We start from the raw sequence: 71,604 nt of genomic DNA, 5'->3' as shown, positions 1-71,604 counted from the left end.
CTATGATAGGCCGAGTATCAATGTTGCAGTTATATCGCAAAGCATCTCACCGCAAAAGAGACCAAGCCAGGCATTCGCACCAAACGTCAAGAAACGGCGCTTCACGAGCGCATAGCTGCGTCGTTTAGAAGCGTTAAATCAGTCGGCGTTGTCCAACATTCCGCACCGCCATTCTTGCTTCATGGGCGCCCCGCTGGTGCAGTTGTAAGCCTCGGCGAAGGCGAGCGAGTGGCTGAGTGGCCCGTTGCAGGCGTCCTTGCCGAACGTGTCACCGCACTTCAGGTAACACCAGGCAAAGAAGAAGAGCCTGTCGCCGCGAATGTCCGGCAAGTTCTCTATGTACTCGAGGTCGCCGTCAGCCTGCGCCACGCGGTACGCCCGCCAGGTCGCCTGAACAGAGGTTAACCTGAACATCAGCTCCCACTCCAGCAAGCTCAGGGAGCTTGCGTTCGTTTTGTAGCTTAAGAAGCACGTGACCTCTCGCTGCAGCCTCTCCTCGGCAGCCCCGGTCCACGAGCCGTTAGCGAAGAACAACTCGGCGAGACTGGTGCCGACGACGGAGCCGAGAGCGCCGTACTTGACGCTTAGGGGAGCGCCTGGCTCATAGACGGGAAACGCGAGCGCGTACGGCATGAGCGCGAAGTCCAGCTCCTCCCTGTAGACGCGGGCAAGGAGAGGTGTCACCTTTTTGGCCTCTGCAGTCATCTTGACAGCGTACGGCCACGGGCTGACGTCCTCCGGCATCACCTAGGCGCGCCAAGGCGAATACATTTTGTGATCGTTTACACTATACGCGTGGCGTACTCCTGTATCACTTGTAGGAGTTCCTAAGATACTTGCAGCCGCAAATTTGGCAACGTACCGGTGGTTACAGGGCCCTCTTCGGTAAACGTACCACGCAGATTACTTTTTTAGGAATAAAAGGTTATAAAGGCGTTGCGGGTGCTTGAGATGACTGAGCGCCGCAGTACATCCGCCAACATGCCACTCTGAGCTGTTATCAGATGTTATTAGGCCAATTTGTGTGCCACACATTCACGAATAAATTCAATGATAATCTCGCGGCTCACTGGCCAGTATTTTTGTATGAATGTGTAATGGTCTTTCATGTTTCGCTATTGAGCTGTCGCTGCTCGGAGATTCGAGGCTTTCTGCTCTCTAACAGGTGTTGACATGCATGCCAGTAAACACCTCCGGAAAGTCCTCTGCCCGAATTAGTGCATATTTAATTGCGCCGCGTCCCTTCCTTGTGATCGTGTTTTTCGACAAGTGTCGAACTCTCTTTCCACTTCTTAACGCGATCCCTTTCGGCTATCGGAGTCATACGGTACCCTTGTATGCCGTTACCGAGAAAAATAGCTTTTCCCACGCGCCGAATCCCATCGACGTGTGAGCTGGCGCGTCAGACCATTCACCGGATATGGAAATTGCAATGTTGCATGCTCAGCGATATAGTTTATACTGGGCATTTTTCGTCCAGCAAACGCGATGTTCACATGCAACCACATCAGAACAGCACAAAATTTTGCCACATGTGGCGGTCTAAGAGAGCAGACGGCGGCCGAGACAATTAGCGCGCTCGTTAAAGCCACTGTGAACCGCACAAGCGCTGTGAGCCGCACGTGTCAACTCGATCGGAACAGAAAACAGTTATCAGCGTCAATGAGAGTACGTAATATATGGCACTTTGTGCTTCCCAATACTCGCTAAGAAGCGCCTGTCGAAGCTGGCTTCTCCGCAATAAGATTATCTAGGGGGAGAAGCCACCTTCAGACATTCTCGACATTCCTTAGAACATGGTCTCTATATTGGAAGTGCTTATTTTTGCGCGCGTGTAAAGAAGCACGTTACCATAGAAAGTGTGCGCGTCATCATAAGCGATATGTAGCAAAAACGATCAGGCACTCAAGAATCTGAGAAGCAATCAGTCCTAAACAAGGGAACACGGATGATGGCATCGCAGGAGAGAAAGTTCTACCTTACCTGCAGCTGCGCTCTTTTATAGTCGACCACATAGCGCGCCAAGTGACCCAATCGGATCTTGCAAAGATGTTGGGTATCGATTCCAGTACCTTTCGAATCTAATGTCTCCCGATACAGAGTATGGTACGCACGCCGCATGCTGAACGCTGATGACGATGTAGAGGCGCAGTGATGTCGTAAAGCAGGCGATACGACCTCTAGTGGCGAAAAAGAGGACGCGCGAGCACACGCAAAGATGCAGCTTCTAAAACTTCATTTGTAGGTTACGGCGATAAGTCCCGCAAACCTTCTTTTTTTTTAATTAGTGAGCTCTCCAACGTGTTCGGCAGCAATATAGGGCAAATATTTAAAGGCAAGTGCTCTACGAGTTGCGATTATCATTCTAATAAGCTCAAATTTGCAAAAGCCAACGCTTTGCACATAAACTTCCTTTTCAGACACGGAAAGGCAAGTAATCTAAAGCTTAATGTAATTTAATTTAAGGCCTAGCATAGATTTTACGCGTTTTGACCGTTGTTTCTTACCAGCAGTAAAACAAATGCCATCCAATAAAATAGCAAGCAGTATTTGTACGTCCGCAGCCGAAAATTGTGTTTGGTAAGTCATTCTAAACGTTTATTGTTATCATTGTTAGCATCATTAACATCCCAACAATTTTCTCTTGCTTTACGCCGCAGCGCCGCGGCTCTGATGTCCAACTGGTACGTCACAAGTTTCATTCCCGCAACGGCGTCAGCATCGTAAGAAAGTCGAAATAACAAAATTTTTAAAGAAGTCTTCTAAGTTGCATGATTTCTGTATGCTGTAAGGAACCCCCAGGTATAGTTAGCTCCAGAGCCCTCCACTGCAGTATCCCTCACAACCCACACGCAGCCGAAGGCTCCTTAAACGCCGTGAATAAATTAATCAACTCTCAGTACCTGAGTGAAGCCTCGGCTCAGAGTGTGCAGCGACTTGAGCAGGACCGGCGACATGTCCGTGAAGGCACTGAACTCGCTGCCCAGATGGGTGTCGGTCGATTTTTCCAAGTAGCGAAACACAGCGCCCGTTTGGTTGTCGTACGATGGCACCTTGACGTCCCCAAAGTCCGGCGACAGGCGTATCTTTTCACGAATATTCTGGCTCACTCGGCGCACGATAATGGCCACGTCGTCGAGCGTCGCTCGCGTCGCCGCTTGCTTGACGTATTCCGCGTTGAGGGCGAAACCCATGGTCATCTGGACGAGATCGAAGCAGGCCGCCAGCTGCGCGGCTTTGGCGTCCTGGCGATAACCGCCGCTGAGGACCCGCACCACGACCTCTTGGTTGGCAACGAAGGAGAGGATCTGCACCATCATCCATCCCACCGACAGCGCGAACCCCTCGTCGCCCAGCAGGGAGGGCAGGTGAAAAACCTGCCTGACAAAGTCCGGCCTCCTGATCACCATCTGCACGTCGGAGTCGGGGCCGATCGCGAACAGCTCGGCCAAGGCGGCCCTCCACGCGTCGCGGCTCACGTTCGCGGCGTTCTGCTCGACGAGCGAATGCCACACGGTGCTGCCGTCCAGCTCCAGGTCCGGCGCGTCCGCGTCCCAGAATGGCTCCTGCAGCGCGAGCAAGGTCTTGTTCTCGAGAGACGCCTGCATGCCGTAGGGCACGACCGCTGCTCCGGGTCTGTTGTAGCGGGCTCGCAGCTCGTTGAACAGGCTCTCGTGAAGCGCTTGCTCGTAGGCCTTCTGCCAGATTTGCACAAGATCGCGGTACCGGTCAGTCGGCTGTATCACGTAGCGTCGCTTTCTCTCCTTGTGCAAGCGAATGAGGAAAGCCAGGCCCCAGTTTCGGGTCAGGGAGAGTAGCGTGAAAAGAGGGTTCGCGGTTGCGCCGCGGCGGGGCCAGAACAGCCCAGCAAGCTGCAGGGCACTTTTCACATCATCGTCCTCCTGCGTGTTTCATGGTTTCGTGTGATTAGACATTCCATTTATTTATTTATTTATTTATTTATTTATTTATTTATTTATTTATTTATTTATTTATCTACAACGACAACCAAAATGGCGCGACGTCCGGCATGTCAGTGTAACTTATTTAGGAATACATCGAAACTAAAGTGACTTAGCGAGGCGAACGCGAGGCCCAATGTGCGACAAATGGCCTATCGCTTTTTCCGTGGGCCACAAGTTTTTCATGAGCTCACGGTCTTTTACATAAGAGCTGTCTTCAGTTAACTGTGAGCAGCACAAATTTAGTCTACTACGTGAATTCCACTGATATCCAATGGTGATGGCTAACAATCACCCGCATGATAGAACGTTCCTCCACTCAACACTCCACCTCGACTCAATGATGATGATGATGATGATGTGACCATACCCGGCAGTGAGTGAGTGAGTGAGTGAGTGAGTGAGTGAGTGAGTGAGTGAGTGAGTGAGTGAGTGAGTGAGTGAGTGAGTGAGTGAGTGAGTGAGTGAGTGAGTGAGTGAGTGAGTGAGTGAGTGCTTATACCGCACCTCCTTGAACTTGGACTGAACGTCGACACAGGCCATGTACGCCCTAGCGGCGCGTTCCTGGGGGGTCTGGAAGTGAGCCGGCATGCTGAGACGTCGCACCAGCTGCGTGGCACGTTCTGCGAACGTGCGCAACACGTCCTCGAGTACGGTGTCGCGACGCCGGCGCAGCCAGCCGCCGCACACGTGGTGGTAGTAGTCGTGGCACGGTTCCACCGCTGGCTCCAGGCTGAATTTCACCAGGTCGGCATACAGGTTGCATGTGGCTGTCATAGGGGGCAGAATGGCAGCTTCGCGGTCAGTCTACTACGCATGTTCGTCTTTCATATGTGGTGCCTGCGCTCTAAAGAAGGCGTATAACTGACCGTACACTCACAAAAGAGTCCTTACTCTAAAGCTGTTCACCAGAGCAGATGTCAGGAAATCGCGATGTCACACATATCATTAGCGAAGGCGGCCGGCGAATGGTAAACAGCACTTACAAACAAAAAGCTCGGTTATTCCTACCCGAAAGGCGCGAGCGCACGCACGCGATTTTCGACCGACAGCCGTCGCGAAGGGTGATCCGTTCTAGACCGCGTTTTCAGCGCCTCGTGAAAAGCAATTGACTTAGTCCAAGTCGGCCGCTTCATCAGCTATAGCGATGTGCGCGCCACAGGTGACCGCTTGTGCGACGCAACGGCGGCGCTGCCATCTCTAGTTACTTACGCTGCTTACTCGCACCGCGTGAGGAAACTTCAAGGCACTGCTTGGCGTACATATTTTTTTTTATAAATTAAAAAGCCGCCGTTGTCATAACCTCTGATGGTGTGAAAAATTACTAACCTTGATTACAATAGGAAAGCAACAGTGAAAAGTGCAAACGGTCGCAGAAGGTTTGCAACGTTCAACCAATATTATTTCAAACAAACGCGTTTTTTATAATGAATGATGGTCCAAAATACAAATACCAGAACCCCCCGAGAGTGATGCAAATTCTATGAATAAACCATTTTCGTGGCCCTAAACGACGGGGAAAATGCAGCGATACACATGCCTCTCGGCCGCTCATTAGCATAATTCGCGCGGCTCGTCGCACCACAAGTTATTGCGGAAAATCTGCGCAATGTCGGTCCAGAGTGACGTTTACGAACCGGCCCTTCCTGTGAAGCTGCACCAGTGATATCGCTTCAGCCCATCAAGAAGCTGACATGGCCGCCATCTTGGATCGCCACCGCATGTTCGCGAAATTGCAGATGCACTGCACGGGCTTCTGCGCGCTACCGTTCATTTTCTTTTTAAAGCGCTAACGTCGCAATATAGCTGCCAAGCACCAGAAAAAAGTATTATTCGATAGAATTTGTAGCTTCTCGTCACATTTCGTCATTTTGATGAAAAAGCGAAATTTCATTTTGTATAACTTCCGCTTCCTGCCACAAATTTCAAAACACATGAGCTTTCGGCAGCCAATCATAGAGTCAATATGGCGGATAACGGCTGCCGTTGCCGCGGTGTTTAAACGTTGGTGCAGCCGCCATGCGTGTCTAAAATGGAGCCATCGATCTGAATTTGCTCTTGCAGCGTGCGCTCTCTGCCGCGACAGCGAAAAAATATATAGTAAGATCTGCCATCGCTTCGTCTCATCTCACGCCGAGAGTAAAGTATTCGCGCTGTCTTGTCGTTATTGGACCAATAGCTCTACTACTCCAGGTACAAACCCAGAAAAAGCCTGGTTCTGTAAATGCGACTTTCAAGCTCAGGCACGGTCAGATTGGAACGCACAGAGCGCCGACGGCGCCAAGCAGCGTCTCTGCGTTTCTTGTTGGTCCCATCTCGTGCGCCATCACGGCGCGACGCCTGCAACGCTACTGGCGCGCTCATCACGTCAGCCTTCTGACACGACAGCAGCAGCGAAAGCGGTGGCAGACCGAGCGCGAGTCGACCATGCCCGAAGTCGTCGGCGTGCCCAGGAGACTCGCGAAGAACGTGCCTGGTGGCTTGCGACAATGCGTGTGTCAGGCAAGACGGCATAGCTTAGAAACTCCGAAACATCACTCGTACTTTAGCGTAACTCGCTTTCACGAAGTGAAACGTCACCATAACTTTTTGCGCGTCACCTCTTCTTTCAGGTAAGAAAATTAATTAGAAAGAAATAGAAAGAATCGCGAAACCAAGTTACACTCCCGTAATTTCATTGTGTGCAGAAAGTATAGCAGCGCATTGGTGAAAGCAGGATAATAAAGTGTTTACGGCCAGGGCTGGGCAAATATACTTTGCGATTGTATCACGATACGATACAAGATACTCGTTCAACTTGTATTTCAGATCCAGATACAAGATACTACCGCAATTATTGTATCCCATACGATACTTTTCTATACATTTGTATCTTAAGATACTTCGATTCATTCACAAATTTCTTTTTATCGATCTATGTAATGTAGCAGCAAACGCGTACGCACACAGCTGTTTCTTAGAAATTTCTCAATTCCGACCAACCTCGTTCCGTTTGAATGAAATGTCTCTTAGTATCTCAAATTTTTTGTCTTTCTTGCTCAAAGTATAATATTTTCCTTCCGACCTAATTTATTGGGGTTGCTTTATGCTTAACATGAAAGCTCTTTATACCCTGCGCTGTCAGCCGATTTTGCTTGTCGCTTTTATAATTGATGGGAGTCGCTGCTCTGCTTGCCGACCAGCTAGCGCGCGGCCATCTAACTACAGGACCGTCAATACGAAGCCTTTGCACAATGGCGCAAATACCGTTGTGGTGTTTTACCTTGTCCGCAAACGTATTACCGTTTGCGCAATAGCGGGTCACCGGGCAGGTGTACAGCACCAACAACGCTGGTAATGACATTTTGTGACGAATCGTGTATACACAGAGCACATAAAGTGGCAATGACCTTTCATATACTAATTATCTCATCCTGGCCTCATCGACTAGCCTCGCTGGAGGGTTGTGGTGGAAACATAAAAGAATGTCGCTGCCTTTAGCTTTATTCAGGTGGCTTAGTGGCAGCAGTGCCAGCTTGAGAAGCGGAGTTCAGCCACCGTTTGTAGTTTCGAACGGTGATGCTGTGACAGCAGTATCTTGTATCTTAATATGCACGACACATTTTTTTCGTGTATCGCAAATGCGGATACTGATACACGTCTTGCCAGACGTATCATGATACAGTTACAAGATACCCAAAGAATATCTAAGATAGTATCGAAGATACATCTTAGATACATGCAATAGCAGGTCCAGAAATACCTGCCATCTTTATCAAGAAGCGCCGTTCCTCCACGGAGATTACTCGCTCCGAATCTGCGTTTGGAACGCTAACGCTTGAGCCAAAGCAAGCGGTAGGCTATTGCTACAACACCACACGAAGAGGCTATCTTCACGCCACACCTGGGCTTATCGCCCGCATTTTGAACCAACATTTCTTTCAGACACGCAGCAAGCGTGCATGGTGGCCAAATGGTCCTCAGCGCCAGAGCCTGACACTGTCGTAGCATGCTACATGGATTGCGGAACTCTGGTCATTTTGGGAAATAATTATTCTGCACATTCCAAGCACTTCAGGAATCGCTTTAAGCAGCGCTTTCTGTCTTGTTCCGAAGTACGCTGTTCTTGTTTAGCAAGAATTTTAAAGTGGATAGGACGCACGACGAAGTTTGACAAGTTTTTAATGGGAAACGCCTCGCTCAACGTAAACTAGTGGCACTTCAACACTGCAGACACGTCCGACAGAAACCAGAGTTTCTAGATCGCACACCACACACCGAACCGAACACGCACTACATGGAGTGCTTCTCAAAGTGCTTGCTTGCATCAGTAAATGACACGGTCGCTACTTCTATCGATGTGCAACTTATTTTTTGCTTGTTTTCGCTGGCGGGAGTGAAATACCTCAGCGATGACCACAAGTTCCCGCCTCGTGAGTTGGCTAGCAAAGAGATCCTCAAACGCGCTCTTGTGAACGTTAGGTGCTATGTCGTCATCTCAGCAAGAGTCCTCACTGCTTGACCCCCAGATGCTGCTTTTTTAATTCTCCCTTTCTCAAGAAGAAAAATTAGCGCAATAGGGCACACCAGAAGTGCTCACAATCTGTCATTGGAATTCAGATTTGTGAAGGCTTACAAAACGAACAGGCCGTCAGCCAGCACAGCCAGACTGCTCTCACCTGTGTCGCAGCCCTTCAAACGCACGGGCTTTGCCCTGGTGACCGCTAGCATGGCCACAACGAGAAGCATGCAGCCAACTATGGTGACGGCGCAAGCGACGGATCCAGCCGCGGTGTAGCCCTCTCGGCGCCATTTGCGACGCAGCTCCAAGATGTGTGACGTAGCCCTGGCGCTGACCGCGCCCACCGCGTTCGTCGCCTGGAAATGCTGCGCGCGCCGACAGCTACGTTGCTCTTTGCTTCCTAAACCTAACGCAATTGTTAGGGTTGTAAGCAAGGCGTCTGATACAAATGTTGTAGTCAGAACTTGAGCTTGTTCGTTGATAATCTTGATTATGAACATGGTGACACAGCACAAAGGCACACAAGGGCACCGTGTGCGTTTTTTTTTTTTTTCTGACGTAATTGTGCTGTGCTGTGCTCTTCAATATTAACAATGTTACTGAGAGAAATACTGAACTGTTCGCGCCTTCGGACGCCGGTATTACGGGCGATGAACTCCTGCGATAATGCTGGGGAGCAAATGTTCGCTGGATGTGTCGAAGCACTGAAAGTTTGGATGTTGCGAAGGCAGTGGGCGGCGGCGCAACCACAACTTTTGAAGAGCCGCCTTCTATGATATGCATTGCTTCCGGTGCTCCAACGCTCTATAGAGATTGCGGGCAAACACGGTCCTTTCTTCTAGCCTCCAAAAATAATTTAAAATCCCTCACAGTATAATTTGAAAGTACCTGGCAATGACCAAAGACGTCCGCGTACGTGCGTATGCGCGTGTGTGCATGCGTGTGTGCGCGCGAGTAGCTTGCTTTGTTGCTGTACATGATATCTAGCCAACAGAAATAGCTTCTGGAAGAATTGATTATTAATGCGTTAGCGCTCTTAGGGTACTACACGCAATATCAAGGGGATATGTACCTATCTATCGATCTATCTATTTATCTTTGTATCTATGCATGTGTGTATTTTTGTATCTCATCGCTTCTCCGCCAACCTGGGTCACTGCGTAGTCCGTGGTGGAATGGTTAGCGCATCGCGCTGCTGTGCTGACGTAACAAGGTTGGAGACCAACCATCAGACCAACTTGGGTCACTAAGTGCGTGCCGGTGTACACATAAGTGCTGCTCTTCAAGAAACATATTTAACTGCCGAGATATGTCACTGTAGATGCTGTTCGATGAACTCTGACACCGACTTAAAGCACTCTGTGCCACTCGTCGGTGTTTGCTGGTTTTCAATGAACCTCTTGGACGCCCACTTGAGTAACTAGGTATGCACCACTGCATGGAAATGTGCAGCTCCACAATGACGAAAAAATATCCCTTAAATTTCTCCCATGCTGAGCGGAATCGAGCCCACGTCACAAGGATTCCTCGAGGACAGCAACCCGACGCCTTAGCAGGCTGCGCCACAACTTCACCGGCTATGTGCCGCTTTCAATCAAGGCATTTCACACCAAATCTTTAGGGATGAATGCAGTGGGTGTGTGCCGCTCTTCAATGAGCCTCTCGCCAGCTTGGGTCACTGAGTATGTGCCACTGAGTGTGCGGCAAGCGAGGGAACAGTTCTCAGCCATCGCAGGCCCCGGTGCGCCGCCCTACTCGTATCGGAGGTCACGCGCAGATTTTTTGGCAATGCCCCTAAATGGCACAGCGCGCCCTGAAAGAAGCGCGAGCGACGAACCCGGTTGCAGCACGACGCGTTTCTCAGGGTTCGCACGCAACGGCGCGCCATACATTTCGCAGGCCCCGCGCAGGCTTCGCAGCGGCGGTGTGTCGCCGAGTGTTCTTAGGGAATCGAGAAAGTGGAATCCCCTGCAGAACACGCCTCATACAAATCTAGTTTCTATGCTGGCTATGTTTAGTCAATGATAAAAGCATTACCGTGGACAGTCGTGTTCAGGCGGTTTCCACCGCTCTTTTCCGCAACAAAATGTCACTCTCCGGTCTGAAAGAAGCGATTGCCGCGGAGCACCGTTTACACATCGATGAAGCTCACATTAACTCAAGTAGAACGTAAATTTCAGGCATTCCATCACATCTCTTTGTGTAATGAGGAGTTATATAAGGAGAAACTGGTTGAATAGGACTTCATTGTCTATTTACCTGCACAACGTTTTCGCATTCGTGCCTAACTCATTAGTAGGAATAAAGTTGACAACAAATTTGCTGTATGCCTAAACTTACGATCCGAGGTGGCATCGAGTTGACTGATTCCGAATCGATGAACAGAACCGATGACACCTGAGAAAACCGGCGCTGTCGGAATGCTGGCGTTGGTGTTGTTGTTCCTCTGCAAAAGTGGCACATACCCACCCTGGGAGACCGGAATGCACAATAGTTTTTTTTTTTTCTTCATCGTCTTTTCTTTCCCCATTTTATATGCGACATAATGCCAGCGTTCGATTGCCCTAAGGTAAGCATATTTAACACTGTTTTATCACTTTTAGTGTCATTTGTGAATAAGGCTAACCCTATCAAATCTTTTGTTGCCGGAGTCTCGTTTTCCTTTCCCCAGTTCAATTCCGACCCGATGGGATTCCGTCACACACTCATATTCAAACATTAAGGTTTTCTTCTTGGGATTATAGTTTTACAGAGAGATACGTGTTAGCGAATTGATCTGTATATGTTTATGCAAATCGCATGCGATTTTACGAAATCTACGCGTAAGCATAGATTCACTGAATCGATGTGTACAAATGTACAGCCTGTCGCAAAAGTGTAAAGGAGCACGTCGGAACGATCGTTAAATTTAATGTTGGTGGTAGGTGGATTCCGGCCTAGCAATTTCCTAGGCCGGAAAGCGCTCCGCGCAAGTGAAACACAAACGCCAGTCACCAGGCGTTCACGACACCGCGACGAGTAAGCGCGATACATCCTTCCTAGCCTCAGGAGCTCTTTCCGGAAACACTGTAGTTGTGGTGCACATGTACGTGGAAGTGCCGCTTTCTGCTACAACTTCTCTCTCTCACTCTCTCTCCGCCTTTCGGAGACGTATCTCGGGGTCCGACCGTGGAATTATTCAACGCCTCCTATACCTTGCCGCACGAAGAGCTGGACGGCAACGTCCTGTAGCCCTGCCGCTGTGTAAGCAGATGTCCGTGTGCTCAACAAGTGTTCCAATATTCTATAAAACATCGCTGTGCAGTTTAGTGGCGCGAAAGCGTCAAATGGCTCGCTGAGCGAAAAATCCGGCGTCTGTAGCAGCGAAATGGCACCTAAATTACCATTGGCTGCCAGGCCACGGCACGAGCGCGCCTCGGCGGAGCAGAGCCAGTGACAAGGAACACCTCCTGGATTGCTGGCGCGCCAGTAGTTGCGTGAGGGGAAAGGACATCGCCGGGCAACGCTACATCACGACTGCTCCCGCTCTCGGAAGCCTGCCTTATCTGCGCGTTCTTTGTTCACGCAAGCTCTGGCTTGTTTCCAAACTACGCCTCGGCAAGGTCAAAGCAAATTGCGCCAAGCCTCTCCATCCGCTCGCTTGCCCGCGATGAGTCCATAACTCAAAGGACCGCGCAGCGGTGTTCGATTGGACAAACATGCTTTCGGAATCACAACTCCTAAGAAGTGCTTAGGTGTCCTCGGATTTTTTTATTTACTGCGAGTTCGGTGAGAATACAGCCTATTTCTAAATGAAATAACTAATTCGCATATGCTAGCTTCCTAGAATGGCACTGCGGTCTCCATTTTGGAGGGCTTGACTTCTGTCGTTGCTTCTATGTTTGGGGATGTTGCAGTACCTCATAACCGAGAAAGAGTGTCACTAGCATCTTTCACTGACCTTAGGCATGTTCTTTTGCTGACGTTAGGCCGTTAATGGAACTTTTCATCGCCTTAACGGCGTTATCAGCGTTGTGTGAAACTAAAAACCCTGTTGCACAGCCTCCATAGACGCTCGCGCATTCTGTGTGCATTTATGGCGAAGGAATACTACAAAAAGAAGAGGGAAACTGCGATAAGTACATTGAGTACGCGAAAAAAGATGGAATGACTAAAATGCAACAAGGTGCGGATACGAAGCGTTCCAGGCCAGCAGCGGAGAAACTGATAAACCGTCTACAAATGTGCATAGCAAATTAGGAATTTTCCCATCGTTTTCTCACTAACTATGAATATGGTGTGTCTAATAGGTTTTGTGTTGTTTCAATGCCCAGTAGTTGTCGTCACATACCACAAAATTAACACATGCTCTTACCCTCCTCTTATGTAATAGCCACTAGGCCCATAAAGAACAATAAATTAAATTGCACCAATTTTTTGCAAATACTGCAACACTTTGTACGTGTTTGGCACGTCAAATTTGCTTCGTTATTGCGACGCCACGGCATGCAAGACTAGAACAACGTTCTTGTTAGAGCTCAAGATGGTGGAGCAGTTAAATCAAAACTAATATCCTCCGCACTCACGCAGAGAACCTTATCTTATCTGGGCAGATGCATAAGTGCTCGTGCAATTTACCACCATCTACCACCCTACCATCTGCTAGCCGCCTGGTTAGCTCAGATGGTAGAGCGGCTGCCCCGGAAAGGCTGTGGTCCCGGGCTCGAGTCCCGGACCAGGACGAATTTTTCTTCAACTGTGAGGCTTTTCTTTCGAGGAATCCGTATGGGTTTCCTTTGTAGCAATTGCAACGAAAGGGTGGATGTCTGATTTTTCTTTAATTACTTCTCTCCACTTTGCGGGTTTCCGTAGAACTATTACATCAATGTACAGAGCATTGTGTAACAAAATAAAATAATAGAAGCGTCCCTGGTATCTATAGCAGACGCAAACACATATAACTTTTCTTAAGATTCACTTTTTCTAAAATATATGGTGATGCAGTGATTGGGTTCAGCCTTCATCCACTTCGGATTTTTAAAGCACTATGCTTGATGCATATGAAACGTGACCTCCCCCTCCTACAATTAAATGGCGCTCATCCTTTCAATCTGCTGGCTTTTAGGTAACGCTGCTACAGTAAACTGTGATCGTAAATGACTCAGAAGGCTGCAGAGCTGTACATAGAGAGTCTAATAACATCAAGGAGCATCTTTTGGCTTCGAGTGAGTTCTGTAGCTAAAAATGAAGGCTTTCCGACAAACTATACGCGTATACAGGGGGCTCGAAGTTATAAGCTTCCCATATTCTTGTTGAAAGAAAACAGTAGCACCGTATATACAAACCAATGTATAGCGCATCTACGAGAGGATGCAGTTTGCCGGTGCGATATTCACAAAGACAAGATCAACAGAATTCGTTAAGTAACATTTAATTATGCACATCAGTCATTATAGTTATACAACAAACTTGAAAGCAATAAAAAGACACAAAGATCACATTGCACCGGTAGCAAGCTGGTCGTCCTCCCTCGCAACACAAGGCGATGACCAAAACACACGATGTAGTCACCGACGCGAACCGGCACCATCTGATTGATGTCAACATTGCAACCGATGCAAGTCACCCATCAACAAGCTCGAATTAAGAATGGCTCTCAACAGCAGCTACCGCTCCTGCAGAGGGACTTGCTCCTGTCAGCTGAAACGCTGGTGTCACAATCCTGCCGATGCTTGATGGCGGAAGCAATAACGTCATTTACGACGGGTGTCATTGGGCTGGATCGTGGCCGTGGTGCAAAGAGGGCGGGTTCGACAACCTCCGAGCGCAGGGCGGCCTGGTGCACCGCGCTGTGGTGACAGTGTGGACATCCCCAGCCCGACGCTTACCGACGTCTTTGGTTGAGTTACAGTTGGCTGCTCGGATGTTGTGGCAACAGAGTCGGGCTGGAGAAGGGCCAGCCATGCTATGCATTCTGGCTGGGACAACGAAGACTTGAGAGAGGGCAACGATGGAGTCCGGATCACGGCTGTGCACGAACCACGCCAGCTTTGTGAAGTCCGAGAGCGGTTGGAAAGGCGAGCGTGCCGATGCAGCTGCAGAGGCTCCAGCAGCTACACAAGGTTCGAAGACAGCTCGACCGGGTGCTGGCGATGGACCTCGATGAAAACTCAACCAGGAATTGCACACGACAGGCATAGCTTTCTCCGAGGGCGAAACACGCTTCATTAGGTCCTGTGGAGAAAGGGACGAAACCCGGCATTGGTTCGGCTTGGCTTCTTCTTCCTTCATCATATATGGAACCTGCTCACGAGGGGGAGATTGGCGAGTGTTCGCAATGCAAACACATGAAGTTATTGCTTCGTCTTAACTAATTGATCAGTACTACGTATATTAAATAATACAGATTATAACATTTTCTTTTCTTTTCTAGAAAAGTGGTAATACCAATTTCAATGAAGATACTGGATTATGAAAATAATGCAACCTAGTAATAATAATGAGGTTTGACGTGGCATACGTCTTCTTTCTCTGCCGCGTGAACGCACGTCACCTTTGTCATTCACTTTCCTCTATCGTAGTATACTGAATTTTTTTATACACGTTTTATATTTAAAAAAACAATGAGCGCAGCGAACGTGGCATTTTGCAGACGAGTTCCTAGGCGAGGTAAAAACACTTTGAAACTCATAACGGGAGCTTAAAATGACAAATTAACAAAAATGAATCGCTTAACTTTTTTGTTAGTGCATTGGGGCCCGTTGTCTAAATGACAAATTTGGAGTAAATCACATTTTAATGCACACTTTTTTTTTTCAGAACCTTGAAAGTCGAACCTGATTCGGGATATTCATCGTCGAATTCCAAAGCTAAATCGACGAAATACCGAGACCGAGCGTGTCCCGCTTAGCGTGAGACGACAGCGCCCCGTAAGGAAGTGTGGGGCGATGTTTGAATGACACCATCCCGCGACAAATCCTGACCCTACACACAGCCGCATATGCTTGCCAGTCAAAGCGCGCCGTATCAGTAGCTGCCGCGACTGACCGAGACGATCGCTTTAAAAACTTCCTCGTGCTTGTCGTCACGGGGCGTTTTTGTCTAATGTGATGGCGGGCCCACCTTTCCTGCGCTACGGTGCACGAGATTTGGATATTATTTGGATTTGCCGTCGAAATCTAACGATAAATGTACGGAATTAGGTGGGACTTTCAAGATTTAAAAAAAGATGAGGGTGCTTAATACTGTGATTGCCTTCAAATTCGCTATTTAATCAACGGCCCCCAAGGCTATAATATAAAGTTAAAAAATGCATTTTTACTAATTCTTCTTTTGAAGCTGAAGCGGCAAAGTGTCTACACCTCGCCCTTGAACTCCTCTGCAAAAATGCCGCCTTCGCTGAGCTTATATCCGCTTTATAAAAAAGTATGTGTACGTGTCTAAAAAAACGTCCTGTATGTGGCGCATTTAGTTGTACGATCCATTTATATTTTGTGTTCCTTAATACTCATTTATTCGAAATATTTTATTATTTAAATATTATTTATAGCGAATTCTCACACATCTTAATTATTTTGTATATCATCTTAAGGGATAAATGTTGGGGGCACACTTCCTTTTCTTGTTTCTTTTTTTCACTTCGGAAGCATGCAGTCATCTTCGCCGTTGTCGGAGTCGTCATCGTCATCCCATCGTCGTCATGAGATCGCTGTCGTCATGACGATGTCATGGTTATAACGCTTTACTGTCGTCTTCATTGTCGTCGTGTCATCTTCATCGATGTGTCATCGTCGTCGTGATGTCGTCATAGTCGTCCTGCCGCCATCGCAGTTGTCGTCGTCATGTGTAAGTTGTCATTTTCGTGCCATCTTAGCTTTAGGCAAATTACCATCATGTCTGGCATCAGCCGTAATCTTAACGGATTGCCTATCTGTCTGTTCTTCACTAACCACATCCATATTGTCAGATTCATTAGAAACTTTCTATTCTCTTCTCCCAAGACACTCATGTCTCGTTCGCTTAGTGTGGGTGCTGTTGCGACTGGGGGTCCGAAGACGTGCGATCCTCTTTCCTCGTGGAGGGGTAAGTGAACGTGAGGCTGGGTCCGATATTAAGGTCGTTTTACAAACACGTTTATATTTACATATGCACAAGAAAATGCAAAGTAATACAGAAAAGTTGATGATGAAGTTGTAGTCGCCGATCACCCCCGCCGTCCGTTGCTCCTTTTATGTCTTGCGTGATCATTGTACAGTGACTTCCCCCAATCCGGAGTCAGGAGACCAATGACATCAGGTCCCACCAATCCGTAGGTCCATTGCCCTTTCCCACGAAAAGAGAACTTGGTCGGAAACGCACGCACATCACTGGGCACAAACAGGGAGAGGAGGGGAACGTACGCTGGCTCCGATCGTATTCTGACAGGTGATGGCCGTATCATCGCACTGACCGCGTCTCCGGCTTGGACATGCCAATTTGTGCGGCTGACAGGTGATGGCTGTATCACGCTAATTACCTAAACCTCTCCTGAACGAGGTACTCCCGCGCTGGTCATAAATCATCCGTGTCGAGAACCATTTTGACGAGGCCGTCGGCCCGTTCCCCATAATCGTGCGAGCTGTGACTGAAGTGTGTCGCGGGGCGAACGGCTGATCACAACAGCCCGTCCACCGCCATGAAGAGGGCTCGAAAGGGGGCAGCTCATCGGTGTCCCTTGAAGAGGCCTTGGCCGCTCAGCAGGCTCAGCTCCTGCTCGAAGTCCCGGGCTCGCCGGGAGGATCACGTCCAATGGCCATCTTGGAGGGAGGGTTGGCTGCAGGTCGTAGGCTCGGAACTGGCATTTTAGCAATCAAATCCGCACAGCGCCCGAGCAACGACAAGACAAGCGCCCAAACCCCCTCCGAGATGTGCCAGGTAATCATACTCTCTCGCTTAATTAATCCCGAGGTCAGAACCAACGAGCACCAGAAAGGCAGCCATAGAGGAGCACCACGCAAACGAACCTACACAAATTAATTAGTAAATTAAATTTCAGGCCCTAAACAAAGTTCAAATGGTAGTGTGACTAACGTTTTGGTCAATTTCGTTTCTATTGTGTCTAAAAAAAGGCGCAACTCACGCAGCTCTGAGGCAAACGATAAACAAATGGAAATCGTTTAGAACACAACAACATACAAAAAAAAACTCTTTATCTTCCATATCGACGCATAAACACCTAACAAGCGCCATAGATCATGAGCCGGCTACGATCAGTCACCTTTGTTCCTCCCCATCGAAACGGCCCCAAGACCGCTGTAAGTTTGGTCACGGTACGGCGAGGTTTAAATTTGAAGAACTGGGATCCTCCCTCGACAACGTGTCCTGTGTCCACAACTCTGCGCCTCCGAACAGAAATTTCCACGTAGCGCTTGATTTACAAGTCGCCAAAGCGAAAGAAAAGGGCGACCTTTTGAACCACGGGATTCGTCACAGAGATTTGAAATGGTCAAAGGGAAGTGCCGCATGCCGAGTTACTCGTTCGGTCAGTGCCACGTGCCAGTACCAGCGCCTCTAAAGAGAAACGTACTGGGCTCTGCTGACCGCGTTACTGTAAACTAAGTTAATTCGTAAAGTGGCAAGTAAGATCTAAAAAATAAAAACCTACACTCTATATACGCACAAAAACCTTTGAAAAAGAAAAGATCGCTTTACTAACGCGAAACTATTAAAATGAAAAGTAAGACGTTCCTAATAGCTAATCAAAAATTGCATCGCCGTACTGATTACAAAAAGAAACAACAACAAAAACTTATGGATGCGCCTAATTCGTCCATTACTCGATCTCCATGCGCGCTCGATTAGGTCGCCGACTGACAGCCTTTGGGCCACGCATTGCACACGGGGTGCAAGACCTAGATTGCCCTCTGCAGTCAATTGCCACTCCGTGTGCTCGCGGCTTGCTGTCTTTAACTCTAGCGGCACATTCCACCTCAGTGACCGTTCTGCGGACCCGGTTCCGACGCTCATGTCTCAGTCCCGTTGAACTTTTCCGCCGCACCCTTGCTCGCGGAGACGCGCTCTCTGCTGTCGTTATCAACCTTTCGCGACGCCTCCGTTTCCTGAACCGCCACAACGAACCCTTTTCGGATCTGCGCGATAGCCTGTCCCTTTGTCTCGCGCGTGGTGATGTGGCGTCTTTCGCGAGTTTTCGATGCGCCGAATACTTCGTTCTTTTGATCCTCCGCCGCCTGAACCAATTTTTCGCAGCCATGTGATCACCGAATGTGTCACTACAACCCTCGAGCGTCGGGTTCCTTTCCTGCCTGGCCGCCATGGCATTCACTCCATTTGGCGACTCCGGAAATTCGCTCAAATGCGGTGGTACGATGAAGGTATTTAGCGCCTCCTTTACACTGTTAGGGCTATAGTGAAACAAGCCTCGTCCCCACAAGGAACGCCTTTCCGGATCACCGCTGCCTGTACTTCGCTCTCTATTTTCGGCGATGCCAGAGAGTCACTCAAGTGCTGAGGAACGAGGAACGTATCCAGCCCTACACTGACCCTCATAGGGTTGCTGGAACAAGCCTCGTCCCCGCAAGGAGGGCTCTCCGGGATGGCCGTAGTATATTCGGTGTACGACTGCATTGCGCAGTCACCGATGCTGGAGCCCTGAGCTCTTCTCCGCTCCGTTCTGCCGCGTCGGGTCTTTTCTCGGCTCGGCCGCCACCGTATCTGGGTCCATTCTAGACGATTCCGGAAGTCGTCCTAGTGCTTGGATACGAGGAAGGTCTCCAGTGCCTCCTTAACGTTCTCATGGCTACTGGAACAAGCCTCGACCTCGCAAGGGACGCCCTCCGGAACGGCCTCTCTTTCTAGACCAATGACGGCCTCGCTTTGCTCACGCTCTGTCTGTGAGGATTTCGCCACCTCGCACTCTTCATGCTTTTCATTTATTGGCGCAACCTCAGTTACTTCCAAAGTACAAATTGTGCTCTGGTTACTTTGATCTTGTCTCTCGCGCTCAACAGCAATTCCGAAATGCCGGAGTGAAGCACTCTTGGCTTTATCGAAATTCCTGAAGTTGACATCAGAAAGGCGAGCTAAGGAACAGGACACGTCACAGGGAAGTACCCCCACAGCCCAACAGACCAAAAGTCATGGTCAAGCGCAACCGCCGCACAAATGCTCTCGAAAAAGGCAAGAAAACTGTATGTTTTCGCCGTCCTCGAATACGTGAAGCCTAGACCGTGCCTGCAGCACCCTGAGATGCTGGGTTTCCCTATACACCGTTTTTTTCATGGGCGCCACCATGGATGGATGGATGGATTTTATGAGCGTCCCCTTTGGAACGGGGCAGTGGGTTGCGCCACCAAGCTCTTGCTATTATACTGCCTAATGTCCTACCTAGGTTAAACAATGAAAAAAAGACAAAAAAACACTATGAACTACCACGCCCAAATTTTCTTATCCCCTATTGCGAACAGTGCTTTTGTACGTCTCCGTCTTTTGTCGTTTCCCTACTTTTCTTCCACCAATCCTCCAATCGCCTCTAACTAATGCCTATTGCGGACATGTTTGCTTTACCACTGCTCCCGATGAACCCAAGGGCTTCAAGGAGACCAGTGGTGCCTAAATCGACCGCTGGGTAGACGTCTTCACATTCTAATAAAACATGCTCCGTCGTTTCCCTAGCTTTACCGCAGCAAGCACATGCTTCTTCTTCCTTATTATATCTCGCTTTATAGGTGCGTGTTCTAAGGCATCCCGATCTCGCTTCGAAAAGTAATGAGCTTCCCTTTGAGTTATAAATGGTTTCTTTCCTGATTTCGTTTTTCCTCTTAAGTTATGTTAGTTAACTGTGTTAGTTATGTTAGATACTTAAGTTAGTTAACCATATTGCTACCAGTGGCGCCATCTATGGGCAGTGGGCATGCGGGCTTGGGCGAGCGCTCCGTTTTGCATGGCATGTACACGCTTGGCGGTAGTTTTTGGCGTTTGTTTTCGCGCTCGTGCGGTCTATTTAGTATGACGAGGCATCTTCTACGTGGAAAATGGTTCTGTGAGACGTACTGAAGCGGTTAAAGTCGGTATTGCCGGACTTTCTGCTGGCGTTGAGGCAGATGGAGCACGCAGCGCCATGTGTGCGCGTATTTGAGCCTACAATCAACCTGGGAGATCAATTCTGCATTTCTGAATGTTCCATTCACTAATGTGACCTTATTGCTGTATTATCCTCTAGTTCTAAGCTACGCTTTAGGAGCAATAAAACATACGCGACGACCGTAACAGTGTGGGTACCGCTCTGCTACGATAGGAGCTGTGGTATATTTGACAAGCGTTCAAACTGTTAGCTGCAGATTACATGGCGTGAATACTTGGTTCGGTGGATGAGGTTTCCACCAATGAATAAAATTGTTTTGTTTAGTAATAAATGCGTACCTTACAGTGTGAATTACCTTAAAAGGACGTCTTGTTGGGCTAGTTGGTCACAATTCCCGTCTTCTTCCTTGTTTCTGTGTGTGTTCGCGCCTAGTACCCAAGTTGAAGTGTGAATTAAGCTTGTCCAGCAAAGCGACCGTTTACGAACTGCGTGAGCGTCCTAAGCAGTGGTAGGTGCTGGATTACAGATATCTTTGTTCTATATAGCGCATGGTCCAAGCATACGGCATCAACGTTTATAGATCTATAAACGTTGTGCAGCGTGACTATGCGAGGTCGTATTGCGGCGTTAGCCTGCTTTCTCTTTCTTTTTCGAGAAAGAGGATGATAACCAAAATTTTTTTCTTCGGTTGTGTTCGTTCCGTTCTCTACGAAGTACTCACCCGTATTACGAAAATTTTGTCCTCAAAAATAGCCGTCGCATTCTTTTTATGCGATCCCTCTCATATATTATGGTACTACAGGGCAAAAAGGCAACGCGCCAACACATAGCTTATATATATTGGCTTGTATATATAGTGTATCATGCTGGTTCACCAACCGCAGTGATTGCTGTGTTGAGCAGCGCCATCGGCCTCATGCAGGAAGGCTAGAGTAGACATATAGTGATTTCAAGCCTAGTGGACTTTAAGTGCGTGAGAACGATACCGGTGTATCACAAATATTTGACAGCGCTTGCCGCTTAGTTATTTCGTAGTTGCCTTAGGTTGGCCGTACAAGAGCATGCGCTCTTATGTTTTAAGTTTTAGTCTCTACGCCGAGCGATCAGATAGTGCGCAGATTTACCATTTCATGCTGGTAATACAGAGACATCGGTTCTCTTCGTAGAATTAAAACCGATATACGCAAAATAGTTCACAACACATAAACACACCGTGGCTGATAACGCGCGTCACGTGTTTGCGTCCCTAAGATATATTTCCGCGTACTGTAGTTACCGATGCACCGAAAGGCTTCCCTGACGACCTTATATGAACGGACATTGCGTAAATTTCACAAAGTAGGATCTAAAACATCTTGAAATCGTTCTGCAGCACGCGACAGCAATATTCAAGCAGCGCCGCACCGGATCGCACCAGCCAGAGAGGAGGAAAGGCTCGCCGCGCGCCCTTTCCTCCTCGCCCTATGAACAGGGCTATAAATTTCCTCCATTTCCCTCTCGTACTGTCGCTCATACCCTTCCCTTTCGCGTTCTTCTTTCTCGCGTTCGCGTTCCCTCTGGCCCTGAAGATCCTCCCAAGCCTCCACGATCTCCTCGTCATCTCTGCCGCTTGCCTCTATCGCATCGATGACCTCCGCCTTCCTTAGCTGCTTCCCACAATCAATCCCGAATTCCCCGCATATCGCGTTTAGGTACGTTCTGTGCAACTTTCTCGAATCCGTGGCTACCTCTCTTTTGCCGACAATTTTCTCAAGGAATTAAGTGTAGAAGCAAGGTATCTTTCAACAAGGCTTCCTACACCCTTGTTACCAGGAAGAACCACGTTAAGCCTCGCAATTCTGAAGGAGAAAAGGTCGTGCACTCACCATGCCGAAGTGGAAGCGCTGCGCAGACCATCCCACGGCTGATATCCAATGTTGCTACTAGGCGTCCGAAGACGTGGGATCCTCTTTCCTCGTGGAGGGCTAACTGAACGTGAGGCTGGGTCCGATATTTAGGACGTTTTATAGGCATGTTTATATTTACATATGTACAAGAAAATGCAAAAGTAATACAGAAAAGTTGATGATAAAGTTGTAGTCGCCGATCACTCACCGTCATCCGTTGCTCCTTTTATGCTTTGCGTGATCACTGTTCAGTCAGTTCCCCCAATCCGGAGTCAGGAGACCGATGAAATCAGGTCCCACCAATCCGGAGGTCAGTTGCCCTTTCCCACAAAAAGGGAACTTGGTCGGAAACGCCCGCACATCACTGGGCGCAAACCGGGAGAGGAGGGGAACGTACGCTGACTGCGATCGTATTCTGACATGTGATGGCCGTATCATCGCATTGACCACGTCTCCGGCTTGGACATGACAATTTGTGCGGCTGACAGGTGATGGCTGTATCATCGCACTAACCGCGTCTCCGGCATGGGCATGGCAATTTGTGCGGCTGAGAGGTGATGGCCGTATCATCGCACTGACCGCGTGTCCGGCTGACCGCGTCTCCGCTCCCGCTGCTCTGAGCGCGGAGCCATTCAGAGTAGGGTGTCTCAAGGCGCACGTCCTCCCACCGCTTGTCAGGAGGACAACGACGCACCCTAGTTCAGTGTGCTGAATTCAGGGCTGTCTTTGTCATCGAACTGCACCCGCAGCGATTCCGACCCCCACTTTTGACAGTGCTTTCCCGATCTATGATGCGCAGGAAATCAAGGGCTGAATTCCCAAAGCTCTTGGATCGTAAGTGCCGTTTGTCATAGAGAGAGATAAAGAAGAAAAGAAGGCGGAAGGTTAACCAAAATGTAAAATCTGGTTTGCTACCCTACTGGGGAACGGGGGAGAGGTAGGTATAAAGATAAGACTGCAGATGATGAAATCATAAAGATATACTTTCTGTACATATAGCAACGTGTCTATGTGCCATAACATGAGTTTGTGGTAATATACGAATGTGCGAAATGAAATAATGCAATGACTCGATAGAACTAGGTTTAATGATTTCCTCGCAAGGAGAGAGAGAGAGAGAGACGTTTATTAATTGAAAAATAAAATAAAAATCTACGCATATTAAAAGGCAACCCCAGATGTTTTTCCGGGGAAGTGCCTAGATAGGTGAATTATTTCGCTCGTTAGTAGATCGACTAAGGAAGCAATACTACAAGTCGTTAATACATGCGTGCTTATTAGTTTTCAACACACCAGGGCAAGCTCTCTCTCTCTCTCTCTCTCTCTCTCGCGCGCGCGCGCGCATTTCTGTAAAATGCGACTCTATAAATCGATATAAGAAGTCAGCCGTGTATTGCGGCACTCGGTTTTCAAGCAACAGAACAAACGGAGAGAGCGTTGCGCAAGAACACCCAGAGACTCTTGGTACAGAATTGGCGTCCGCGCGAGGTGACCTTCGACGCTTCCAGTCAGTGCAGGGGAGGCGGAAAGCGCGTGAGCTGCAACGGAATGAAGTGGTGAAAAGTAGGTCATCCGATTTTAGCCCAGTGCGGGAAACGAGAAGCCGAGGGTGTCAGCTTGGCGTCGTCGGCGCCGTGGCTTAGTTGGTTAAAGCGCCTGTCTAGTAAACAGGAGATCGCGAGTTCGAATCTCGCCGGTGCCTGCGGCAAACCCTTGTTTTACTTCTTTTCTGCGCTGATGTTATTGCAATGAAATTGCAGGACGCAGGTAAAAACAACCACTGCTAAAGAACTACCTGCAGTGTCTTTTGTTATTTAGGTTTCGGAAACTTCGCTTTTCTGTTTTTCATTTTTATTGTGAAGTCAGCGCATTGGCGTGTCGGCTTTCGCATCGATGCGCGATTTTTCGAGAGTAAGCTTATAACAATCACGGCACCAAAGCTCCTCGAGTTCTAACCCTCAGCACTTCGCATGTTGGTTCGAGCAGTAAACTCGCCTGCACGTGAAGGTTGTTATGTACGAAGCAGGGGTTGCTTTTACAGGGTTGTTATTTCACTAGAGTTGACAACACTAAGGAACAGCTTCCTTACCTTTACATTCGCTATCATGACTGACCCGCTACTTGATCCTCTAGTAGCCATCTTCTGACACAAAAAGGGCTGTGAAATAAATTCTAGGTATAATGGGCGTTACTCGAAAAGTCAAAGTAAATGTGTATCAGTTCTTACGTACCCCAGCCAGAGGTTCACTATTGAGAGTTCTCGATCAATTGCGGACGCATGAAGTTCTCTAAAGGAGTTCTGACATGATAGCCTCAACTTTGTTTTTTTATTTTTGCTTTAGATAACGATTTTGTGGCAGCACTTTTTTTTTGCGTAGAGGGGAGGGGTGGGGGTTCCTATTATTCAAAATTAAGTCATTTCAATACTCTTTTAAGGGGCACCTGAGCCACGAAAATGTTTTCGTATTGCTACCGTTGGAAGGTGATCGCCACAGCCGGGAGCCACACCCGCAACCTCGCGCTTCGCGACAGAAAACTCCCCTGAGTCAAACCGACAGGTCATCGTAATACACCCTGAATGTGCATGTGAATATGTGAATGGGAATGCTTGGAGCACAGGCGCACAACAGCGTCATCCCGTCGGCAGGGGGCCCCGGCTAGCACTGGAGGCCGCGCACTAGGCGCCGTAATATCCGGAACAAGAGTCCTTGAGAACAAGAGAACTAGATCAGTTCTTGTGGACTGATCTAGTGTTAAGCACTTGGACGGAATTCACTAAGCAAGCTTAGGAACAAATTTTGGCGTACGATAAAAGCGTATTCACAAAGCTAGAGCTATTCGTAAGATCAGCAAGTTTGCGATGCCCGCCGCTGCAAAGACGAGCGCTGTAGTCGAAAACAGGCGTGTATGTAATGGTATAGCTAGAGCAGTTTCGCATGTTTCAACGGTGACACACATGTCACGGCTGATTAACCAACATAACAATGTCTGAATAGGGAGATTACGTGCTCAGTGAATAGGGAATTCACGTGCTCAGTGAATAGGGAGGACTGCAAAGTGAAACATGGCAGATAGTTCGGCCCTTGCACACAAAATGTTGTTTATCCGATTCCTTTTTCTTGCGGCCTACACTATATCGGTCATACTGGAACATGCTTGATCATTCGACTAAGGGAGCACCACAGTGCTTTGAAGGGCTTTGCGCATTCGCACCTTTCTATACATCGTCGCGACAGTGGGTGTCATCCGGTTTTCGGAAGCACTATTGTGCTGTTCAGACACCGTGAAAATCTCTCACGTGAATTATTGGAATCTTATCAGATTAGAAAGAAAGGCTCACTATATGTTATCCACCTTTCATTTCGCTGCAAGATAGTGAGGTTGCCTGGTTAGATCTTTAATAAAGCCACTGAGTTGTCTCATGCCTTAGTAATTTCTTTGTTACGTTGGTTAATGAGCCATGACATCTGTATCCACGCCGAAGTATGCGCATTCTGTGATATGAAGGCTGTTGTTTTTATATTGTATCTGCGTATGCCGGGGGAAGGTGTGTTGATCATTTGATGCGTGTTATATATTGGTTGCTTGTTTTCTTCTAATAAACTTCAATTCTTAGTCAGCGCCGTATTCTGCCCCCTTCTGTTCCCTTTGTCTGTGTCTGTCACGCTGTAGCTACCACAAGCAACTCAGCAATTTACAGTTCAATTGACGACTTGCACGGAACTCCAACCTCTCCAAGCCACCACACCTCAGAAATGTCCAACAAATGCGGGCTTATCGTGCGAATCCCTTACTGGATGATATTCCAGGCGTTCAAACGGATGTCTCCGCCGTCGTCAGGCATCAGGGCTGAAAAGAAAAACTGCGTATTGCAATGAACCGATGCCTTCTTGTGAAATCTTGCAAATATACTGTTTACACTTGACAGTGATAGCGCTGCAAACATCAGCTTGTGATAATATGCGAATGTGAGAGATTAACTTGTACGGTGACGAGAAAAAAGCTAGGCATCATGACTTTTTTTCTCCAAGCTTCGACATCAGCAATTGTTAATGCGTGTATGTCATTTTCCGGCAACAAACATCGATGCTTCGGTTTCCTTTCTTTTGCTTTTTTCATTTTCTTTTTTTTTTACCAAGAGAAATTTTTATCCCACAAAATACGACGTTACAAATGAACCTAAGATAGAAGAACGAAAATGAAGGGGTGACAATAACTTTTCAAGTGACGGAACAGAGAGAGCGTTGCTCAAGAACACGCAACACTCTGGGTACAGAATTAGCCTCCGCGCGGGGTGACCTTCGAGGCTGGCAACAAGGGGAAGTGGAAAGCGTGTCAGCTGCAAGCTGATAAAGTGCTGAATATTGCATTATCCGATTTACGCACTAGAACAACAGGAAACCGAGGGTGTCAGCTTCCTCAGCTTGGCGTCAGCATCAGCGCATCAGCTGATCAGCTGATCAGGTTGGCGTCGGAGGCGCCGTGGCTTAGTTGGTTAAAGCGCCTGTCTAGTAAACAGGAGATCGCGAGTTCGAATCTCGCCGGTGCCTTTCGTAACTTTCTTTTTTTTTTTGGGGGGGGGGGGGGGGGGGATTGTTAGTGAAGTGCAATTGCACGGTGCGAAACACAGCATCTCTAGATAATGCCGTGACCTCCTGTACACTTCTTTTGTTCACTTGCATATTAGAAGAGCAACGCACGGTTCACGGTGTTTTTTTTTCTCTCCCCCTTTTCTTTATTCTTCAGTTTTTTTTTACTTCTTTTTTTTATCTGCAGGTCCCGCGTATACTACTAACGGAAAGGAGCTGCGCGGATCTGAATTCATGGTTATTTTTGCGCGCGGAGGACAACTGCCACAGGAATGAGTAACGGGTCAATCTCGAAAGAGAATGTAACTATAGCAAAATAGCTTGTTTATGACAAAGAGCTCTTGCCAAAAAAAGAAAAAAAAACTTTATGACCGCGATCCCTGATTGGTAAATAGAAACATCCGTGCGCAGGCGAGTATACTGATCGATCAAGAATGCGAAGTGCCGTGGGTTAAGAACACTCCCAAGCACATTGCTGCCGACATCATCACGTTCACTTCAAACTCCGAGAAGTTGATGCACCGAGAGCAGAATCGGCACACCAATGCATTTGAGATTGCGCACTAGTCACTGTAAAACCCGGAACCCGGAACACTGCAGAAGTTCAACCACTGCTCGATGATCGCAAAAATACTGATGCGAATGAAGGCATATCTCGGCTTGTCGTTCATACTGCCCTCTAAATGCGGCAATGCGAGGGCCGATCGTAAAGCACGCTTCTCTTTCCTGTCATGGAAGAAAAAGAAGAGTAAAGAGAGGTGCCGAGTTGAACAAAACCTTGCAGAAAGACCGGCGGGAAAATAGCGAGCAAGAGGAGGGCGCCTAGCTCTCGCTGATAACTCATCTAATCTGTGCCGGGCCGTTTTCCGCGCGCGTGCGTGTGGCGAGGGCGTCGAAGTATATCTGTCGCCACTGGTAGCGGCGGCGTTGTTAACTGGCACTTTGGAAATTACGTTTGAAAGGGCACTGCCACCCGCCTACTCCATCCTTATTCTGAGAGCCTTATTCCTGACTTATTCCAGAATCTTTAATCTGGGGAGCGCGAATACTCCGTACGTTGTATTACCTGCAGCGATGGGAAAACGTTTGCCGTTGTCGCGGTCGACTCCAGCGGCAAGATTTCCAATAGCGCCTCGATTCGCACTTCAGACCCCGAAGTCGCCGAGCAAGCCGCCGCCGCCCTCGCCCTGCTAGACGGCCGTGGGTCCGAGATCTATAGCGATTCCAAAACGGCAGTTAGGGCTTTTATGAAGGGTTCCATCGCCAAGCAAGCTGCTCGTCTTCTTAGCGCCTCGAGTCCATATGCTCTCACGCATCATTCCCGCTCATGTAGGGTCGGTCGAGGGTGCTCACGAGGGTGCTCACGAGGCTGCGCGCGACCTCACCGACCGCGCTTCCTCTGTAAAGAGCGCCGACTCCCCTCCCCCTTATGGCCACAGGGACGCTCCCGCTACTCACAACGAGGTTATGAAATTCTTCTACGTGTCTAGAAGGGTCTTTCCACCCCCACACCCCAAGTTGAATAGGGCGCAAGCCATTTCTCTGAGACTGTTACAGACCGGCACATATCCGTGTCTGGCCGTTCTACACGAAGTTTACCCCGACGTATACCGCGACGACGCCTGTCCGTCCTGCGGGCAGACCTCCATGCACTCTAGCACACATGCTCTGGGAGTGCGGGTCGAGATACTCGAAGTTCAGCAAGGAGGAGTGGGACGCGCTTCTGCGTAGCCCCGCTCTAGACAAGCAAATCCTGGCTGTCCGGCGTGCCCGCGACCGGGCCGGTGGGCTAGACCTGCTGGTCCCGACGTGGGACTAGCCGGGTGCGCAACGAGTTCGCGTCCTCGGTAGACCTGCAATAAAGTTTTTCACTAACTCACTCACCTGCAGAGAGCCTTAGTGGGTTGGAAATTGAAATGTACATAAGAAAATGGAAATGAATGTGGACGAAAATATTTAATATATATATATATATATATAATATATATATATATATGTGTGTGTGTGTATCTATATATATGTGTGTGTGTGTGTGTATATATATATATGTGTGTGTGTGTGTGTGTGTGTGTGTGTGTGTGTGTGTGTGTATCTATATATATGTGTGTGTGTGTGTGTATATATATATATGTGTGTGTGTGTGTGTGTGTGTGTGTGTGTGTGTGTGTGTGTGTGTGTGTGTGTGTGTGTGTGTGTGTGTGTGTGTGTGTGTGTGTGTGTGTGTGTGTGTGTGTGTGTGTGTGTGTGTGTGTGTGTGTGTGTGTGTGTGTGTGTGTGTGTGTGTGTGTGTGTGTGTGTGTGTGTGTGTGTGTGTGTGTGTGTGTGTGTGTGTGTGTGTGTGTGTGTGTGTGTGTGTGTGTGTGTGTGTGTGTGTGTGTGTGTGTGTGTGTGTGTGTGTGTGTGTGTGTGTGTGTGTGTGTGTGTGTGTGTGTGTGTGTGTGTGTGTGTGTGTGTGTGTGTGTGTGTGTGTGTGTGTGTGTGTGTGTGTGTGTGTGTGCGCGCGCGCGCGCGCGCGCGCGCGCGTGTGTCCTCTAGTCCTTGAGCTGGCCGGGTTAATCAAGGAGGCGGAAAATCTATATGCGTAATCAACTAATTATTTAATATCCATTGATTAAGTTTCGAAGTAATTACTTTACGGCACATGTGAAATACACGAAATGTAGCCGGTCAGTTTGCAAAGCACGTCGACTTCGAACGAATTCTGAGGATGGCACGGGTTTCGAGATATATGCGCTATGAAACTTGCGGTAAAAAATGCGCTGCTGTTTCACTTACTTTTTTTTAGCAAAACGATGTTTTGTGCGTTGAGGCACCAAAATTCGTGGAACGCCCATGTATTTCGTCGAACACTTGGGAAATCAATATCCCGGAACTGGTCTCATCGTAAAAAATTCCTTCCAAGTGGGTACGCCTCGCGAACAAACTGACTACAACTCGTAAATTGAGATATGCATGTGCTGGAAAGTGATCAATTAAAAAACTTGATTAGCGAACTTTTTCATCATCAGTGTATAACAAACAGTACACACAGACGCCAGCCGTCCGTATTCCTTTTTTTTTTTTTTGCACTTCTTGGGTTTATCGGCGTCTCTAACGTGCTGACCTTCGCCATTGTTTTCGTAGCGTGACGCGAATTGTATGTCACAAAGTGCCTAAACCACGATTCGATCATGAAGCGCGCTTATATATAGCGGGAGACTCCAGACTCAGATGCACCTGAATCTAAGTACGCCATTTCTCCCCGATAAAAATGCGGCCGCCGTGGTCGAGATCAAACCCTCGACCTCTGGCGAAGTGGCGCAACCCCACATGCGTTAAGCTACCGCGACTGGTATAGGCCGTAATTGGTTCGAGGGGAGGTATTATTTGCAAATAACTTTTGAGAATCTCTTGCGACTCCCGCAATAAACCAGGGACCGAATTAACCGTTTTTTCGTGCTGTTTGCCGCTGGCCGGCCACCTTCAACTTCCGTTATAATTTGACTCTTGCGGGACCCCAAGATTTGGTCGAATTAACAAACAGTGGCAAAATTAACGAATTCGAATGTTTGTTCTTGCTCAGAGTTGTCTATAATGTCTTACTGCTCCTTGATCTTAAAGCGCGAGAAAAAGTTCTGAAAGTTCTGAAAATAAAAGTATGTGTAAACTAACAAGCGGCGCGCGGCTCGGGAAGCAGCAGCACCGTCTGCCGAATTTCGTGCTTTCTCAAGCCTTAGTATCCGCTGCGGGCGGTGAGAGAGCGCCGGCAGGGGTCGAATTACCTGTTGCTGCATGCTTTTGAGTTCGAATTAAACGAGTTTTTATTCCATGGCATTGCACGGTTTCTCGCCCGACCATTCCAGTGCATTCGAATTAAGCGAAAAGTCTACTTAACGGAGGTCGCATTCGCGGGAGTCGACTCAATGGGCCTAACGTCACGGTGGGCTTCGTGGCACCTGTTCTTAGCAGATTCACCCTAACATTTTTGTGCATACAGGCCCAGACCTCTAGAAGTTCGCATGAATATAGTAGTTAACGCCTTGTATTTACTTGGGATGTTTCGTCCCGATCCAACATTCAGTTATCTTGCACTGCAGCCGCAGACGCTTGATGTTCACATCATTTAGTTATCTACACTTTTAGTTCGATTCTACAGTTGCATTAACAACTTCGCGGTGAAAGAACCGTTCCGTGCATGTATTACAAGCATTTATACAATAATTTGTATAGCACCGCTCACAGACAAGTCCGCCTGGAGCGTCAGCGGCAAACAGCGTGCACACACATGGAGCGAGGGCTCTCAGCCTTCAACCCAGCTTTCCCCGCACCACTCTGATGTCCCTCCAATGAAGTAAAGCCTGTCGCACGCGAGAAGTTCACACAGCGCATCACTTTGGCACAGAGGATATACTAATGCGGCTGGTCTCGGAACAATTCGAAATTCGAAATTATTCATATAGTTCTAACGCCTACAATTAGCTCAGGATGACGCAGTTTAAACGGTACACGGGCATTTTTCTCTCCCCTTGACGCCGTTTCACGTAGGCGTCACCAAAGTTGTAACATCGGCATCTATAGCCCTCGACATTTCAAATGCCAAGTCCCATCTTTCCATCTTGCTTCTCTATGCAAATGGCGCAGATCTGAGCCAGAATCGTGTGTATACTGTTGTCGCGATCTTTCACACCCTTCCAAGCAGCTGCTTGTTTTTTAAGCGATCCACAACGTAAGACGTATAAAGTAGCACCGCTTCAAGCCAAAGTCGCTAAAGGATGCATGGGAAAAGTAGCTGCAAAAGGCACATGCACTAGCACGAATGACACGCAACCACAACATAAGCAAATTTTCATGAAGTGGCCTTGTTTAATGTCTCTGGAACAAGGCGCTTATCCGAAGCGAAGGTGCTAGCCGTGCGCTGAGCTGCTGGCGCCCGCCGAGCAACGTCTGGACGACTGGCCCGCCGTGTTCTTGAGGAAAAACGGAATCTGCAAGCGAGGCTCTTCGCTTTGTTCAGGCTGCTCAACTTGCGAGTCCCTCTTTTGGCTCCCGAGAGCCCTCCTGCCGCGGGTCCTTCGGACAGGTCTCTTTGCCATGGAGTCCAGCGTGTCCTGCATGGTGCGCACAAGGTTGACGGTGACGCTGGACTTCTGAGACTGTGCCACAGGATTCACCGAGGATGGTGCGCTAAAGGCGATGTCGGGTAAGTGCTCAGCGGCAACCGCAACCGTCGCCATGACGATTGTCATGGCAGCGATAGGGTAGTCCTTGCGTTGTACGAGTGCTAAGTGAAACCTAATTTCGCCGCAGCTATCGGCCAGACGGCCCACGGAGATCGCAAAGACCAAGCCGGTACACCGTGCCATTGTCGTGCCAAATTTCACATAAGCCGTAACGCGACGACTACGATGCTTCCGCTCAGCGGCGTCTGTATGCGGTACGTGGTGGCCAGGCACAGTGAAATTAGACTGAAAATGAGCGCCGAGCCGACAATGACTCGCCGAAGGCCGACGAAGCGAATAGCCGGACAGAGCACGGCGTGCGCAGGCCCCAGTAACAGGACTCCCACGAACACGGCCCTGGGACGCACGGGGAAGATGTCAGTCAGGTTGGCCTGGCTGTAGCCGAAGTTGATGGCCGCCCAGATGCTGGATATTAAAAGCGTGCGGTCCCGCAACTTGGCCGAAAATATGGAGTGCGGTCGCCGGCCGGCAGCGGTCTCGGCGTCTCCGTTTCGGCTTCCTTGGAACACGGCGGTGCGGCAGGTTTCCGGTGGGACACCGTTGATGCGCGCAGCGCGTATGGCTGGTCGATCGGCCTCCTTAGTCCGCCAACTGGCCAACAGCCACAGGTATGACTCATCCATGGTGTACAAAGTTATAACCAGAAGCGACGTGCGAACCATGACCACCAAGTAGAGGACCTTCCAGCTCAGCTTGAGCGCGGCGAAGATGGCGAACGGTATAGCGGCGATGACATGCACGCAGACCAAGCCTCATTTGTGGAAATAGGTGCGTCTATACTACAAATAAAAAAAGAGCTATACAGATCCAACGCACATGTTCGAATCTACGTATGGTGAAGCGAAGTTTTAGTTAAGCGGTTAATTAAATTATATAAAGCTAATTAAATGCGGTGCGCATACAATTGTCGTTATTTGTACCATACGCAACATCTAATCCCATGCAATGTTTATGCTTATGCACCACGTACATGGGCCACGACTTTAATCTCGTGCAATGTTTAAGCGCTGTACACCGCGCACAATCGAAGCTGAAATCCAAACGTCGGTTTGTGCGGATGGCACACTGCGAGACGTCGAAGCAGCGATGTCACGATGGCAAAGGCGATGTATGATGATTGTCGAGGGGATAATGTCGAGGAGAGGTGCATTCGTAGAGAAATATGACACATATGTAAGCGTATTTAAGGTTTCTTTACCCCTGTGTCACAGTGGCAGACGCCTATATTCAATTCTGGGGTATTGGCTAAGAACGGGCAGATGCCCGATAGCCCCAGATTGGGAAGGCCATACATAATTAAGTTTATAAATTCAAGTAAGTCATTGAATAGCATGCGATGTTCTATTAAGATGTATGTGTTCTTTAGAGATGGCTATCAGGGGCATTATATGCGCACAGGGGCGTTCAGTGCATAAGTGCGCTATAAACGCGGGAAAGAAAAGAAACGTAGACAGAGCGCTATCTTCTCACTGACTTTATTCGCGAACTTGCGCACATCTACATATGTACATTCGTGGCCTTGTAAAGACAAAAACCACGAAATCAACCAAGCGAGAGAAAAAAATGCGTGCAGTGGTATAGGTGAATGAGCTAGAATTACAGTGAAAGCAACTTCCCCTAACACACCCTACATGATACTGTTGTAGGTATGTCGCTGTTGTCAAATAAAAGCTTTAATTCATGTCACGGTCACGAGTAGCGGCGTGCTAAGTGTTGTTTTTACTGTTCGTCACCTCTTCACAAGGACATGAATGTGCATGTTTGTGAGTAAAGATAGGGTTAGAAAACAACACTCTGTCTGAATTATTATTGTTCCAGTGTTTTGTGTTGTGCTTCTCGCACGCACACGCACACACACACGACTCTTTTTGCGACATCCAATTCGACGGGCAGACGAACTGCATCTTTGAAGCAAGAGCGCTTCTCTCCTATGCCCCGAGCCGAGAAGTTGTTTTCCTCGCGGTCCGCCAAATGGCGCAACCTGTCGGATCACAGCTTGGCTCCCGTCTGCAAAAACTGTGCTCGTAGCCGAAAGCAGTTTCTGCTTCATTCTACAAAATGCAGGCAAGTACCAATGTTTAAATACATCCCAGACAACTACAATACAATATGCTACCCTGTGAGCGATAAATACTTTGTTTAGCGCAAAACGACAGAGACAAGAAAGACGACAGGACAAGGCGCTACTCTCAACTGACATCATTTTATTGCGTCACTCCTTTATAGACCGCTCAAACCAGAGGAACATGCGCAGTGAGCACCATGCGGTGGAGCCACCAACATCCGATCCCAAGAGCGCACTCATGCGACAGAATCCAAAAAACCAAATTCAGCGCTGTACAAGGTTAAGGAAGGCACACTAATGCACTGTGACCCCAATGACTGAATGAAAAAAGCTTCCGATAACTCTCGGGCGGTGGTGTCACGGCTCTTTTTCAAAATCGTGGTCTCACGAAACATGGGTTTGCACTTGCATGTTTTGCAATGCTGAGCCAAATGGGAACCTGTGCCTGTTGGTATGGATCGCTCATGTTCTCTAAGGCGCTCGTTAACACAGCGGCCTGACTGCCCTACATACACTTTGCCACATGACAAGGGAATCATAAACCACACCGACTCTGCAATCTACAAACTTCACGTGGTTCTTTTCACAATTAGGTTTTTTACTTGTTTTAGAAATACGGCTGCACAACATTGACAGTCTCTGTCGTTTTGCGCTAAACAAAGTATTCATGGATTCGCACCAACTAGCCCGCCAACGCATTGTCCTGTGAGTGATGTTTGCTCTCGATTAGACGAGTAATTTGTGGGCAGGATTTTTTAAAGTCCACCGGCCAAATACGGAAGACGCTGTATATATGGTCTCGAATCTGGCAGCCTTGACGTCCTTAGGTAGCATACGAGGGTTTATTAGCCACGTGCCGGCTCTCCTAAATTCACGTGCTACCTGACTCCATCGGGCAAAAAGGATGTTCCACGTTCACCCACTTTGGCTCTGAGTGACGCTGGCTAACAATCTCCAGGACTACATCCAGTAAACATAAATACCCAAGTTAGTGGACAGATTGATAGCCGTCGCCGTAGCACAATGGTAGTGCAACGCACGCGTAATGTGGAGGTTGTGGCTTCGGTTCCCACCGGCGACACGTTATCCTTTCGTCCCCTTTCATTTCCATTTTCTTCATTATTTTCTACATTTCAATTTCAACCACAGCTAATGCAACCCTATGCTTTCCTTGGCTTCGTTGATTGTTAGCGTTATATGATTGTGAGTATATATATATATATATATATATATATATATGAACGAGAACAAAAGGGCACCAAGGACAGCATAGATAACTTTCCCTATGCTCTCCTTGGTGTAAAACACGCTACGGGAATCAATTACAGGGACACTGATGCCCTCTTAACGTCTGAGCGTGCGCATGGGAATGTCGTATCGGAAAACATGCTGGCCGGTCACCTCTGCAAAGCAACCTGTGTAGCCAGGCGACCGCGCCAACTGGTGCGTCACCTGTGCGAGGGCCAGGGCGGCGAAGCAGTACAGCGTGCGGCGATCGGCCGGCACCACCTCGTGAAGTACGGTGAACGCGACGGTCGCCACGGAGACGACGGTCGCCGACGCCACAGCGCGTAACGCCACGAGGAACTGCAATGACCCAGTGAGGCTGCTCGTGAACCCCGTGATCAGCAGCGCTGGGATGGAGACGTAGACGACGATGCGACGGCCCACGCGGTCCGCCGCCACCCCCGTCAATGGTACCCACACCACCGACGCCACGAAGTTGGTGTAGAGCGACATCTCGAGCAGCCAGTGTCGCTGACACAAGAGCTGCCACTCGCTCACGATGTTGTCGCCGTATTCGCTCAGATCGAATTCCCACGCATCGCAGGACACCGTGTGGGAACACGGGCCGCCGTCAGGAGGTTCGAGCCTGCGCGCATGCGCAGCCGCTCGGGATCAGGCCACTTGGCGTTGACGCGGACCGCAACCACCTTTCAAAACGCTGAGCGGTCAACACTCGCAGAACGTAGCCGATCATACTCTTGGAAACGATATACTTGAAAAGTTAACGGGCCCTGAAATATCATTAGCTGAAGTTTTTGCAAGATAATTTCGACGTTTTTCCAAAGCTGGCCCTACGTGCGTGCGTGTTCGTCATCTGTGGCTTCTCAGCGTTAAGAGCGCTTGTGGGGGCAAGCCCCCTTCGGGGGGCCCTGCCTTTCTAAATGCAAGAACTATCGCCGCCGACGTGTCCAGATCATGCAGATGACAACTGAATTTCATCGCCGTGATGTCTACCTGGAGATGTTCTATTATCCGCTGCGTTCGAGGATTCAAGCGCGTATACTCGTTCTATGCGAGGTGCAGAAAAGGGTAACTAATAAATGTACCCCCCCCCCCCTAGTAGAAGAAGGGGAAGTTGTAAGGACGGGCCTTCTGTGTTATTGTCGTTCTTTCGTGTCTTCTACATTCTACGTGTCTTCTTTCGTGTCTTCTACGCTGCCGCAGATGCGCAGACATCTTTCATCGCCAGCAGCGCTCCACGTTCCTTCTTTCATTCTTCGCTTTGTTACGCCGAGGGACAACGCCGACGCTAATCATGTTTGGCTAAGTCTTCACTGGAAGAAGTTTCACCATGACTCTTAAAATTTTCACCTAGGAAACCAAACTTCTCGCTTACTGCTGTTAGTGCTGGGGCGCTATAACGTAAAGCTATTCCAAGCTTGGTATTCCATTTCTGCAATCAGCCCTCCACGGTTGGTCGAACATTTTTCGGGATATCCCCGCTTCGCCTGTCTGTCACACGACGCCACGAAAACTGCGAGAACTTCCCATTTGATATGACATGTACATACTGATTATACGTAATTCGATCGAACAAATCGAAAATGATTATTTCAGATTCCGCACCTTTATCGCCATCAGCCCTCCGTTATTGGTCAAAAGTTTTCAGGCTGCACCCAATTCGCCTTTCTGTCACGCGACGTCACAAAATGGCGAAAGCTCACCACGTCAAAGTGACGTGTACGCATTAAAGATGCATTCATATGCCGAACAAAACTGAACTTTTTGCGGAATAGCTGGAGAGGGGTGAAGTGCCCTGTTTCGAAAGGAATAGAAGACGCCTGCCTACCAATCGCTCTGGCACTGGCTACTTGGAGCTGCCGGGGAGGACGGATTTATTTACGTATAAGAAAAAATTTTACTTGGCAGTATAACGTTATCGAGCCTTTACGGCACGTATGCGACGTCACTGCCACTTTTACTTCACTGAGGATCTGTGTTGGGGGCATTTTTAAACTTTCGTTGCGCGCCGCCATGATTTTCGACCTGCCACCGCAAGCAAGGGGAGGCGGACCAATCTCTGACGCCGGCACCACCCTCCTCATTAGGTTATCTACTTTCACTGAGCTAGCGCGGCCCCACCTTAAGCCTCTCCATTTCTGTGGGCTCCTCGCCTCTTGTCAGCCAATTAGTTAAGAAAAGCCTGCCAAGGTAGGCATGCTATTCGCTTTGACAGCAAACAAAAGTGACCTCCTACAAACAAGGAGAGCGTTTGATTCGGCTGTTAAAACAACATGATGGGTCACCCCACCTACCTCCGATGCTTTCGTCGGCGGTTACGTAAACTTGATATCGGAAGATTGGACTAAAATATATTGGAATAGTTTTACGTTATAGGGCTTCCAGCTGCTCTATTACAAGGCCTAAATTTGAATATGTATTTATTATCTGGGAATTGGAAATAAAACAATACATTCACGCCTTAGAAAAAAATCTACGAAAAGCTGTTCGTTTTATATTCTCTAAATATCGTTCAACAGACTCCCCAACTAACTTAATGGTTAAGCATGATATTCAAACACTGCAGTTGCGAAGAAAAATTCAGAGGCTGAAGTTTCTCTTTCTGCTTAAGAATAACCAGCGATCCCTTAAGGACAATACATCCAACCCCTGACAGGACGTCTGACAAGACACCGACACGATTAGTCATTAAACCCCTTCTTCGGTAGGACAAACACTTTAAATATTCCTTGTTTCCGCGCACAATAACTACTACAATTCGTTATCCTTATTTTTACTAGCACAGAATACATCAAATGTGTTGACTCTTAAGCATGCTGCATTTGACAATTATATTTCTTCTGCTTTTCTTACTTTTCTTTTTCTATGCGCTGTGTCTTTGCAGTTATTTTTGTACACCTTTTGTTGTATTTGTGAATTGCAGTTAATGTATAGCTTATGTTTCTTCTTTGCTATGTTCTTATGCCATTGTTCCTTTTTGGGCATTTCAGTACATCTTTACTGACCCTTCTTTTTATACCAATTCCCCTCCTGTATCGGCCCCTGCAAGGCCTGCAGTATTGTCTAAATAGAAAATAAATAAATAAAATTTAAGCAAGCGTGAGTCAACTTCAAGGCTTCACCCTCGTTACAACCAAGAAACATATTTACCAGGCTTCTTGCACGTTCTGATTTCATTCATTACATCAGCACTAAATAAATTTTGCAGATACTTTCACTCTTTCCACCGCAACCTATTGTTAGTCTGAGAAGCCCGTTCAGGTCGTTAAACACTCTTTCCGCTTACAATGTCTGAAATACAAGTTTTAATATACCGTAATACTCGCACCGTTCAGCCTTGTTATTTTCCCCCAGGTTGTGTGCGCCTTCTAACTAAAAATCAAGCTGTTCCTGCATTATACAAGACAAATACATATTATATGGCTCAGGAGATGTTCCGCGAAGATGGTGCTAACCAACCGGTGAATGGGCATCTTCAGTATACAGGCACTGCATGTACAGCGCGGAAACTCTCGGGTATTACATCAAATTACGTACCACTGACGGTCTCGGCGTTTAACGGTCTCCGATTGCACCGCAGTTGAAACCCTGACCGTGCCAACAACGTTCCGCATTGCTAACTATTCCAACACTGATGCAATACCATGGCCTCTAGAAATAGCGGCCCAGCCTCTCTCCGCTTTCCGCACCGTACTAAAGGCGCCACCCACGCAAGTCCGGCGGACAATTTAGAGTCAAGCCCTTCAAAGCCCTGCAGCGAGTGCAGCCCGCGTGCCTGGTACAGTGGCTGCGGGTGCCGTCTTCCAGGATAGGAACGGCGAGTTCCTTCCAGCTTTTCGCGGTCACGTTGGTGAACGCCTCCGTGGGCCGGCACCAGTGATCCACGACGTGCGCCGTAAGCCGCACGCTGAACAGGTGGCATAGGAAGTCTGCGCCCGCGAACACGGCGTTGCACAGCGCCATGAGCTGGTAGCGGCCCTCGCCGAACGGCACCGCGGGCTCCTGCTGCTTGCTGGCGCTGCTACTTCCGCAGGCCTCAGGTACGTTCGGCGGGACGCCGGCGAGCGTCGACGGCCTGCTCAGAGGTGATGATGATGATGATGAAGCCTCAGTTAATGGCACAAACCCACTGAGGGGGGTAGGCCACGAATCGGGTGGTAATATGATTCAATAAATAAAATAAAATAAATTGGTTAGGTGGCAAGGCGACCGTTGCGCTCCTCATCTTCTCTGTGGCTCGAGTCTGGCACTACGGGCGCGGCCGCACGAGCAATGATGACGATGAGCCTTAAAAACATGGCACGTACCCACAATGAGAGATTAGCCAGGAATCGTGTGGTTGTACGCACATATAATGATAGAATGAATCAAAAGGTGGGACGCGCTGACCGGGGCGAATGATGCTTCCTCGGCCAACACGAGGAGGCTACTACCATGCAAACATTTTTTTTTTTTCTTCTATCTTGAGGACATTGTATTCTATGGGGAGTTAACCCCACTTTTCCGAATCGGGTATGTCTGTTTTTTGCTCATTGACCTGTCTGTCTTTCCTGACAATAAAAGTTCTCTCTCTAGCCTCTTTCGTGGGCCAATCCCGGAGATGTGCGGTCTAAACATTTGGGCCGATCCCGAAGGTAGTGCAGTGTAAAAATATTGGCCGTTCCCTGAGATAGCGCAGTAAAATCATTAAGTAGTCCGACGCTACTCCTGCTCCCCTCACACGAGGGGTGACGCGATAGGGTGCCCTGAGGAGTGGCTTCATTCGATTCTCATCCCCAACTCGCTCAGGAAGACATTGCCTCTCACCGACGTCAACTGTAGGTTGAATCACCTTCTAAACTTTTCTTTCTTATCAGTTTTCTTGGTGCGCGTTTATTTATATAATAACGTAGGTTTTTCCCATTAAGCTTTAACTATGACATATGACTTTTATTCTCTTCAAATTTATTTTCTTCATCTTCTCATCTCCTACCATCCCTGGTTCCATACCCTGGCGTATCGTACAGTTGTGTCGGAATAAAAGCTCATACGGTGGGGAGTAGAAACGTTGATCGTGAACTGCTGATCAATTGATTCATGAGGTTTAACGTCCCGAAGCAACACTGCGGCAATGAGATGCGCCGTTCTGAAGAACTTTGGATTAATTTGGATCCCCGATGGTTCCTTAACGCGTGTTTAAATCTGGGCATTCATTCATTCATACTGCGATTTTACGCATGACATTAGCAGCATGGTACACGTGTAACTAGACAGACCAGAAACAAAATGGGGGAACTACATTCAATATAGAACAAGTTATTGTGAACGACATGACAGGCATCACCTTTTTTATTATTCTGGGTACAAATAATAGATGATGAAACAAAAAAAAAGTGAAAATATGATAAAATAATGAATGAAAAAGTCGCAGTTTTGCCCGAAAGGCGGAGCATTCATTTCGATAGTAAATTATGAGACAGCTAAATGCAGTAAGATTAGTAGCTTTACCAGCTGTACAAACTGCTTTAAACATTATCTTACTAAATCAACAAGCACGATGTCACGCGCGCACAGGCAAACACGAACACATCTCACTCGATGACCGCGGAGACTCTCTGTCATCAGCGTGATGAAGAGCGACAGCAGCAGTTAGCGAATTCGACTTCGTGCTGCCTCTCGCTTCAACGCGAAGTGGGCACGCGACAACATAGCGCGTACGAAGCCATCAGCTACCTCGCTCGAGTCGGCTAGACTTCGAGCCCGCGGCAGATCACCTCCAAGATAGAACGCGCGCAGCCGCGCCATGCGCTGCCGCGGCCGGAGTAGTAGTATAGTAGCGGAGACGCCCGCTACACTTCCCCTCCCCCCTCCTAGCGCACACTCATCTCCCCGCTCACTCCCTTGCGCGCGCGAAAAGTTGACCTGCACCTTTCCCACATTCCCCTTTTGCGCGCGCGAGAAGACACCGTCACACCAAGTCACCCTCCATCTCGGCGCGTACGTTCCCTCGCACCTATAGCATTCGGCGCGGCCGCGATCTGATCGCACTTGGACTTCATGCGGAACATCACGGCGACGCCTACGGCTAAAATTCGCCTGGAGTGTCCATATAATTGCCATCGCAAAAAATAATTGCAAAACACTCAATTTCGGTCACAACAAAATTCTGCCATTGATGGTACATGTTTCCAAAGTCAACAGCGAATTCTGGGTTGCTATTTTGTCATACAGCCTATTCCTCTCAACTACAGTTCTGTAAAAATATGACTGCTTAAAGCAGTCAACAAGTGTAGTAAATGGAATTACAGCAAGTGAGTGTCTTTGGAAGCAAAGCCTGTTGAATAGGTGAAAATTCCAGACGTATCTGCCATTGAAAATTTCCACAACGCCTTCTCAAGCTAACTCTCTATGAAGCCATCCTTTTCGCTTTTTCTCTCTTAAAAAGCCGGCCCAACACGGGACCCTGCGCTCGGCAGCTTGGGCTGCATGGATTCTTTCCTGCCTCCATGCTCGGCTGACACACCTTGTGTTGTCGCACGCATATGTCTTTTCGGAAGAAAACACAATAACTTATGTGACATGACCACGTGTTGGGCCGACTTTGCCAGTCCAGTGACGCTTATTTCTTTCCTCCATACTTGCTGACTGGTCGCGGCCGATCACGCGGTGTGCGAAAATGGCGGCCATGACGTCAGCAGTTAGTTTCGGCGCCCGCGATACACAAAAACATGGTCTTAGAGAATAATTTTATTGCTTTGAGGAGGCGGCGTGATGTGGACACAGCCTATTGATTCATATTGTGTGGGAATAGCGCAGAAACTACTGAGCAGGGTTTTGTTAACATTTCGAAGTATCTATCCACGGATAAATGAGGACACAAGTACAGTACGTTACTTTATGGTGGCTAGAAGGGGCAGTGTGATGGGCGGGAATGAGAATCTGCACAAAATAACAATAAAACTTGGCGTCCACACAGGTTGAGCTACAGCCAGGTACGAGCTACCTTTTCGCTTTTTCTTACCTAGTTAATAACTTTCGCACATAAGTGCTTTTATGCAATCGCTATGTTTTGCCTGCGCGTGCAAAAAGAGCGAGAAGCTGCGCAATGACAGCAGTGAGCGCGTTGTATTTGTCATTTGTCGTTGACTGACGTCGGTAATCTTGTTCTTTTTCCCCAGTGAAATGGCAAAACCCACGCTGGGGGATCGGCCATGAATCGGGCGGTGCAAAAACTGCTATAATTTTTTTAATAAATTAGGGTGAAATGAAATAAGTATCTTACAAATGGGATTTAAAGTGTCTACTGTTACAGATATGAATAATCAGTTGTATAAGTATTACATAAAAAAGAAGTTAGTGAGCATAATAAGTGTTAAGAAGAATTCTAGCATGCAATTATTTTTGACTCACGCAGAAAGATGCGGAGGGCTTCACAGACGTTCCGGTGGCCGTCCCCTAGTGCGGTAGCCCAAAAGGAAAGAAATAAAGGAAGAGTAAAATTCAAGCCAAGCTTTTGGAAGGGATCTTCAAAAAATCTTTTCCTTTGAATAATGAAACGGCGTCATGCCACAAAGAAGTGTTCAAGAGATTCATTCTCGTTGCATAAAGGGCACAAGGGCGATATAAGCCAGACCAGACCTGTGGAGCTAAACATTCAGTGGGGGGACTCGGCACCGTAGTCTCGTAATCGTTACTTGAACTTTTCTAGTGGCGCACCATTTGCTGCTCCAAGGAAAATTGAGATGCGGGAAATCAGATGCTGACAACGATAATTGCGCGAAGTTATTTGCAGTAGTATATTTTCTGAATCGCGCTGCAGTGACGAAGGCTGACGTAGGTAAAATGGGGATTATAGGACCATCGTGAGATGCTACTGCGAGTGAAGTTTTTTTTTTTTTCCTGCCTGCTTACAGGAAGGAGTGTATTTGCATATTCGTTTAAGGCTAAACCTTTGTAGCGTGGCACCCACACTAAGCGAATGAGACGTAAGTGTCTTGGGAGAAGAGAATAGAAAGTTGCTAGTGAATCTGACAACTTGCGTGTGGTTAGGGAAAAGCGGACAGACAGGCAATCAGTTAAGATTACGGCTTATGAAAGAGATGATGGCAATTTGCGTAAAGCTCAGACAATTGCCAATAATTCCGCCTAAAAGATAGGCCTGAAGTCAGGTAGCCGAATGGAAAAAGACCACCTTAGATGTGGTGATACAATGACCACACCTGCCTGTTCTTCACAGACGGAAGCATCACTTGCTATAACGGCCTTTGTATCCAGGTGTGCAAGGTGGTCTTCCAAAATACTACTCAGATATTTATAGGGAAGATGTTTGGCATTGTCTGGAAAAATATCATCAAATTCAATTTTAGCGACTGGAACAGAGGAATTTAGTAAGACTACCTCGTATAGGTGAACATTTAATGGGTCCAATAGTTTCTGTACCAAAACAACTTGAAGGCAACGTGAGCGACATCATTGATAGCTAAAAAATTAGGCGGATTCGTTAATGAAAAGATATTGTGATCTCCTCTGTGGTGATGCATATATCTTTAGAACATTTTGTATTGTTAGGATATGAAATCGCATGAGAACGCAGGTGTGTTTCTTGATATAGGATATCATTAGCGACAAATTTAGGAAGCCCAAGACATAAACGTAATGCATTTAGTTCTAATAGAACCAGAGGCCGAATTTTGTATGCAGGCCCGCCAGAAAACAAAGCGCAGCCAAACTCTATTATCGGGCGAACATGCATGCAATAGATGATTGTGCTGTGATTGTGATGATGAGGGCATGCCGACGCAACCGTGATCGATTGCTGATAAGTATACGCAGCATTCCTACTGCGCGTGCTCCCTTTGGGGTAATATGATCTATATTCGGACTCAACTTAAGCTTTTCTGTGTACATTACTCCCATATATTTAAGTGAATTTAGCTGTGGGATACTTTCTTGTCGATAAAGAATCGAAATTTCAACAGGAAAGCTTTGACGGAAAATTAGGACGGCGCTTTTTCTGATATTAAGAGAGAGGTTAATGCCATCAAGCCTCAATTCTAGGCGGCTCATATATAGGACTGGTGCAAAGCACGTAAATCTACCTATGCAGCAAAAAATGCTATGTCGTCTGTGTATACGTACTGTAGGAGTTGAGGACGGACTTTGGGATGAAACACTTGGGAGGTTTATTTTACATTATTTACAGTGAGAGTCAATTAACAGTCGTAGTCATTACGGGTCGGCAGCAACTCGGACGCTGCGGCCCGTCGCAAGAAGTTCGAGAGAGATGAATCAAGGAATGCTCTAGGAATCCTCTAGGAATGCTCTCCTGCTGCTCCCGGTCTGCGTCTTTATGCCCTTCGATCTCTGGAAGACACGTCACGTTTGGCCAATGGGAGAGCCCGCTCAGGTGACGCCATTTTCGGCCAATGGTAGGCGCCCGTGCGGTGGTGTCACACCCGGCGGCTTCCTGCGGTCTTGCCTTGCTGACTTGCAATGCCCTCTTCAAAGGCGGACGGGGGCGACGCTGCTAGGTTGTCACGGCGCATTACAGCCGTCAGGTTGTCACGGCGCATTGCCTCAGGAATGTGGCAACTGCTTCTGCATTCCTTACTTAGCTGTGGTGCGATTCGATGTGGTCTGGGGAACTCGAAGTAGGCTCAGGAAACGGCCCCATATCAAACAGTACACATGCACATCCTGTTGCAAAGATACAGTTCTCAGTAAAACATTAAACAGGAATGGCGATAGGACTGATCCTTGTGGTAGACCTCTTGAATGTTGGTACGTTAAAGAAGACAATCTGCGTAGAGAGCAGTGAAATTCCCTGCCGTCTAAAAATTTATAAACCCACACGACAAAATAATTTGGCAGACCTGCATTCTAAAGCGCGTACATGTTCTACACTGTCATACGCCTTAGTGATATCCAAAGTTGAATACTACTTTCTAGGTCGATATGGGCGCACCAAATCGAGCACCCACGTCTGAAGCCAATTTGACATGGGCTCAAAATCATGTTCTCTATCAGCCAATTATCTATGCGGTCATGTAAGATTCTTTCGATGAGTTTTACTAGGTTATATGTAGACCTAATGTTATCTAGTACATAACCGGCACCTTGCTTTTTTAATAATGGGACTACTTTTGCAAGTCTCCATTCAGGAGGAATTCACGAATTTTTATTAGAATGGTTTAGCATGGCAAGTAATGCGTGTGACCATATCTTAAATAAAGTGTTTATTATTGCCATAGTAATGCCATCAGGACCTGGCGCTGAATCAGGCAGCTGGCTTAGTACAATTTTTCAGCTCCGAAACTATAACTTCATCGAAGTCTTCACCATGAGTGCGTGATAGGGCAAAATCGACTTAAAGCGATATTCTAGACCTTTAGCAATATGTTCCACTAATTTTACCAATTCAGAGGGCGTTGGAACCATATAGTCGACGTTTATTTGTGCCAGAAGGATATTTTCATTTCTCAGAAATCTAAAGAGTTCTCCTCTGTTGGTAGCCTATGGAAGAAAGCCGAAGTGCTTACATTCAAAGTTGTCTTTCGCATTTGCAGCTGTTCTTTTAAATGTTGCTGCCGCGAACTTATAGTCTCTCCACTTGTCGGTAACCTCTATGACACACGATGCGCCTTTTTTATTGCTTTTCTTTGTCACTTTAAGCGTCGAATAGAGTAAAGCTCAGCAGCGGATAAAATACTGTTATTCCTGTTAAGTGCGAAGCAATTATTGGCAACAGTGGCACTTGACAGTATCTGTATAGCCGCCTACGTCTTGGTGTTCTCATGGTCGTTTCGTTAACTTGGTATGTACCACAACTGGCATAGTATGACAAGAGTTTATGACGAACATAAATGATAGGTCATGACATGAATGTCATGACATGCGTGTCATGTAGGTCATAAAACAGCTGTCTACGTCTTAGTATGTACCAAAATTGGCATATAGTATGACAATTAAGAGCGTATGACGAACATAAATAATAGGTCATGAGATGAATGTCATGGCATGCGTGTCATGTAGTAGGTCATGAAACAGCCGCCTATGTCTTAGTGTTCTCATGCTTGTTTCGTTAACTTCGTAGGTTCCCTGCCCACTGCATCGCGTAACATCGATTCCCAGAGGGCGTGGGATCTGCCGGCTTTTAGATGCGAAGCATTTCTTGGCGAACATTTGCCACTTTGACAGTATCTATCTAACCACCTACGTCTTGGTACTCACACGGTCGCTTCGCTAACTTGGTATGTGCCAAAATTGGCATAGTATGACAAGAGTGCATAAAAAACATATATGATAGGCCATGACATGAATGTCATGACATGCGTGTTATGTAGGTCATGAAAGTGCCGCCTACGTCCTGATGTGTACCAAGATTGGCATAGTATGACAAGAGTGTATGACAAACTTAAATGATAGGTCGTGACATAAATGTCGTTACATATACGTGTCATGTAGAACATGAAACAGCCACCTACGTCTTGATGCTCTCATGGTTGTTTCGTTAACTTGGTAGGCTCCCTGCACACTACTTCGCATAACATCCGGCTGATCCCACAGGGCCTGGGATCTGCCGGCTTATAAATGCGAAGCATTTTTCGGCGAACATTTGCCCCCTTCACAGTATCTATCTAGCCACCTACGTCTTGGTGCTCTCACTGTCGTTTCGTTAACTTGGTATGTACCAAGATTGGCATAGTATGACAAGAGCGTATGATGAGCGTAAATGCTAGGTCATGACATGAATGTCATGACATATGCGTGTCATGTAGGTCATGAAACCGCCGCCTACGTATTGGTGATCTCATGGTCGTTTCGTTAACTTGGTAGGGTCCGCGCACACTGCTTCGCATAATATCGATTCCCACAGGGCGTGGGATCTGCCGGTTTTTTTTTTTTTTTTAGTCTTGGTGCCTATGCAGGGAGCCTACCAAGTTAACGAAACAACCATGAGAGCACCAAGACGTAGGTGGCTGTTTCATGATCTACATGACACGTACATGTAACGACATTTATGTCACGACCTATCATTTAGGTTTGTCATACACTGTTGTCATACTATGCCAATCTTGGTACACATCAGGACGTAGGCGGCACTTTCATGACCTACATAACACGCATGTCATGACATTCATGTCATGGCCTATCATATATGTTTTTTATGCTCTCTTGTCATACTATGCCAATTTTGGTACCTATACGGCCATTGCGTCATTCGCAAGTATAAATTTTGTAACTTTAATCTCGCATTTAGCAATGCTTTGCGACAAAAAAAAATGTTTTTCGCAACCCAGACCAAGTGACGCGCAAAATAGATTAAGCGTATCACATAAAAAGAGGTAAGCTCAAGTTGTCTCGATCAGCCTTGAATAGCTCCCCCACAGAAAGATAATTAAGCTTAGGTTATGCAATTCAGTGATAGCTGAGTGGTTCACTGGTTTCATTTGACCTTTTCACTATTTCTTTCTTGTGTGTAGTGCCCAGTTTATTTCATTTATCACGTACGTGTGCAGTATGATATATACAACAAAACCTTTCCCGGAATGAACATTGTCAGTGCATCCGCACTGTCGCTCGCCTTCGCTGTGCTCTTAATTTTTGCCATACGAACAGCAGCCGTGACATGGATTGTTGTAATTTAAAATTAAATTTTTTTGGTTTTGCGCGCCAAAACGAGGATCTACCCACGAAACACAGAACCTCTTAAAAACTTCTTGAAACGGCTACAAACGGCTATAGACGTCTTGGTCTATGATAAGACTGAAAATAGAATTTCTTCTAAACATAACCTCAGCACTTGGAATATGCTAGTATATATTCTATCTGCGGCAAAACCCACTACTGGTGCCACTAGAGTCTGTTTTCGTAAACATATTCAGAATGTCTAACTCAAGAACTTTTCTAGATCTTTTTGTCTAAAAGTGCATAAAATGCCAAACGACGTGTTAAAAGTGCGGTTACCGTCGGCCGTCGGCGCCACAGACAAATCGAACTCGTTGGAAGCAACATAAGTTAATTGGCTTTGATATTAAATAATTTCACACCAGAACTTCAACAATCAAGGGCGTGTTATTGTTTTCCATACGGGGCGCGCACACGACGCCTGGAAGCCATTCTATGCTCGCGCAGCAGCGAAACGCCGGCGTTGCACAGCGGTGTCGCAGAGCCACCGCGCTGCGATCACTTCGGCGACACAATCCAAATTTGTCGGACATCTCATTCTGTGCTGGAAACACTGGGAGGCAGGAAGTTTGAAAAAACGGCCATTGCCGCCCGCAATGTCTCGGTCGTGGGCTGGTCGTGGGTTCGTTATTCCAGTTGTGCGTCATTCTAAGCCGTTCTGTACATTTATACTGGATATTAATTGGAGTCATTTAGCTGTGCTGATGCTGTTTGCCGTGTGTTTTGCATCAGTGCTTCGTGACATCGGCTGTATTGCGTGTTTTCGCCGACGGCTTACTACCACAATGGCGGGATCTGCGTTCGCCGCCTTCGTGTCTCGGTGCGTCTTTGTACGTCGCACGTTCGGATAACACTTTTTCCGGTAAGTGAAATACATAGCACTTCGTTTTTCGTCAACAATGTGAATATTTTTAGGTGTTACCCGCGACAGTTCTTGATATATGGGCTCTTCTGCCCTGCGAGTTTTCGTCATTACTTTTATACGAGGGTCTGCTTGTGTTCAGCCGTTCAGCACTACCGCGCTCCATGACTTCCGCAACACCAGTCAGAACTTTGCCCTGCTTGTTAGTCTTTGTGGTTAACGTAGCACGAACCAACCGAAAGGAGTGCATTCGAAGAATGGCTGTAATGCTGAACCAGACTGAACTCGCCCTATTTTGTGTCCTTTTGTTCTTGCGTGTCTGCGCGTGTGTGTCAGTGACTGTGCAGTTTGTAGCGTTCCCACTTTATAGCAAAACAAAAATATAACTGCAATGTCTACTTCATCTATACAATTCCAAATTAAATCGTCTGCTGATGTACAAATTTCACTTGTGTTTTGTTCTAAATAAGCAGCAAAACCTTTAACCTAGTAGGTGCTTCATCTGGGAGTGAAAACACGACAACTTGGCATTTATTATTGAATGACTGTGACTGGGTCACCTTAGTTGTAATTGCAAATCTGCCTTTCAACTGACTTGATGCTATCTTATTTTGTTTCTTTCACTCTATAGACGGCTGGACATGCTTATTGTACCTTGGCGCTAGCTGGATGACGGGACCTCATCATGATCAGTGTAAGCCAATGTACTGTACCCTCTCTGGTCCTCCCAGTGCTTTTTATATGGGTTAAGGCCAGGGAGTGCTTCGTGGTAAAATAGCTAGTTGGTGTCTCACAAACGGGCATTTTTTTGCACTGGTCCATTATAAGCTGCCGCTATTATAACCAATTTCTCAGTGCCAGTGTACATACACAGTTCTACTAACAATTAGTTTCCCTAAGCCTTACAAAATGTACCTGTAGATAGTCATTGCTATGTAAGAACTCAAAAATTAACTCTGCTGTGTCATACAAGTATACCATACATGAGTAAAAATTTGCTACAACAGTGTACATTACACCTTGCTTCCCTAATGCACAAATGTATTCAAGCCAGTATTTGATTAGTTTGGTATTCTAAATGTTTTCTGTGTGATTTAGTTTCTTTACAGGAATTTACCGTACAGCATCAGCAAGCAGTCTAATTTAAGATTTATGTGTGCTGTAAAAGGTGCGCTTTGCCACTAGAATTGATAAAACATGGGCCGAGGCTTCCATACAAGGACAAACTTCAATTTCGCTCTACCACCATCAGCACTTGGCTGGCGCTTGCAAAATGAATCATCAGGTAGCTTGTGCCAGACTGTTTTTTAACCTTATTGTGAGGAGATCACAAAGTGATGTGTGGAGGCGCCTGCGTCTGAGATGTATATTGCGCTGCAACATATGTGCGTGTAGAACAGGCATGATGCTCAGGGTTCCAGCAGTTTGCAGAGGTGCTTTTAAAATTTTGTCATAACTGCAATTTTACCTGTGCTGTTTTTTATCACCTATTTCAATAATATCATTGGAGGTGTTATCAGAATTTAGCAATCTATTTGCCCTAGCCCATTAGCCTGCCACATTTGCCTTTTCACTAGGTGGGAAATTATTCAGCATGGACCATTACTTGAATACACCTTTTTGTGTGCAGTGGCTTCTCAATTGCGAGTCAACATAGATTCTCAGAATTACCTGAGGCTATAGATGCACTGATGAATTTGCTACCTATATGAATCACTTTGCACTTTCTTGTGCAAACAGCATGTTAACACTTCCAAGACTGTGGACAATGTTATCGTTTGATCACATCGTGAGATACTTTCAATTTTGTATGACGCATCATCCAAGGTGTTGCATCATTTGTGTGAGGTATTGCCCTAAACCAATTAGGGTCACATGAAAATATATCAACAAAAGTGATTGATCCAGCTAGGAGTGTTGCTTTGGAACACTACTTTATCACGAGTCCTCCTTTGCATGCTACCTGCTTACTCTGTACTGTGTCATGTTTAAGTTTGAAAAGAAGGCAACAGCTAGGCAGTGCAAAATGTCAAACTTGCTTTTAGTTTAACAATATAAAATGCTATTTAACTTTTTAATTAAGTTAGTACATCATTTACCTGCAGAGTGAATTACTGTTTTAAGCTGATTATATTTTGCAGGAAGCTTCTCAGACTTGTTTGACAGGTTGGTAAGTGGCTTTTTAGCCACAAAGCACTATATAATAATTCGAAGGTTGACTCTGCTATGCAACTTAATGACTATATGGCAGGAACAAGGTCTCCAAGTTGTGGCGCTGGCTAACACTCCCAGGGTTCTACTAGAACACATAAATACCCAAGAAAGTGGATGGGAAAACGACGCCGCTGTAGCTCAATTGGTAGAGCATAGCACGCGAAATGCGAAGGTTGTGGGTTCGGTTACCACCTGCTGCAAGGTGTTCTTTCATCCACTTTAATTTCCATTAATTTATCGTTTATCTCATTTATTAAGCACAAGTAATTTCCCCTATGTTGTCCTTGGTGTCAGTGTTTGTTGGCTTCTTATGATAGGAAATGTACTAGTCATTTTAACATGATCGCATACATACCTTAAGATACCCATAATTTAAGAGAAAGGAGTGCTTAAATTTATTTTTAATGTGAGCAAACTTCTTACTTAGCACATATTACTAATTGAAGTGCCAATTTCAATATTCCCATTTCCTCCCTCGCCTTCTTTTTCCTCTTCTGTGCAGGTATTGCTTGCCTATGTCTACAAGAACCGTCACGCGTGGCCTGTAACAGCAAGCTTTTGTGGGCAGCAAGTGCTCTCCTACGAAGGCTGGCCTACTCTGGCAGCGGCGGCAAATCATCTTCAAGATTTATCCATAATCACCTTTGCTGCTATTTGTCACTCTTGTTGATTACACTTTCTGCGTCTTTTCTAATTTATTAGGTAATAAAGTATGAGTATGTGACATGGTGTGAAGTTGATGTCTTGCTGCATTTTCGCTTGCAATCATCTTTTATGCATGAAAAGCTCATCGTACAGTTTATGAAAAAAAATAACAGCATATTATAATTTATCTTTCAGTTCTGGTAACATGCAACGTACAAGGAATTCACTAATGGATGATATGCCGAAGAACTGGCCATTATTTCTGCGTGATGCTGTGCAAGCATGTGGCGTTACTTACAAGAGGCACCCACAAAGTAAGTTACAATTTACTTTTAAATGAAGCATGGACATCAGAAAATATATATTTATATTGCTAGTTAGAGTGGTTTGCAGAGTATTTTTCCAGATGTGTACTATCCTTTATTTCTTAACTCATAGCAGCACAGTGTTCTGTTTCGTATACTGGTGTAATGCTATTGTGCCCCCTGTAGCTGAAACCAGGATGTAATTTTTGCCTGAACTGCAGCATCACTGACAATTTTTCTTTGCTAGAAGCTATTTCAATTTGGTGGAGACCCAGCAGGGCGAAGTTTTGTCAATAATGACATGTTTCCAGAAGAGGGTTATAGCGCCAAAAAAACACAACACACAGCAAGCGAGACGGGACAGGCGCAACTTCCAACTGTTTATTCACCGCGTATGCGAATGAATATAAGGTCAAACAAAGATGGGTAGCAAGAACCACACATGCGCACGAGGTTTTTACAAAAAGCGGATAAAGATAGGTGAGGTACACACGTATCTCACGCCCGTGTATCTAAAAAGGCAGTTTCATTCTTATAAATGGAGATAGATGGGGCGCTAACACAATCGCTACAGCTTCTTTGAATATAGTAGGCCTCCAACAGTTCACGGGCTGTCTGGTCCTTACTTCTACAGCCCGTGAACTGTTGGAGGCCTACTATATTCAAAGAAACTGTAGCGATTGTGTTAGCGCCCCATCTATCTCCATTTATAAGAATGAAACTGCCTTTTTAGATACACGGGCGTGAGATACGTGTGTACCTCACCTATCTTTATCCGCTTTTTGTAAAAACCTCGTGCGCATGTGTGGTTCTTGCTACCCATCTTTGTTTGACCTTATATTCATTCGCATACGCGGTGAATAAACAGTTGGAAGTTGCGCCTGTCCCGTCTCGCTTGCTGTGTGTTGTTTTTTCGGCGCTATAACCCTCTTCTGGAAACATGCACCAACTAGCCCCCCAACAAGTATTACTCAATAATGACATGCTTCACGCAGATATGTTCTTGTTTAGGCCAATGGGTGAACATTGGAATGATATCATCATACAATACAGATCTTGTTTTATTTGCAAAATAATTCTGACAGGCGGCATTCAATTGATTGGTCTAATTAAAAAGCACTAATTGGCCAATGAGGTTGTACTACACTATTCCCATGGTTCACATCTGGAAACACTACCTGTGCATCACTCTATCCGACAACATAAACTTTTTTTTTCTGATGTCCATGCCTCGTTTAAAATAAATTGTAACTGTGGGCAAACGTCGTCTTACTGTAACAGCTCCTGCAAAAATTTGAGGGAATGTCTAATAAAAGTCTTCAGTTGTTCTCGTCAAGCTGTCCATTAGCCAACTTTTAGCGTAACGTTAGCAGGGCTTACTGAAGTACTTCTAGACGTCCATGGCTACAAAATGTCTTGATCAAGACAGCTACTAGGCTTTTGAATTAGCCGTTCAAGACATCTTTTAGACATCAAATAGCTGCTTGCGTGTTTCGTGGGTAGTTATGTCAGGTACGCCGTAGCGAGGGCTCCAGATTAATTTTGACCACCTGGGTTTCCTTAACGTTCACCATAGTGCACCCAATGCACGGTACACGGGCGTTTTTGCATTCAGTTTCCATCTGAAAACGGCCGTCGCCGTGCCTGTATCGAACCCGCGACCTCGAGCTCAGCAGCGCAACGCCGTAGCGACTAGGCTACTGTGGCGGATAACATGGAATAATCTCTCAGTCAGCAACACCAGTTTACATTCTTCTTTTTCACAGAGCTTTCTTTACCTTGTGCATGATATTTCGGTGCATACGGAAACACGGGGCGGCATATTGGGTCAGGTGAGGCTGACTGATCACGCGGTATTTCCCCAACTTCACCATTGATCATGCGGCGATAACTGCTTTCCATGAGCGCTACTTTGAAGTGTGATCTGCAGACGACGAATTCTCTATGTCTCCATTTTATATTATCAGCTGACTTCTTTTGTCGCAAAACATCCTTCAAAGCTCCAAAGAAAAAAAAAAGCACTACGGTTTTTTTTTTCTTTTTTCGCACGCACTTTCTACCTATTTTGTCAGCCACGTACAAAACACGTGCCTGCTTTTGAAAGCATGACGCTGCTACATCTCACTTCTGGGGTGCTCATACAACAAATTAACGCGTTCAGCAAACGGTGAATTTCGAGAATATCGACAACACATTGCAGCGCTCTTTACTCATCTCTGTCATCTTTCCTGAATTGGCGCGCTGCGCAATCGCCTCGTGCACCGTTTATGGAGGTGCCACTGATGGCCACCTAGCGGGCGCTTCCAACAGTACGCGCGGGAGCAGTAGCAGACGACAACGCTTTGCAGCAAGGATGGCTGAAGTTCGCGGCTGCGATTTCTCCTTTGTTCGGGCGCCAGACTGCTTCTTCTGCGGTGACAGCTGTGGGGAAGACGCTGACCTCTGTGGGAGCGGGTATGAACACGATGTTACCGGTGTTTGAGGCAACATGGTCCGCATACGTGCCAGGTGCGTCCCGCAGACAAACGCCATGAACCCCATTTACATGAAGTGGAGTTCATGTTAACTAGCCGATAAATTTTGTTGAGTAATGCGATGTCTCGATCGTTCTTTCTTTTTACTCTGCCCTTGCCGTAATGCTGCTTCTGTACCTCAATAATAAGCACCCGTCGTTAGTGCGGACTTATATCAAACAAATCCACATGGTGCGATGTCTGCATATGCCGTTGGGATTTTTCTGCTGATTAATACATGTGACGTGGCCGAATAAGTGCAGTCAAAGTCAGCCCAAGAAGAGTTATTGCAAGTTTATTGATGGAAACGCGTACACTAGTCAACGAAGTCACCAAACGCACGGGTTATTAAAAGCGCGTGTTAGCACTGTACCGCCGATGCAATTCTGATGCATACGCCGATGAACTGCCGTTCCCGCTGCTGTTCTTTGCAATGTTAAATTCCCCAAGGGAGCTGCTTGGAAGCAAACAAAGATAAAGTCTGACTAACTTTTCAGTACTTGTTTTAATGGTACGAGAGAGAGGTGCTACATTTAAAGGCAGAGCAGCGCTAGTTAAAGAAAATGAGTGCTGGCGGCAAAAGGCCGGGTTTAGTCCTCTGCGGCGTAAGCGTAATAAGAAAGAATTCACTTGAGTACAAAATTCACATGCAAGAAGGGACTACGTTGCGAAACAAATAAATTACTCGGCGTGTTAAGTCTGCTCGGACAGCATCGAGGTGTGATGACTTCCCAAACGTGATGCGAACTTTTCAGCTAAAAATGTAACAAAAATACCATATGCAGCAACTAAATTAGCAATTATCGCCCGGAACTACCTATTTTCTAAACACACTTCCCCAAAAAACCACGATATCTAAGATGCCCTCGGGTGAAAAGAATAAAGCTGTTGCTTTATTATAAAGAATAAAGCACTTGCTTGGTATCATTCCGATAAGACACAGCGTTATTTATACCCTTTACAATCTAGGCACGGTGAAAACATCGCAGCTCAAGAGAATCAACAAGAGTTATACATGAAGCAACTAGCAACAGTTAAGCATGTGCGAAGCCACGCATAATATAGATGTAAAAACATGAAGTGCGTGACAGCTGGTGCGAGAATTTACCAGGCCACATTAAACCAACAATTTCAATTCTTGCAAACTTCAGTAGCTTTAACATACAACACAATGCGCTCGTGCAGTCGTGCTGCCTAGCTAGCGCAACGCGGTAAAGAAGCGGAAAACAATATAAGCGGCAAACGGCATTCCGAACTTTAGCGAAATGCCTTTAAACCGCATGCTGCACTGCAGACGAACTTCGTCGCTTACGCGTCTATGATCGAGTGGAAAAAAACACCGACGCGAAAAAGGAAAGGATGAGAACAAGAAATTTCCCACCGAAGCGACGATCAATTGCTACCATTGCTCCCGCTGATGAGGCTTTGCGGGGAATGATTAGAAACGTATCGCCGGCACGTTTTCGCCGATATTTGAGCCCCCCACCCTGCAACAATTCTTCTCAGACATTTCTTGAAGCTTTGGCCCCCCCACACATGCGAAGGGTGTTGCCTATTTTGCTCTGAAAACGTCAATAAGACAGGGAAGCACTATCAACGACACAACCAACTGCGGCGCGCGGCTGGCTCTTCTCCCGTGTGTTCTGCGCAAGGCCGCCACCAGTGGCGCGTCCATCGGCGCGCACTACGCGTTACGCTGGTGCGTTAACACATGCTGCGGCCGTTGCGCTAGCCGCGCTGGGGACCCCACCACAGACCCTACGTACAGTACCCTACGCGCTCCCGACGACGGCAGCGCCCCCCGAACAGTTCTAGCGGCGGTCAAAATTTTCATCGCATTTTGTACGTTTCTCTCCCACGGCGCACGCACGGCGCCCGTCACACTACCTTGCCCAAGCAGCGGCAAGTAAAAGACGGCTGAAAGATTCATTTAAAACGTGGGACACAGCGCAAATAGGGACAAGAGAAGAATGAACGACAACGCGTCGTTTTTTCTGCTTTTGTCTTGTTTGCAAACCAACTCGCCCACCTTGTTATCATGCTTCGGCTGAAGGGTTGATGGTGTAAAGGTAGCGAAATTACAAATGCTGAGAACATTTCCTTTCTTTAGGACAGTTAAATGTTTTTCCCTTGCTTTTCCAGTGGTTTATTAGCGCGAACAACCGACCTTTAAGGCCGAGAATAATCGCACCATGAAGGTCAAAAGAGCGGCCGTGGCAGCGTGAGCTACCACCATGGCTACCACCCTTGTTTGAATGGGGATACCGCACACCTTTAAACAAGTGTACACCCTTTGGGCTGTATGTTTGCCGCACAACGATAATCGTCATCTGCCTTGCTTGCGTTTCCTTTCTTGAAAACGCTGCGCTCGTTACTTTCCTGTCGAGAATGATCTGTCATGCTGATAACACGCATGCCGTTCGTAACTTGGAAGTACCGGGCTCGCAGTGTTAAAGAAAGGAAATGCGTTCAAGACATGACGATTATCGCTGTGTGGCAAGATATGACCCAAAGGGTGTAATTTTGCTTATAAGAGTATAGGCCGCACTGCCGAACGCCCTCTCCTCTTGTGTCCTCCAGCATCCAGCGTCCGTCGCATCACCACAGCCATCAACAGGAGTGAGCCACTGATTCCACTAGAGGGAGCGAGCTTGCAGAGGTACCGTATAGTTGTTCGCGAACTTTCGGTTCACATTTGCTAGAGTTTTCTGTTTTCGCAAGTTGTTGGTCATTTCTGCACCCATCTGAGTCGACTCCAGCACTGTAAGCACACCATTCTTGTAGTATTTATGTTTTCTCGCCAGCACAAATGGTGGTGTCCGGCTCCTTCAGCACATTGGCTGTGACGCTACCCTTTAGATACATGCTCCCGACTTTTCTCGAAGCATTTATTTTTATCAGTTCGGTAAGGTAGTATTACGTGTACCAATAGATTTAGCATATTCCTATGTAATTTTCTACATCACTTGCCTTTCTTGGCGAAAGTGGTGCATGATTTCCATTATTGCGTCTGATTTACATCGATAATTGCGTCATCTTGAATCTATAGCCTCTAGTGCTGTTTCTCAGCATTCTATAAGCCGCGAAAGGGGCGATATATCAGCTTTGCAAGTTTCTTCAACCTATGAAACTTCATTCTGCCCTTTCATTGACCTTTTTTTTTTTTTTCGTTCCGTCGATTAGCCCATGGTGATGCATTTAAACTTGTCCGGTTCTTTTGCGGGCAAGATTCTGACTGGTGTTGTATCGCGGGCCGCTTTTTTCTTTGCTTCGATAGATTGGATTTTTTACAGGTACTGATCCAGGAGGGCACATGTAACCGGCAAACGGAGGCCTCAGGAAATCACCTGAGATGATAAAGGAGGCAGCGCAGGATCTCCAGGGCACCCAAAGGGTAGCGGGGGAATCAAAACGGTGGAAGCAGTGCGGCCCGTGCCAGGATGTGTTCGCATAAAAAATTGGCTGCCGATCTTATACACCCCTGGCCTCGGCGAGCCCCAACCCACAGATCAGTTCGGGTTCTAGTTTTGATGACCCCGTTGCCGCTTTGGTGTCTTGGAGGCGCCGCCAGTAAAGCGAAATAATGACACGTTGTTATAACTAGTTAAAAACACGATTGAATAAATATTGTTACGTCCAGCCGCCAACTTGTGACGCTAAGTTCATCACTACCGCGCCCCACGACTTCTGCAACACCAGTCAGAACTTTGCCCTTTTGCGATTGTCGTTGCCGTCTTTTTTGTTTCCAGGTAGCTGTAGACCTGTAGGTAGCTGTAGCTGTAGAAGTGCGGAATATCAACACTTAATGGAATCAAATGGGGAGGAAAAGGCACCATTAACAGGATGTTATGATGCGTTGATGGCATCTGTGAAGCACATTGCACATTGTCACCCTTTTAAACCTCCTGCGTTGTGTAAGCGCAAGGAGGACAATAATGATAATCCCCTCTGAGTAACTGGCAAACGCCTGGGATTCGGTGCTGCACGCAGCGTTTGTTTCCAGTTTTCCAGAGTAGTGATTCTGGACACTGAATAGAATATCAATCTAATAGTGCCAGAAGCAAATTAAATCTAATACCGAATACTTTTCGAATAATGAAGAGCTGTTATCACAATTAATATAAAACAATGTTCAGATCCTAGTATTCTTAAATTTGGCAAGTTTCTATCAATACATAGCATTTTATGAAGGATTGTTTATTGAATGCACAAATGGTGCCTTAGCAGCAAAAAAGTAGTTTCTTCGCGTGCTCAGGGCTCTTAAGCAGTGCGAATAACCGTTATGCACCTTATAAGGTATGGCTACCTAAGTGACGTAGCCTGCTCCGCTACGCAAGTTCTCTTGTTCTATGTCTACTACGCCCGCGGAGGTCAACATTTACCCTACTTTTGCTTCAATTTTATGTCTATTTGGACGCTGTTGACGTTCTGAAATATACCAAACTTTTTCGGAAAATATTTGCGTTGACGAATAGGAGATTATTCGATTTGTTATTCGAAATTTTAGAATATTCGCACACCTCTAGTATTATGTAACTGGCGGTAGTTACCAAATGACCTGTATGAAAATGTTTACTTGGTTCTTGTACAGGCATGTTGGCGTTTGGCTACTGTATATAGTATCAAGTGAATGGCAGCACATAGCAGACTGAAATGTTGTAAAAAGTCTATGGGCCAACAGGAATGCGGTTCCTTCCAGATATAGTGCAAAAAAGTACACATACACACGAAGAAGACACAGCAGACGAGGATGAGCACTACTACAAACTGTTTATTTCAATCTACACACCCTCAAATTTTATAAAGTGAGCCATATGCAGGTGTCATGCCCCCTTCCCCATGCAAAGTTGATAAAACCAAATCTAAGAAAGGGTGCAATACTGCTATTTGCTTCAGACAACAGGTTAGAAAGTCCAGTCTAGCACTGTAAAAGAATAAAAGCTTCGCTTATTCAGGCAGGTGAATTCTTGCAGATAAAGAATGCATACAAAGCCACTCGAGCTGTGTAGTTTGCAGACTTGCCCAAAATGGTGGTCTCATAAAATCAAGCCTCGCAACAATGTGTGCTGATATAACGCAACCGAGCGTGCATATTTGTCATCTTCTTCTTTTTTTTTTCTTTTTTTTTTTTTTCTCGGCCTTTAGCACATGCTCCCTGAGCCGGTCGTTGATACACCATTTGGCTTGGCCGATGTGCACACTTCTGCACTTCAAGGGAATGGAATGTACCACTTGTGTCGCACATCTTGCATAGGGGCAGTCATGCCTGGTTTGGCAACCTCATTCGCAGTCATCGCAAATTCGAGGGCAGAGCCTAGAAAGCTTGCTAGGAGATGTGAAGCCCACAGGAATACGATGCCTGTTCGCAACCTTCTTGATGGTGTGCGAGACCTTAGGCATATAAGGCATCATTAAGGGTCTCACCGTCTGTCGCTGGGTCTCCGCCCTTTCCATTCCAGCTCTGTTTACCTTCTGCAGGAGAGATTAGGCCACCGCACCAGTAAGCAAATCGGGGAATCCCGCTGCCAATAGGCGACCAATCTGATATTTCAATCTGTGCTCCATGGTATGTGGGCACGACTTTCGGAGCACAGCATCCAGGCACTGAAACTCAATGCCCCTTTTTAGTATGAGTGGGCAGAGCCAAAAGTCGAAAGAACTTTCTTGACCCATGGGAGGTACTCTCAACATACATGGTATGTTGGGAGTGAAACTCAAACCCTGCAGGGCAGGGTTTGAGTTTCACTCATGAATTGCCTAGCACTGAGGGGTTACAGTTCCTAGATCTTATGCTAAGGTTTCGCAGAGACCGTGTATGTTGGGAGTACCTCCCATGGGTCAAAAAGGTTCTTTTGCCTTTTGACTCTGCCCACTCAAAAATACTACTAAGGGGCATCGCGTTTCAGTGCCTAGATGCTGCGTTCCGAAAGTCGTCCCCACGTACCATGGAGCATAGAGTCAAATATCAGATTGGTCACCTATTGGCAGCGGGATTCCTTGAGTTGCTTATTGGTGCGGTGGCCGAATCTCTCCTGCAGAAGGTAGAAAATGGAGCTGGAACAGAAAGGGTGGAGACCCAGCGACAGATGGTGAGACCCTTAATGATGCCTTATATGCCTAAGGTTTTGGACAACGTCAAGAAGGTTGTGAACAGGCATCGCATTTTTGTGGTCTTCACAGCTCCTAATAAGTTTTCTAGGCTCTGCCCTCGAATTTGCGATCACGGCAAACAAGGTCGCCAAACCAGGGATGAACGGCCCTATGTTGTAAAGTGAAGCGTCTATTATTTTGCACAGTGCTGAATTGGACTTCCTGAACTCTGTTGTCTGAAGCAGATAGCAGTATTGCTCACTTTTTAAGATGCGTTTTTATCAACTTTGCATGGGAAAGGGGGCGTGACACCTGTACGTGGCTCACTTTATAAAATCGGAGGTTGTTTTGATTGAAATGAACAGTTGATAGTAGCGCTCGTCCTCGTCTGCCATGTCTTTTGTGTGTGTGTACTTTTTTGAGCTATATCTCGAGGTAACTATGTTAGACCAACTAGCCCAATAGACGGTTTTTCTGGGGGGAATGTGGATCACATGTGCAGGCCCAAAGAACTCTACATTAAGTACTATTTTAATCTTTTTAAGCATGAACACGGCAGTCTAATACTATTAGCGCAGTCTAAGAGCGGTGCAGAAAAGCTTCGTGCACGTTCAGCAGGTGCAGCGTAAAAAGAATTTCTTCGTGCACATGTCGTGTCCTTACACCTGTCTGCTACGCAGTGCTGTCACGGCTGACAAATGAAGTACCATCTTCTGGAAAATGTATGTCAGGGCGCATGATAGGATGCCTGGTGAAGCGTCAATTTGATCTACCACTGCAGACCAGCGATGAGCATTTGTTTGTGAAGAGTTGTAAAATCTGAGAAGAGACATAAATTTCATGCCTGTTGTCTACAATTTACTCCAGTGTAGAATGACAGAAATGGTTTCACCCGAGTAATGTTTCACCAAGTATCCCAATGCAAAGCAGTGGTTAATTTCAGCTAGCAGCTATTAAGTTTCTTCATTTAGCTCGCACTTGAATAAATAGTTTAGGCACAATTAGGAACTGGTCTGTAACTTCCTGTGTTCACCCCGTTTCCCTCTTTTATTTAAATTACATTATGAAAAAATTTGGGGGCAGAAATGGCAGCGAAAACTATACTTCATGGTATTTAGCCCAGACCAAGGTTGAGGAACGTGCCATTTGATCTTACAGTTGCGTAGTGTGGCCTATGAGTTAGATGCGACCCACAATGAAGGAAAGAAAAGTGCCTAGCAACGACATGCAATAATTCCAGTCATGTAATGCCGTAAAGGGAGGCCACTCTAGTCACACATGCGCAGAACATTTCTGTGGTGCCACTAGGCTGCACCCATGGTACTGAAAGCCACGTGCTTCCATGTTCATGCTAAGAAAAAGGTCAAGGTCGTACACTGTTGCACCTTTTTCCATTTTCGCATTAATTGACTGGAGGAGACACGAGCGTGTAGTGCCTAGAAATGTAGAAGTGATCTTTGTAGCCATTGGCAAAAATTTTCCAGGCCAATTGCTGCATGTGCAACTGGAGCTATTGCCAAGCCATGTACTGGTACCACGGTTGTAACCAAATGGTTTCAAATATAACCAAATGGTTTCTGCAAAAATCTGCAGTGTGGACAGGCTTCTGTGAAAGGAAAGTTTAACATTCTTTTGCCCATAGCAGCACGCTGCAAAGGGAAACTGATACTAATTCTTTAGAAAGCAAACATGTAGTGGACAAAGACTTCTACCTGGTCAGAAAATTCAATCCAGTACCACCATGAGATCAGAAAGTAGTCAGGTATATGGTGAATTTTCCTGTTCAAAAACACAAGGATCCGCTCACTCTCTCAGAAGCTTTAATGGCAAAGCATAGGAGCCCAACCATAGGGCTCTAGCAGCCTGTGTCACTCGCTCATTGGCCACAAAGATTTTGGCAATGACGCTTTAGTTAAAAAGCTGCAACGCTTGTTTTGACTGTAATAGACAACACAGGTTGAGCTCTGGCGGGTTAAGTATAATTCAGAACAGGCGCATGCACCCATAAGTACACTGCCGCACTCTGACAAGTAAATAAGTGTGCTTACATATTCACAGATTTCTACAACTATGCCAAGTTGCACAAGAAAATAGCCCTCCCCCCCCCCCCCTTTTTCTTTAATTGTTACTTACCTTGAACAGACTTCCTTGTCACCTATAGGCACTAATTAGCTTGCAGTGGGTAAACCATTCGGAGATGAAATTGCAATTTTAAAGTGGAAATAACACTGTGCCCAAGCAAATCTTGCCGTATCTATTGTTTTTCTAGTCCTGCTATGCTGTAGTTTATTTGGCTGCATTCAGAAGTACATCTGCTTTGTTTTTACAGAGGGGCATTCGTTAGGAGCAGCAACAACATAAAAAGGCCAGCATGCTGGTGGTTTGGAGGTGCTGCCTTTCACCGGCAGCTGTGAGGGCATCTGCGAAGACTTTCGCAGCAGGGCCAGCATCTTCACGATGGCCTACGATGACCCAGAAGACTCTGAACATGTCAACACGATCTCGGCCGGCCCGCTTTCAGGCTGCCACAGCCAAGAGGCGCACACTACGCGAGATAGTCATGGCCCCCGCTGGTGATACAGGTGAGCCATTTCCTTTAGCTGGCCTGGAATTTATAAAATATGACCCTACATAGCATCTCTGGAGATGAAAATACCTATCTGCTGCATAGTAAAATGTGCTTAGTAGGATGCACATCTTTAAAGGTGTTCTTCAGTGGCTTTAAAATGGCAAGGAGAAAATATGAATGGTGTGTGTGTGTGTGTGTGTGTGTGTGTGTGTGTATAAACAAACTTCATGCTGATTTACACAGCAGTCCACACTTATAGAGAACACTGGAGCACATGACACCGGCTCAACAACGCCACCAGTGGCATCTGTGGCGATACTTTTGTGCAGATGCAGCCAGTGCCATGGGCGCGGTGCTCGGCTCATGTCGTCTGCTATTGAGTGTGGCTGCTGCTTGGATTGTCGCGGAGCAAGCGTTCACACTTTTCTGGAGTTGGCTGGCAACTGCTTGGTCAGTCTCATAGTCAGCAGTTAGGGCATCACAAAGAATATCACTACATAGAAAATTAGGTTGTCGTTATTTTTATTATTCCAACTTAAGAAGTCGGTCATGACAAGCTGTCCTACGTTGTTCTCATTACCTCATGCTGTCACTTGCTGTTATTAGAGGGTGGTGGCACAGCTACAATTGGAATTATCTGTGTGTTTGTTTTATGCAATGCCTGTGCATTAAAACATCATTCTAGCCGGTGTGTAGGCTGAACAACACACTCAAGCGACTCAAAAGCATGTTCGGCGGAATGTACAGGGGATAAGCATGATCATCAGTATGGGTTATGTATAGCTTTCATGGTAATAATGACGTGTTTATCACAAGTAACAATCACTTTGGTGTGGAGTGCTAAGTTTTGGAGTATGAAAAAGTACTTTAAGTGTTTGGGTTCAAAGCGTCTTGGAGATAGTGCTAGTATGTGTATGCTTTAAATAGTGCATTGGCCTTATTTCCATAACCATAGCTCAACAATATGCTTTCTTTCATTGACTGGAATTCAAACCAAGGTGCAACCATGTGTATCTGTGAGAAATGTAAACCTTTGACTCGGCAGGCATTTCTTTATAAAGTAAGATCAATGAACAAAAAGGCTGCAGTGCGATTGTGCTGAGGTAAGGCGACATTTGATCTTGTTGAAATTAAGCAACGCCATTGAACACATGAACTGATTTCAGAAATGCTTCGTCAGCCGGGCAGGCTGCCGGCGAACGGCTACTGGCAATGACGACAACCAAAGTGATATTGTAGTGTTGAAAAATTCTTTGAAGCATCGTGGTGCGAGGAAAGTTACTCTTTCCAAACAAAAGAGCAGCTTGCTAAGCAGCGATCCAGCTATGTCACCACTGCTTAGAGTGTCGGCACACGACGCAAGCCCGAGCACCAGCCATGGCACTCGCTGCACCTGCACAGAACACGCAGTGGCGATGCCAAGTGGGGGCCACATGCTGTGGTGTTCCTTTTAACAATGGACTGCTGTGTACATATAAGGGTCAAAAGAATGGCATGAAAGTGCCACCCACCCAACAGTAGCATCAATCCTCTGCAGCTTTGTGCCACTTTCTGGTGGACAACAGTTCTACAAAATTTTGTCTGTCCTGCAGATTTCTGCAAAACTTATTTGTTCCTTCAGAGGCATGGCATGAGAAAGCATTGTTTGATGTGAAATTGAGGAAAACTTCCCTTGCATTTTTGAAGAGCCCATGCAATGAGATGAGTAACAGAGCCCAAACAAAGGAAGTCTCAGGCTGGAGCCTGAGTCTTCCCTTGTTCGACCACTGTTTTAATCTCCATCTCCATCTTCCTATGAACCTCTGACTTGTTTGAATTGACGCAGTGAGAGGCGGTTGACATAGGTCCGTATTAATACCTTGACACCTGGATTTATATACGTACTGTTTTATATTTTCTGTACTCGTTAAGCACAACTTGATTCCTAGGCTCGCTGGGCATTTGCAATTTTGTTTGGCAGACATGTAGAAGCGTGTATGGGACACTTCTATGTGGAAGTCGTAAATATTGCACATTGCAAGTTACATGCGAGTAATTATGTTTCAACCCATAGATATGGAATAAAATTTTTTGTCTAGGAAGCACAGCATGTTGTCAAAGTTCTGCCAGTCTTTTGATGCTAAAAAGTGTTGTGCATAAAGGATTTGTTTGACCTTTCTTTTTTTTTTTTCCTTCTTTTGCCGCATCTGGAGTTAGTACATGGGAAAAAGTACATTCTACCAAATTCTTGGGAATTCTTTGGTGCAGTATGCATTCGTACTGAATTCTCATTTACTTAAAAACTAATGTAACACACATGACTGTTTTCCAATATTTCTCACCGACTGGCGGATTAGTAAAATGTATAATGTGTACTTGCCTTGTGCTGTTCTCATGATGCTTAAATTCGTTTTGACATTTATTTTGAGATAAAAAGTCAAAAAAACTAATGAACTATTTATGCCCTAACTCAAGCCAGCTCAAGAGTTAACATGTTTACCTGTTACATTGTACAGTGCCATCTGATTCCATATGGAATAGCTTGTACTGGCATGCTAACCCACCCATTTGTAGTGGCTTGTGCAGTTTTTGCATTTTTATGTGCAGTTCAGCTGTTTCTTTTTTTTTAAGCCAAGGGGGAGGAGTTAAAGTAAAAAGAGGTTAAAATGCATAACCTTAGTGCATTCACCAACAATGGGTGGGGTACATGAAGCCATCAGGGTCACTTCCAGTGTGAGCACTCATAGTGTTTCATTGAAATCTCTAAGACAGATTTTCTTAACCCTGCATTACATTTCAAGCTCCTTGGTGAGAGATTTTCTTCTTGCAAGCTGTTAGCTTTGAGCCATATTATGCTGCAGAAGTGTTCATGACCTGTCAACAAGGTTAGCTAGACCAGTCGGTACTTGATTGAAGGTGAAAAACCAGCGAAAAATGTGTACATGCGCAAGTAAGACGACGAGACTAAGCTGGAAATCATGTCACCTGAATAGCCTCTCCCATTGTTTTCCTGATGTGTTTTTCACTGGTTTTCACCTTCAACGCAGATATTCAAGCATATCTTTTTTTTTTGGGGGGGGTGCAAATATTCAACATGTATAATAAATATTTAATACTTCTATGTTTAATCACTGTACATATTCAGTTTGGAAATTTGATGTTCGATTTCTACAAATATTTGGTTATAGCCAAATCTACAGCATTAGCATTGTAGCCTGCCTGCTGTAGAAAAGGGCTCAGTCATATGGTTCATTGTCCACTTCAAGCAACTGCTATGAGAGCAACATTTCACTTCACTTTATTACCTTAAAACCCCATTGGAGGGGTATTACTTAAGGGGTGGTTGATAAAATAAATATTAGAAAGAGGTGTTTATTTTGGAATATGAGTTACAATAGCTTCGGTAAAGGCAGATGGGCTTGTGTTGGCTGCGATGGTGTGTGGAAGGCCATTCCAGTCCCTTGCTGCTCAAATAAAAAATGATGCTTCAAAAGTGGTGTTTCGGGCATGTGCACGTGCAACTTGAAGCGGGTGACTGGTGTGATGAGATATGTACGAAGGGGGCACGATGTATGTTGGGTGATTAAGGGAGCTTTAAAAATATACATGTCAACAGAAGAGAGAGAGGGTGGCAACCTGTTGATGGAAATAAACCATTGCCAAGCCAGATTCTGCTTTCAACGATGAGATGCTGATATCGTATGAACATGATGTGGGAATAAACCTAGTAGCGCGATTTTGTAGTGGCTCGAGTGCATTTATGATATAAGTTTGATGCTGGTTCTGGGTGGAGATGCATACTCAAGTTTCGATCTTACAAATGATTGATAGGCCAACGCTTTTACTTGTTGTGGAGTATAACGTAGATGTCTCCTAAGAAATCCCAGTGATTTATTAGCAGCTGAGATGATGTTAGTAGTGTGCAAGCGCCAGGACAGATCGCAAGATAGTGACACCAAGGTATTTGAATAATTGGACTTATTCGATTGGAACAATAGCGGCAGAATACGTAAATCTGAGGGGGTTACAGCAGCGAGTGAAAGACACAAGTTTCCATTTGTTAGGATTTAGGTTCCTTTGCCAGCGGTTACACCATTGTTGTGCATTATTAAGATTATTCTGGATGAAAGTGTGGTCAAGTGTGTTAGTAACTGTGCCATAGATTACACAGTCATCTGCAAACATATGAATGTTACATGATACATATGTTGGTAGATAATTAACATATATTAAACAAAGAAGCGGTCCTAAGGCAGATCCCTGCGGGACACTTGATGTTACGGAGAGTCTGCTAGAATAATGGTTATTAATGAAGACAAACTGAGAGCAGTTAAAAATGCTTCAGTCCATTTTACCACATCGGGGTGTACATTTAACTGGGACAATTTTAGTAGCAAACGTTATGAGGAACCATGTCAAATGCTTTAGCGAAATCCAGGAATATGGCATCAGTCTGAAGGTTATTGTCGAGGTTAACATGCAGATCGTAAAGGAAAGTGGCCAGCTGCGTTTCGCAAGGATACCCTTTTCGAAATCCATGTTCACAAGGGTGAAAAAAGCAGATTGAATCTAAAAAGTTCATGATATGCGAGTATATGAGTGTTTCATGATTTTCAAGGGACACTAGTTAAAAATCTAGGACGATAATTTAATGGGGTGTCCCCGTTACCTGATTTGAAGACTGGAATGACCTTGCCTACTTTCCTGAGGAGAGTGACTGCTAGAGCAACATTGTTAGGTACGCAGCAGACACATGTTTAATATTTTTTTAAAGTTTGGAATTCATACCATTCACACCTGCTGACAACGAAAGCTTGATGTTATCGATGATCGAGGTGACGCCCTCTGCCGACAATATAATTGGTGACATACGCTCAGTTATGTTAGTAGGTGTGGGTAGGTCTGGAGTTGGTCTCATTAGTAAATACAGAAAAAGGCTGGGTTAAAAATGTGGGCACACTCGCTGTCGCTGACCAATTCGCCATGTGCATTTAACATGCTGATCATGCACGCCTCCTGAGGGTTTAATATTTGCCAAAATTGATGAGGGCTGTGCACAAGCATTTTAGGCAGTTCATCATGGAAGAAGGTGAATTTAGCATTCCGTATAGCCCTCGGATAACAGTCTTCAGCCACAAAATATTTCCCCCAGGCAGATAGGTGTCTGTTCAGTTTGGCTGAGCAGAAGAGGCGCCTCTTTTTGTTTTGGTCGCCTTAAGTGTTTTCGTGAACATTGGCTTGTTTCAGTTTCCGCGGAATGTTATTCTTGGTATGAACTTATCAGCGAAGTCACCCAGTTTGTTCTTAAACATGGTCCAGTTTGCATTAGCAGGGCGCGCAGAACATACGCTCTCGAATGTAGGAACGAATGCACTCAGATCATTATTAATAGCATCATAATTACCTTTATTGTACAGGCAGATAGTTTTGTTGACTAAATAGCATCTTACGGGTTGAAACAAGAATGTGGCGTGAATTACTTTGTGGTCACTCACATCGGGTGGATATGTTATTGACGATAAGCTTTCCGGGTTACTGGTTAGGATGAGATCTAAGATGCTAGAAGTGCTATGTGTAACGACTTAGCGACTTTTCACTTGATCATTTACAAAATTTCTAACTGAGTGGAAATCGCACATCTTTACGGGCATTGAAGGATGTTGTTGCTTTTCCTATCTGTGTTCCTTCTTGTACATTTAGACACGGAATAATATGCAGTAAATGCCATGGTGGCTTAGCAGCTACGGCGTTGCACTGCTAAGCATGAGATCGTGTGATCGAATCCCGGCCACGGCGGCCACAATTCGATGGGCGCGAAATGCTAAAATACACCATGTACTGTGCAGTGGGTGCGCGTTAAAGAAGCCCAGGTGGTCAAAATTAATCCAGAGTCCCCCACTATGACATGCCTCATAATGAGATTGTGGTTTTTTGCAACGTAAAACTCCAGAATTTAATTTAATTTTTTTAATATGCAGTATTAGATTCTGTATTCGGAGCACATATTTTTTCCAATATTTGTACTTAATTTGGTTTTAGAACTCCACCATTCAAACACCTCTAATATTTTCTCTTGTCAAGAACTACTTGCTACCAATGTCACCTAGAGGAAGTAGCTTAACCCTTTAAGGCACTGTGTGCACAATTGTGTGTGACAAGATTAGTGCATAAGCAGCAAAAGCATAGATGAAAGCAATGATGTATAAAATGTGTCGTATGCGTCCTGAGACACCTCTGATTGGAGTTGTGCTGCAAGTTTGAATAATGTGCGCAAAGTGTTTTAGTAGAATGAATGGGAAGGCAGACAGCTGGGTGTACTTGCTCGATGCGAGTATGTCATTGTATGTAGCTGGTTCACTTCTTTCATTGTTTTTCACACTGTGTTGCAGCAGGCATAATTTTCAAGTAGCTCGATAGGTACGTTTCAAGCCTGCTAGACATGAAATAGTTGATATTCTCATATCTGATGTTCCTGCCACGAGTTTTTGCATGGAGTCCACATTTTGTAAACAGGACAAAACTCGCTAAAGAAATGACAATTCTTAATCTATTCTGCAGCTTTTTACGATTCTGAAAATGTGAGAAATGTGGTGAAAGTAAAATTTTAATCAACAGAAATAATCAGCCCTTGAAAGGGTGTGGATCAGAGTTTTCATGTAGTGTTGTCTTAATTGCAGATATTATAGCCAGTGGAATTTAGCACATTTGGTCAATTTATTTTGGAGTGGCATTTTATGATTACTTGCATATTTTTCTTTGTGCGTCTTTTTTTTTGTGCGCAATTTTTGTGCATCATTTTCTTTGGTCCACACATATTGCATTTGTCATCCCATCTTACCCTGAATGTTTTTTGTGAAGGCAATCACTTGCAATATTTCCTAGTGTTGGAATATGCGACTACAGTAGAACCTCGTTGATACAATCCCATTACGTACCCGACACCAACATTCTTGATTGGGAACGCAAAAGATGACCCAATAGAGTTACACTTATTTTTACCAGTTCATGTTCCTTGAGAGCACGTTGTTTCTGTGTAAATGTTCAGTACATCGCCAAACTGCGATCGTATGATACGTTTTCCGGCCACTAGGTCCCATGCAGACAAGAAAATGTGTGAGGCACGTGCGATCAAGAGCAGTATATAGCAGCTCACAGCGGCAGCTTCACTACTATTCTCGCCCACCGGTCTTACATGAAAACACTGGCACACACTCGATTTCTTATTTCTGTACCAGCAAATCGCCTCCGGGGCCGTTGCATACCGCATTCACGGCTATCACCACCAACTCTATTGCGATAAGCATCTTCACCTATCTGTTTCACAGTGCGTGGTGCTGTTGGAAGCGTACTGCATGCTTTTAATAGGCCGTAACCCAAATGCTCCGCTGTTCCCTGCTGGAGACTGCATCGCCGCTATATGCTAAGTAAAACAAAAAAAAAGGCACAAGCCAAGCGCTGTTGAAAACAGTAGCCACCCGCCTGTCTCGCGCAAAAATGCCGGCGTGCACTGTTTCTTATTCTGGTATCAGCAATTCTCCTCTCTGGTTGTTGCACGCCATATTCATTACTATCGCTGCCAAGCTTATTGTGACAAGTATCTTCACCTATCTGTTTTACAACGCATGGGGCGTCTGGCCATTGGTAGCATACTGTATGCTCTTAGCAGGCAATAATCCAAATGCACGGCTGTTCCCTGCTGCGGGCAGCGCGATGCGAGCGTCGTGTTTTGCTTCGGCAACTTCCGGCATCACCCACCAGCTCGATTTCATTTTGGTTTCCCATTACCCTTTTTAAAGGGACCTTGAAACGATTTCGATTTTGTACAAACATACGGAGTCGTTAGAGCAGGTCGTTCTGATGATTAATGTTGAATTCCAATGGCGGAGTCGGAGCAGCCGACGGACTCCGCAAGCGAGCACTCGACTCTGGCGCAGAGCAACGTCTCCAGATCCGCGAATAGAACACAACCTGCGCTGCCGGAGCAAGGCGGAAGCGGAAGTTCTATCACCGAGTTACCCAGGATACCTTGCGTGTTGTCATTTTCTTCTGCTGTTTGCTCCCAGCACCGCCGCACCGGTCACTTGTCTCTTCAGCGCCGTTCACCTGTTGTTTTTTTAAAAGTGCGGAATGGATATCTCGCCAAGCGTGCAGCAGCTTTTGCTTCCTCGCGAGTCGTGACCAGTGGCGCCTCCCAGCGGACAAACGTGGTAAAGGAAATACGTCACTCAGAGTT

At 46.4% G+C, this 71,604-nt stretch overlaps 3 protein-coding genes, 1 long non-coding RNA gene and 2 other non-coding genes across 7 annotated transcripts in view; 4 read left to right on the top strand and 2 right to left on the bottom strand.

The window, feature by feature from the left end:
- Positions 1 to 138: 138 nt before the first annotated feature.
- On the bottom strand, positions 139 to 4,739 carry LOC126548355 (neprilysin-1-like). Its single transcript, XM_050196495.1, has 3 exons — positions 4,470 to 4,739; positions 2,904 to 3,902; positions 139 to 747 (listed from the first exon to the last, which is right to left on the bottom strand). The coding sequence occupies exons 1-3, from the start codon at positions 4,737 to 4,739 to the stop codon at positions 139 to 141; spliced, it is 1,878 nt and encodes a 625-aa protein (XP_050052452.1).
- A 19,296-nt stretch (positions 4,740 to 24,035) lies between these two features.
- Positions 24,036 to 24,109, top strand: TRNAT-AGU (transfer RNA threonine (anticodon AGU)). Its single transcript has one exon. It is a non-coding gene; the product is annotated as a tRNA-Thr (tRNA).
- Positions 24,110 to 26,883: 2,774 nt separating this feature from the next.
- On the top strand, positions 26,884 to 26,957 carry TRNAT-AGU (transfer RNA threonine (anticodon AGU)). The gene has a single exon. It is a non-coding gene; the product is annotated as a tRNA-Thr (tRNA).
- An 8,667-nt stretch (positions 26,958 to 35,624) lies between these two features.
- Positions 35,625 to 42,720, bottom strand: LOC129381041 (solute carrier family 22 member 20-like). Its single transcript, XM_055063505.1, has 3 exons — positions 42,704 to 42,720; positions 39,304 to 39,603; positions 35,625 to 36,153 (listed from the first exon to the last, which is right to left on the bottom strand). The coding sequence occupies exons 1-3, from the start codon at positions 42,718 to 42,720 to the stop codon at positions 35,625 to 35,627; spliced, it is 846 nt and encodes a 281-aa protein (XP_054919480.1).
- A 5,942-nt stretch (positions 42,721 to 48,662) lies between these two features.
- LOC129381102 (uncharacterized) lies at positions 48,663 to 51,994 on the top strand. The gene is made up of 3 exons (XR_011892287.1): positions 48,663 to 49,056; positions 49,688 to 49,750; positions 51,773 to 51,994. It is a non-coding gene; the product is annotated as an uncharacterized lncRNA (long non-coding RNA).
- Positions 51,995 to 57,292: 5,298 nt separating this feature from the next.
- LOC126548591 (growth hormone-inducible transmembrane protein-like) overlaps positions 57,293 to 71,604 on the top strand; it is a 38,580-nt gene continuing 24,268 nt past the window's right edge. The window contains exons 1-2 of one of the 2 annotated variants that reach the window (XM_050196847.3): positions 57,293 to 57,392; positions 63,153 to 63,405. In XM_050196847.3, the coding sequence (XP_050052804.1) occupies positions 63,195 to 63,405 (211 nt within the window). In that variant the 5' untranslated portion in view covers positions 57,293 to 57,392; positions 63,153 to 63,194. Of the gene's footprint in view, positions 57,497 to 63,152; positions 63,406 to 71,604 lie in introns of both variants that reach the window. The other variant, XM_050196846.3, reaches the window with a different exon arrangement.

The sequence above is a fragment of the Dermacentor andersoni genome, chromosome 1, assembly GCF_023375885.2.
Source record: "Dermacentor andersoni chromosome 1, qqDerAnde1_hic_scaffold, whole genome shotgun sequence".
Classification (NCBI taxonomy): domain Eukaryota; kingdom Metazoa; phylum Arthropoda; class Arachnida; order Ixodida; family Ixodidae; genus Dermacentor; species Dermacentor andersoni.
Note: the sequence above shows the minus strand (reverse complement) of the source record. Positions and strands in the feature narration are given on the sequence as shown.

Bases quoted from the DNA above. Each gene is read 5' to 3' on its own strand.
- LOC126548355 (XM_050196495.1), bottom strand. From the start codon at position 4,739: ATGACAGCCACATGCAACCTGTATGCCGACCTGGTGAAATTCAGCCTG. The intron at 3,903-4,469 runs GTGCGGTATAAG...TGAAACACGCAG, and splicing joins TTCAGTCCAAGTTCAAGGAG to GAGGACGATGATGTGAAAAG. The intron at 748-2,903 runs GTACTGAGAGTT...TGGCGCGCCTAG, and splicing joins TGAGCCGAGGCTTCACTCAG to GTGATGCCGGAGGACGTCAG.
- LOC129381041 (XM_055063505.1), bottom strand. The intron at 36,154-39,303 runs GCACGCGGGCTG...GCATGCGCGCAG, and splicing joins ACCCGCAGCCACTGTACCAG to GCTCGAACCTCCTGACGGCG.